Here is a 72,089-nt window from a genome sequence, read left to right on the forward strand (position 1 = left end):
TCATAGACATATTTAAGATATTTAATTATTTCCTTTTGAAAGATCTCTATTGTATCCACAAAGACTATTTAAAAGTCTTTGTCTTTGTCGTGTGCCTCAGTTATGTTGCAGTTCCCATGGTCTATTGTAGTAGGACTGCTGGGCTCTAGTAGAGGCATATTGTCATTGGTGTTTTTATTGTGTTTTTATTATGGCATCTAGTTGCCTGATTTGTCTAGTTATAGCACCTATAACTCTAGGTGATAATCTTATACTGCCTTTGTTTGGTAGGTGTTTTATTTTCTGTTTTGTGTGTGTGTGTGTGTGTGTGTGTGTGTTTGTGTGTGTGTGTGTGTTGTCCTCTCTGGCTCTTAGTATACTATGTTGGCTGTGCGTTTTCTGGAAGGGAATTCTTCTGGGATCTTGCTAGGTGTGATCACTGGATGTTTGGAGTGAAGTGGGTAATTAGGTATGGGGACTAACACTTAGGAATGTGGATGGACTAGAAAATGGGTGCTGAGAGGCCCATTGGAAGGAGGAAAGCAAGGTATTCCCCTAGAGTCTGCTTAGTTTTCGGCCAATAGTGGCAGAGAGTGAGGAGAAGCCACACCATCTGGCCTGCTAAAGTGCTGAGATAAGCCAGTGGCATTGCATTTGGAGGAGTGGAGAAAGAGTAAAGGTCTGAAACTGATCTACCTGCTTTGCTGACCTACTTGCTTCTCTGGCAGGCCTGGTTGGCTGGTATACAGGCAATACTGTTGCCTCTGGGACCTGGGATAATGGACGAGTAAAAGAAAGGAAGTTTGATGGGGAAGATCTCTGTGATCACTGTGACTCACTGGAGGTAGGTTTAGAGAAGAAGGGGATGTTAAACTAGGTTAATGTTAAACCCAGTGGTGTGCTACAGAGCTGGACATGAGAGTGGGAACTGTATTTGCAGTATCAGAAGGTAACATTTAGGCTACCAGCTTCCCTGCCAGGAGTGTCAGGTTCTGGGGGAATGCTTGATTGAGTTAGTGGCTGGGATAAAGAGATGAGTATCAGGAAGGAAGTTTAGAGAAGAGCTGGAAGGTGCCAGGAGGAAAGTGAGGCTGCAGTAGGTGGTCAGGTACAAAGCTGGAAATGAGACTGAGTAATTTGCAGGAGAGGAGGAAGAGGTAAAGATCTGCAGTCAGCCTACCTGCTTTCATGGCTGGAGAAGAGTTTGTTTACTTCAATAATGTAAATAACAAGAAAAAATCTTCTGCCACATCAGGGCACAAAAATTAGATGATATGGTATACATACACAATTCTTGAGAATCATTGCATATATTATATATTTTATTCAGGTATAAAAATACTGACTGTGAAAACTAATGTAGCAGAATCTAGAACATTTTAATAGAGACTTCATAAAGATTTCAGGTGTATTAGCTATCAAGGAAAACACTGACTCTGTAATTATTTGAAAAAAAAAAGTACAGAAGTAGGTTCTGATCCTTTTTTTTCTCTACGTCTTTATAGAATTTTTCTCTCAAAGTGAACTGTGGGTAAGGCTTTATAACATCTTGGGAAACTTGTGGAAGGCATTCTTCTTTTGTGGGTGTCAAAATCTGACTTGTACTTTGCCACACACTTGTATCCCAGTGTGAGAAGTCAATATTTCTTTTCTTTTATTTTTTTCTTCAGCATAGGAACTTTAATACTTTGTTATAGTTTAGGCAGGATTTCATCATCTTAATGTAACAGGTTAGTGTTTTTTTTATTTTATTTATTTTTTTTCTTATTAGTTACATTTTGTTAATTCTGTATCCCAGCTGTATCCCTCATTCCCTCCCCAATAACACCCTCCCTCCCTCATCTCCTCCCTGCCCCTTTTCAAGTCCACTGATAAGGGAGGACCTCCTCCCCTTATAGTTTAGGCAGGATTTCATCATCTTAATGTAACAGGTTAGTGTTTTTTTATTTTATTTATTTTTTTTCTTATTAGTTACATTTTGTTAATTCTGTATCCCAGCTGTATCCCTCATTCCCTCCCCAATAACACCCTCCCTCCCTCATCTCCTCCCTGCCCCTTTTCAAGTCCACTGATAAGGGAGGACCTCCTCCCCTTTCATATGACTCCATTTTGACAGGTATTTTCAGGACTGGCAGCAAAGTCCTCCTCTGTGGCCTAACAGTACTGCTCCTCCCTTGGGAGGTGGGGAGGTCAAAGAGCCAGTCATTGAGTTCCTGTTAGCAATAGTCCTTGTTCCCCTTACTATGGGAAACCAATTGATTACTGAGCTATCATGGGTCACATCCAAGCAGAGGTTCTAGGTTTTATCCTCTCATGGTCTGTGGTTGAGTGTCCATCTCAGAAAAGACCCTGTGCCCAGATATGTTTGGTCCTTGTGTAGCTCCTATTCTTTCCACATCAAACTCCCCTTCTTTCATATGATTCCCTGCACTCTGCTGAGGTTTTGGTTATGAGTCTTAGTATCTACTTTGGAACACTGCTAGGTAGAGTCTTTCAGATGCTTTCTGCTGTAGACTCCTGTCATACGTTCAATGCATATTCCATCTGCCTTTCTAAATGAGGATTGATCATCATACCCCGTGTCTGCTTTCTTGATTATCTTCTTTAAGTGTATAGATTTCATTATGTTTATCATATCTTTTAGGTCTATATAAGTGAGTATATTCCATGTTTGTCTTTCTCCTTCTGGGATACTTCGATCAGAATGATCTTTTCTAGATCCCACCATTTGCCTGCATGATTTCCTCTTTTTTGATTGCTGAGTAGTATTCCATTGTGTAAAAATACCACAATTTCTGTACCCATTCCTTCGTTGATGGACATCTGGGTTGTTTCCAGGTTCTGGCTATTACAAATAAAGCTGCTACAAACATGGTTGAGCAAATGTCCTTATTGTGTACTTGAGCAAATTTTGGGTATATGCCTAGCAGTGATAGATCTGGGTCTTGAGGAAGCACTATTCCTAATTGTCCGAGAAAACGCCAGATTGACTTCCAAAGTGGTTGTACCAGTTTACATTTCCACCAGCAACGGAGGAGGGTTCCCCTTTCTCCACAACCTCTCCAGCATGTGTTGTCACTTGAGTTTTTGATCTTGGCCATTCTGATGGGTGTAAGGTGAAATCTCAAGGTCGTTTTGATTTGCATTTCCCTGATGGCTAATGACGTTGAGCATTTCTTTAAGTGTTTCTCTGCCATTCTATATTCCTCTGTCGAGAATTCTCTGTTTAGCTCTGTTCCCCATTTTTTAATTGGATTACTTGGTTTGTTGCTTTTCACCTTCTTTAGTTCTTTATATATACTGGATATTAGCCCTCTGTCAGATAAAGGGTTGGTGAAGATTCTTTCCCAATCTGTAGGCAGTCACTTTGTTTTGATGTCCTTTGCTTTACAGAAGCTTTTCAGTTTCATGACGTCCCATTTATTGATTGTTGCTCTTAAAGCCTGTGCTGTTGGAGTTCTGTTCAGGAAGTTGTCTCCTGTGCCAATGAGTTCTAGGCTGTTCTCCACTTTTTCTTCTAACAGATTTAGCGTATCTGGTTTTATGCTGAGGTCTTTGATCCACTTAGACTTTAGTTTTGTGCAGGGTGATAAATGTGGATCTATTTTCATTTTTCTGCATGTAGACATCCAATTAAACCAGCACTATCTGTTGAAGATGCTATCTTTTTTCCATTGAATGGTTTTTGCTGCTTTGTCAAAAATCGAGTATTCATAGGTTTGTGGGTTTATTTCTGGGTCTTCTATTCGGTTCCATTGATTCTCCTTTCTCTTTCTATGCCAATACCATGCAGTTTTTATTACTATTGCTCTGTAGTACAGCTTGAGATCGGGGATGGAGATACCTCCAGATGATCTGTTGTTGTACAGGGTTGTTTTGGAGATTCTGGGTTTTTTGTTTCTCCATATGAAGCTGAGAATCTTTTTTTCAAGGTCTGAAAAGAATTGAGTTGGTATTTTGATGGGGATTGCATTGAATCTGTAGATTGCTTTTGGCAGGATGGCCATTTTCACAATGTTAATCCTACCAATCCATGGGCACAGGAGATCTTTCCATCTTCTGAGATCTTCTTCAATTTCTTTCTTGAGAGACTTGAAGTTTTTCTCAAACAGGTCTTTCATTTGTTTGGTTAATGTCACCCCAAGGTACTTTATGTTATTAGTGGCTATTGTGAAGGGTGTTGTTTCCCTAATTTCTTTGAGAAGTCAATATTTCTGTGCGGCGTAAAGTTAACTTCTAGAAACACATATAACAGTTGTGAAATAAGTAATAAGTGGGGAAATGGAACAAATCAAGACACCTAATCAAAGCAAAACACACAGGTAATTCCCCCTCTATTTTCTTACTTTCTGGATGAACAGAAGATATTTTGTATGAATGATAGTATTTGGGAACTTAGCATCAGGCATCCTTTGGTTTAATTTTGGTATTGTGGATAGCCTTGGTATCATTGGCTTGAAATGGGAGGGTTGTTCGGACTTTTACCCAGAAACTCTTTCTTCCTAAGTGTTTCATGAGTGCCAATTGGCAGTTCAGTTTTTACACTAAACACCTGTTAAATTATTGCTGTTAATGTATGTCATAATTTATTGATGACTTTATAGTATTAATATTGAAAATAGCAGGTATTAGATTTGATGAAGAAATTTTGTGAAGACAAGCTACAACAGTGACAATCTGAGGCTTCATATGTTTAGTTTTGATGTTTATTTCAGAAATTTTCACACTCATCTAATACCTTATTTATTCAATTGTGTTTAAATAAGCATCTATTGTTCAGGCAATCCATCATGAGCAGGGTTGTTTGTATAGTGATGGAATATCTTTCATTCAGGCACTCATTTGGGAGTTTGGTTTCATTTCCCTAAATGGAGCTGCTATAAAATGAAGAGAAGGAAACATGATTCCAAGGAATCATGCAGCTAAAGGATGTGTCACAGGAAGATGGAGTTGTAAATATCATTACAAACTTCCAAAGCTCATGGAAGGCTTTTAATAGAATCCCAGGTCATTTATGAACATCCACTAGCAGCTGACTCCTTTATTCATAGACCCTGCTCTCACAGCAGTGGCATCAAACCATAAGCTATGTGAAGACTCAGGAATAACTTGAGCTTTGGCCACCAACTCTGCTAGTCCTTCACAAAATATAACATTAATAAAAAATGAATAAAAATCTCGCTGATAATCATTGCTGATCCTCTCTGCTTCAGTCATGTGGAATTACCTTCTAACCCTCTTAGCTCTCCTTGGGAACAATGCAGCTCTGAACTAGAATAGTCTGCATGGGCTGGTTTTCTTGTTCTGTACTATGAGCTGAAGTTCTAATGTATAATTTTTCTGGATTATTACTTTGTCAAACATGAACATTCCAATTCAGTCGGGAATTTCCTTATAAAAGGAAAACTTCCTGAAAAAAACTCTTCAGGCATAGCACTTGTTTAGACAATGTCCTGTGTCTGGCCTTGTTACCTTCACTGACAAAGTAACCACATTGATATAGAGTAAGAGTGTGGCCTGTCAGCTACTGAGACTTGTTCATGTCATCCATGAATTGCTAATGGTTACAGAGCTTCTGCGAGGTATTTTAAGAATCCTCTAACTGGAGCCCATGCCTTTGTAACCTAAATACTATTATTAAGCTTCGAAGTGCCCCTGTGCCTTTTTAAGTGAAATTAAATCCACATTATTGCTCTTAGAGTTGAATAGGGCGATGCTTTGAAACTTCTCTTTGTATTTGAAAATACACATTTTGCTCTGTGGGACAACTTTAAAGAAACTTTGTGACTTAAAGTAATAAGTAACAGCAGTACTTTCTAATTGTTTTTACAGGTCATGTACTTCTGAAAATCTTTCCCTTCAGCATTGAGTGGGTGACTCTTAGCTAACATATTCAGCCAAATCAAATATATTATTAACACTCTCAAACATCGTGGTCACAGCAAGTCTTTCTTCTCCTATATGCTATTTAAACCTGTGGTACTTAAAAAAAGAAAAAGAAAAGCTATTCCTGAGCTTTCACACTAATAGTTCTGCTCCCCGTTTTATTGGATCTCCACTACACAAAGAATTCTTTAAAATAGCAACATCAATATACAATCCAAGAGTTTTACATTGTTTACTGTCATTTGTAGTTTTTGATTGTCTTTCTTTTTTTGTTAGTTTATTCATGGTTTTCAATGGTGAAACTAAAGCAATATTGGAGACAGACCAGTTCTGGTTAGAGGATATATATGGCTAGATGGATATATATATATATATATATATATATATATATATATATATATATCAAGGCAATACATAAAATACACAAGATGAAGGGATATACAAGTGAGTGATATGTTATGGAGATATTGGGTAGATGTGAGACTCACAAGCAGAAATTATTTGCTTTCCTGTTTAAGGAAGAGACTTTGAAGTTGAGGTCTGCATGTCCTAACATACCATGTAAACCAAGATAAAAGAGACACAGTATTCCAGGAACAGAAATTATCTGTAACAATTGCTCGAAAGGGTTAAAAAGATTAGGAAACTGGAATGAATGAATGACCTGTAACTGGTGAACAGAAAAGATAGAAAAGGAAATTTTCTGGGTTAGTGTGGAACAGATCATATAATTTTAATCTTACGATATACAGTTGGATTTGAGCTTAGTGTGACAGAAAATAAATGAAGACTTTGAAAAACTGACAGGGTTTTCTTTGCAAGCCCTGGATGAGAAGTGACTAGTAAGTAAGTACAACCCTCCTAATCTTTTCTACACTGGAGGAACTGCACTGTTAGTGTGAACAGGTGAGACAGAATGAACACTTGGGATGTATCATCAGTAGGACTCAATGGGCTGGTGTAATGTGACATAGCAGAGTTAATCAAGAATGAAACAAGTATTTGGGAGTAAGGCTATGTACAATGTCGAGTAACATGGCAATGAGCCTGCATGGGATCCACTCAACAACATCATACCACTTTTAGAAAAGATGCTTTGATAAAACCTTAAAATTGGTTTCTGCCATTGAAGTCGATCCTCATATGTCCATAGTGAACTACACCCGGGAAGATTGGTCAGAGAAACTAAATAACTGAGAAAACATTTTACTAATAAAAATCAAGTTAGACTTATAAAGGCAATTTACCCCAATAACTTTCTAAATCTTGCCTAAGAAGATATCAAAATGCACAATTCTTTTTGTTTTGAGATGAGATCTTACATACCACAGAACAGATTGGTTGTGACTGTCTATATAACTGATGCTGAGCTTCAGTTTCTGATCTTCCTGGATTAGCATTCTAGCTCCTGCAATTTTTAAACTTTCATTACAGACATTTAAAATATTAAAAAAAATAATACAAATCAGTTTTATATGGATAAAATATGTGACTGAATTAATTTACCACAACACAATAAATAAATATGACATATTTAAGGGAAACTGCAAAGAAAATTTGTTTTAAAATAAAAATAAATTTATCCAAGGTTAACATATCTGTGAATCTTCTAATCTCATATACGCTGAATTTGCACAGGAAGAAATTATCCTAAACCGTAATTCTGAAACAGTAGAACAATACTTAATTATATGGGTAGAAAACTGTACTTTAATGGGAAGTTCTGCTTCTCTGTGAAACAGCAGGATAAATTGAATTAAAAACGACAAAAAAATCTCACACACTATGTATATTCCAGTGAATATATATAGTCACTGGAAGCAAATGATGAAACTTTAATAGGGGGTAGATGGGCCAATTATGTTGAGTTTAATATAGTAGATGTGCTAATTAACTTAATTTGTTCACTCCCTGTTATGTATGTGACTTGGAATTTCACGTAGTAACTCGTCAATATTTACAAATATGCATCAGTCAAAACTAGGATTTAAATGTTTAAAAATAACAGCAAAAAACTTTAAAAGGGTATTTCTACTGGGATTTTGATATGCTCCCAGAAATTTCATCTTCACTCAAACAAAAGTTAGGAATGATGGAATGTATTTCTAGCTGCAAGTGTCTAATGCAGACCCCACTTCCCTTCCTAGAGAACCCTAGAGACCCTGGAAGCCAAAGCTGCCCATCTGCTACATCTTTGTAGTGGGCCTATGTTAAGTTGTCAAATTCATGCATGGTCCTTGGCTGATGCTTCAATCTCAGGAAGCCCCTATGGACCCTGGATAGTTGGCTTTCTTGTCTTCTTGTGGACACCTTTCACCTGAAGATCCTTTTCTCTTTCCCTCCACTTTTCCATAAGACCCCCTATGCATTTTCCAGTGTTTAACGGTGAGTCTCAGCATCTATTTTGAGACAGTACTAGATAGAGCCTCTCAGAGGACAACTCTGTCAGGCTCCTGTATGAAGCTTAGCAGAGTATAATTTAGTGTTAGGGGTTGGCACTCTGATAAGGAAGGTCTTTAGTTGGGCCAGACATTAGTTGGGTAGTCCCTCAATTTCTTTTTTATATTTATTTATGCACATATTGTAGGCAGGGTAAATTTTGGGTCGAAGGTTTTCTGGGTGGATTGGTGTTCTCCTCCCATGGCTAGGAGACTAGTCTAGTTAGTGGGTGTTCTCTTCAGTCTCTAAGGCCCCTGCTACTAGAATCTCTGCTTGTATTCCCCTTATATCCTTCCAGGAGCCTACTCTGACTTAGATCTCCAGCTTGTCACAGAGATACCCCAATCTCAGTTTCTCTACAGACCTTCTCTATTGCCCTCACTTTCCCCAGGTCTGATCTCCCCCACTTAACACTCAGTGCCCCCTTACCTACCTTGTTCCCTTTCTTCAGCCATTACTTCTGTCTATTCTGTCTCCCCTTCTGAGTGAGATTTATGCATTCTCCCTTGAATCATTCATGTTACTTCTTTGGGTCAATGTCTCGTAGTATGCTTATGCTGTATTATATGGGTGAAATTCACTTATAAGTGCATGCATACCATGCATGTCTCTCTGGGTCTGGTCTATTTCACCCAGGATGATCTCTAGTTCTATCCAAATGCCTGAAAATGTTATGATTTCTGTTGAGAATTCTCTGTTTAGTTTTCTTTCCATTTTTATTAGGGTTATTTTGTTTATTGGTGCTTGATTTCTTGAGTTCATTATCTATTTTGGATACTAGTCTTTGCGGGATGTAGAGTTGGTAAAGATCTTTCTCCAACCTGTAGACTGTCATTTCATTCTATTGACAGTGTCCTTTCCTTTACAGAAGCTTTTCAGTTTCAAGAGATCTCATTTATTAATTGTTGCTCTTAGAGCCTGAGCTGTTGGTGTTCAGTTCAGGAAGTTGTCTCCTATGTCAATGAGTTAGAGGCTCTTCCTCATTTTCTCTTCTAATAGATTTGGTGTATCTTATGTGATATTGAGTTCTTTGATGCATTTGGACTTCATTTTTGTGCAGGCTGATAAATATTGATCTATTTGCATTTTTTTCTATGTGTAGACATTTAGTTAGACCAACACCATTTGTTGAAAATGCTGTCTTTATTCCTTTGCATGATTTGAGAACCTTTGTCTAAAATAAAAAATTCAGAGGTCTGTAGGTTTATATCCGTGTCTTCTTTCAATTCCTTTGATCAGTCTATTTCTATACCAGTGCCATGGAATTTTTATTACTATTGCTCTGTAGAATAGCTTGAAGTCAGGGTTGGAGATACCTCCAGAAATTTTTATTGTACAGGATTGTGTAAGTTATTCTGGTTTTGTTGTTTTTTCATGTGAAGTTGAGAATTGTACTTTCAAGGTCTATAAAGAATTTTGTTCATATGTTGATGGGAATTACACTGAACCTGTAGATTGATTTTGGTAAGAAGATCATTACTTGTTGTATGGTTGAGTGTCTTTCAGGTATAGGCCTAGGAGTGGGATAGCTGGATCTTGAAGTGGCACTATTCCTAATTTTCTGAGAAAGTGTGAGATTGATTTAAAGTGTTTGTCCAAGTTCACATTCCCACCAGCAATGGAGAAGGGTTCCCTTTTCCTCACAACCTCTCCAGCATGTGTCCTCCCTTGAGTTTTTAATCTTAGCCATTCTAATGGGTGTAAGTGGAATCTCAGGGTCATTTTGATTTGAATTTTCCAGATGGCTAAGGATGTTGAGCATTTAAGTGTTTCTCTGCCATTCAATATTTCTCTGTTGAGAAATCTCTCTTTAGCTCTGTACCCCATTTTGTAATTGGATTACTTGGTTTGTTGGTTTTTAACTTCTTGAGTTCTTTATATATTCTGGATATTAGCCAATGTAATACTACTCAGCAATTAAAAACAAGGACATTATGAAATTTTCCAACAGTGGATGTAACTAGAAAAGATCATCCTGAGTGAAGTAACCCAGAAGCAGAAAGACACACATGGTATACTCACATCTAAGTGGATATTAACCACATAATATAGGATAAACATACTAAAATCTATAGTACTAAAGAAGCTAAACAATGAGGAGAACCCTAGGAAAGAGGCTGAAGCCTCATTCAGAAGGGCAAACAAGATAGACATCAGAAGTAGGAGAAGACAGAGAAGAGGAAAGGAGCCTTCCACAGGGGGCCTCTTAAAGTCTCTACACAGTAGAATATTTAAGGAGATGCTGAGATTCATAGCCAAACTTTGGGCACAGTGCATGGAATCTTATGGAAGAAGAGGGAGATAGAAAGACCTGGAGGGGAGAGGAGCTCCACAAGTATACCAACAGAGCCAAAAAAACCTGGGCCCAGGTGGGCCTACAGAGACCAATACTCCAACCAATTAATTGCCTTGCATGGAGAGGAACTAGACCCCCTGCTCAGAGGAAGACCATAGGTACTTTAGTTTTCAAGTGGGTTCCCTTGTAAGGGAATCAGAGGCTGTCTCTGACATGAACTCAGTGGCAGGATCTTTGATCACCTCTTCCTTGGGGATGAAACCTTGGCCACAGAGGAAGATAATGCATCCAGCTCTGATGAGCCTTGATCAGCTATGGTCATATAGAAGGGGAGAAGGACTTCCCCTATCAGTGGACTATGGGAGGGCCATTGGAGGAGAAGAGGGAGGATGGGTGGGGCTGGGAGGAGACAAGGGAGGGAATTGCAGCTGGAATACTAAGTGAATAAATTGTAATAAATAATAGATAAAACCAGAGCCCGGAAACAACCCAGATCCCTTTCAACTGAGGCATGGATACAGAAATTATGGTACATTTTCACAATGGAATCCTACTCAGCCATTAAAAACAAGGAAATCATGAAATTTGCAGGCAAATGGTTGGAACTAGAAAAGTTCATCTTGAGTGAGGTATCCTAGAAGCAGAAAGACACACATGGTATATACTCACTTATAAGTGGATATTAGGCCTATAATATAGTGTAAACATACTAAAATCTATAGTCCTAAAGAAGCTAAACAATAAGAAGGACCCTAGGGAATATGTTTATGTTCTTATACTGGCCCCTATACCTCTGGTTGACTCTGGTGTTAGCTGGTCTAGTGGTTCACTGGGTTCACTGTCTGTGTCCCAGGTGGACTAGGCAGATGGGGAGCAGGCAGGAAGATCTCTAAGCCAAAATCTGGTCTGGCACCACACAGGCCTCTTCGGGATGGGGTATAATGGGGCTCGTGTCCCACTCCCAGCTCACCACTGCTGAGCTCAGTGTCTGTGACTCATGTAGGCCAGACAGATGGAGAACAAGGAAAATATCTCCAAGCTGAATACTGCTCTGACATCCCACAGGCCTCTTTCATTTTTTTTTTAAATGTCTCGCAGACTTTGTTCAGTGCTGTGCATTTGTGCATTGTTATGAGGCTATCCATGTGAACACAGGCATCAGTGGCTACATCACTTCCCAAGATCATCTTTCCAAGGAGCCATCAACTGCCAAATGTTTCCTCAGGTCTCACAAGGCATTTCTATATGCATGCGAAAATTTTGAATTGTTTAATGTTGTCCGTGCACTTAAACACTGCTCCATAGCTACTGAATTTATAAGTACAACAACAATGTTGTTTTCCATAAGATTATATTTTATTGCAATTTTCCCATCATCAGGGTCTTATATTTTTTCTGCTTCCTTACCTGAGATGTTTCTTATACCTTGAGGAGAAGTTTTAATGTTCTATTTAGGGTTTTCACTTAGAGTCAGTTATTCTCAACACTTGGCTTGGTTTTGTGAGTGAATTGAATGCTATCCACTGAAAAAAGAAGCTTCTATGATCATGGTTAATTGTAGTATTAATATATGAGTATAAACATAAATATTTGGAAAGCAATAGCCATAATAGCCATAGAGCAAAATAATAGTGGTTTTACCTGTATGACTTATGAACTCCCAGCCATCAAATTTTGACCAGGTTTGCAGTTCAGACCCATATTTTCTATTGTGGAGCAGACAAGCCATCCAATAATGAGAGAGGTTCCCCCTAGCATAACTGATTTTGCTGTCTCTTTACAGACACTGACAGCGAGGATGAACTTCCATGTTTTTGGGAGGATGCTATCATCTTTAATAGGAGGATATTTAGTTTTTATATTTTCTTAATTATTTAAGAGTCAAAAATTAGTGGAAAATATTCCAAACATTGTTGCATAGGCTTTAAGTTTCAAATATAAATTTTGCATTGGCTGGTAGCAGTTTTATTTCTTTTTTTTTTTTTTATTTAACTCTGTATCCCAGCCGTGTCCCGATCCCTCATTCCCTCCCAGTCCCTCCCTCCCTCCCTCATTTCCACCGTGCCCCTTTCCAAGTCCACTGATAGGGGGGACCTCCTCCCCATTCATCTGATCCTGTTTTATCAGGTATCTTCAGGACTGGCTGCAAAGCCCTCCTCTGTGGCCTAACAGGACTGCTCCTCCCTTCGGGGGTGGGGAGACCAAAGAGCCAGTCATTGAGTTCCTGTTAGGTCAGGAGGCCGAGCGGTCTAAGGCGCAGCAGTTTTATTTCTTTATACATAAAAAAACAATGTATCATAAATGTGGATACCAAAGGGTGTCTGATTAGAATTAATGATGTAGATTAGTTCAATAGCGTGATGATGATTGTCTACTAGAAAAACAAACAAACAAAAAAAGGAACAAATATTTTCTACCCTGGAACATTTCATGGCTTTGTTATGTATTATATTTAAAAATATGATTGTTTAGTGATCTATTTCTCCAATGTCTCAGAATCATTATATATTAAAAAATGTCCTCAATAGAAAAACAATGGTTTTTTTTTTATTTTATGTTCATTTAACAAATATGGTTGATATTTTTAGAGTTTCTTTACTGTATAAAGTATTCATATGTTATGTAAAATTATGATAATATTAGGTTCATTTACTAGAGAAAGCTAAGAAAATCATAACTATTTATTGTCTTTGTTATAAGTATTCAGTTATATTCTTGTATTTAACAAAATTATGATATGCATTTATTATTAGCCTTCCCAACTTAAATTTATTTCATAAAGCTGTTTAATTTTTTTCTGTTCTTTGTTTGTTTATTAATTACTTATTGCAGTTCATTCACTTTGTATCCCAACTATGGCCCCCTCCCTCTTCTCCTCCTATGCCCCTGCCCTAGTCTGTTAATAGGGAAGGTCCTCCTCTCCTTCTATCTGACCCTGGCCTATCAGGTATCATCAGGACTGGCTGCATTGTCTTCCTCTGTGACCTGGCAAGACTGCACCCCCAGCAAGGGGGATGGTACTCAGAGTCTGTCACTGAGTTCATGCCAGAGAAAGCTCCTGCTCCCCTTACTATGGAACCAACCTGAAGACTGACTTTATGGGCTGTATCTGAACAGGAGTTTTAGGTCTTCTCCATGCATGGTCCTTGGTTGGGGTATCAGTCTCTGCAGGGCTCCCTGGGCCCAGTCTTTTGGCTCTGTTGGTCTCCTTGTGGAGCTCCTGTCATGAAATTTGCAGGCAAATGAACGGAGCTAGAAAAGATCATCTGGAGTGAGATAACCCAGAAGCAGAAAGACACACATGGTATACACTCACTTATAAGTGGATATTAGAGATATAATATAGGATAAACATGCTCAAATTTATACTCCTAAGGAAGCTAAACAAGAAGGAGGACCCTAGGGAAGACCTTGTTTTAATTTTTAATAAAAGAATACTTCCTTGGAAATCATGGATGCAAATGATCTAAAAGTCAAAGTATTGTGAATAGATAAACTAATGAGAATCACTCTGTTGTTTACTTTTAGACTGAGCATAACAATATGGAAATTTAGAAAGATATATTATTTAGATATTCACATAAGCTATCACTTTGTATTCCTTATGTAAATAATGTAAAATGAATGGCTACTATAGATATTAATATATTTGTATTAACTTGGCTATGAAAATGCAAAACTTCATTTCCAGCTATATTTATGAACATTGTATCTCAGGTTTTCCTCCAATACATGAAAGGGGATTATTATGCCCAGAGTCCAAAGAGATGGAGGGCAATTTTACCACAGAAAGAAAAACATAGTCCTGTATATGGGAAACAAGAGGTCAACAATGTGAAATCGGCATCAATTTTAAATTAGGCATTTCACCTTATGAAATTCATGAGCAAAGACAAATATGCCAGACACAATAACCCATAGTAAATGGAGTGAGGCTCAATGAGACTTTGGTTGCACTGACATGCAGCAGTTCTGGAACATTGTGAAAATGGAGGAGGTCAGCATGTGCAGGATCTTGATATGAGAGTATGTAAATATACTCTCGATTTAAAAAGAACAAAAATTCACAGCAAAAGTGATCTATGCTTCCAGAAAACCCCATAAAGAAGCTCATGGGTGTCTTTTCAGATGAGGAAAAAGACAAAGTTTATTTGTAGCTGAGTTCTTGCAATTATCTGAAAAAAAAAAAAATGTGTCTGAAAAGTACTATTCAGTTTCCTGGATTCTCTAAGCTAAGCTCTGAGAATTGATTACAGTTTAAGCAGCAGAGGATGGAATATGTTTTCCGTTTGTTTAGAGCTACAGAAATGTAGGAAAGGGCAAACTTGAAAGATGTGATGGACTTCCAGCTAGCAATGTGCATGAAAATCGGAACACAGATTTTATCCAACAAGTCTTACTGTGATTCTCAGGTATGACATTCTAAAACCAGTTTGATCTTGAGAGTCATGTGAAATGTTTGCTGACTGACGTTCACATACTTACTAAAAGAATATTCTTGTCTGGCAGGCCTACAAACCCTCCCTCCCCCCAGGGAGAGGTGATCAAAGAGCAGGCAAATGTTTTCATGTCAGAGACAGCCCCTGATCCCCTTATGCGGGAACCCACTTGGCAACAGAACAGCCTATGGGCTTCCTCTGAGCAGGGGATCTAGGTCTTCTCCAAGTATGGTCCTTGTTTGGAGTATTGGTATCTGCAAGTGCCCTTGAGTTCAGGATTTTTGGCTCTGTTGGTCTTTGTGGAATTCCAGTCCCCTCCAGGTCTTTCTATCTTCCTCTTCTTCCATAAGGTTCCCTGCACTCTGCCTAAAGTTTGGCTATGAGTCTCAGCATCTGCTTTGAAACCCTAAAAGATAGTCTTTTAGAGGTCCTCTGTGGTAGGCTCCTGTTCTGTTTCCTGTCTTCTACTTCAGTGTCTATCCTGTTTGCCCTTCTGAATGAGGTTTTAGCCTCTTCCCTATGGTCCTCCTTGTTGTTTAGTTTCTTTAGAAGATTTTAGTATGTTTATCCCATATTATATGCCTAATATCCACTTATAAGTGAGTATATACCACGATGCAGCCATCCCTGATGAAACTTGATAGGCTAGAGTCAGATGGAAGGGGAAAAGGTCCTCCTGTATCAGTGGACTATGAGAAGGGGAAGAGGTTAAGTGTGTGGGACTGGAAAGAGACGGGCAGAGGGCGGCTACAGCTGGGATACAAAGTGAATAAATTGTAATAATTAATTTAATACTTAAAATATACTTGGCAATCACATTGAGGGCTGTCACTGCTTGCCTCTTTTACATAACTAGAAAATGGTGTTGTAGGTATTTTCATTATCAAGACAGTCTAGATTTCTAGAAAGAGAGGAATACTCTCAGAAAGAACCAGTTTTCCTATGATAATTAGCTCAAGAGTCAGGCTAGAAATTCAAGTGCCCTACATGCAACATCAAGATGTTTATTACAAAACATGCATTTTTGTAAATTATAAATCAGACCATAACATATCATCAGATTACTCTGAAGCCATTGTCAATGGCTTCTGAACATAGTCCTGTATTGTCAGCACATTCCTGGTTCTTACAACTGAGTTTTACATAACACATCAAAGCCTCTTTGGAATATTTTCTTGTAATATAAACCAGTGAGTTGCTGACAAAGCCATGTGATAACAAATAAATGGAAACTTCTTGTTACAATTACATTTGCCATAAAACCACACACTGTCTTAATCAAAAGACATGTTTACTATATAAAATATGAATAAGGAATACCCAGTGATTCTATATAAACTGACAGTGATAACATGAATATTCTTCTGAAGTTCATCATCAAATTGAAGTGTCCTGGTTTTGTACAGCACTTGTTCAATGGAAACAAGAAGATATTAGAGACAGTGTGATGCAGAATGTAGCATCTCTGAAAAATTAAAACATAAATCTCAAGAGTTCTTTTTTCCGTACAAATAAGGAGTATGTAGAGTGGTTTGGGTGGACATACTATGGTCATTGAAAGTGTTTAGAAGCTATTATCCATTGGTTCCACATTCAAGTGCTTCAGTAACACTGGGAATTATGATTTTAGTCATGTAGTAACACTTTCTCACAGATCAGTCACTTGTTTTTTTTTGTTTTTTTTCTTTCACCTGAAAAACAGTCCTGAATAACATGATCATTAGGGCTAATGAATGATTATTTAATTGCTTCTTTATTTGCATCTAATCATATAAAGGTCTTTAGCACATCCAGTGATTTGAGATGGGCTTGTTTATAGGGTTAAAGTTCATCCTTTAAAGAATGCAATTATAATTATTAATTATTTTGAGAATTGTGGAGCTAGAAGAACAAACACATTCTCTAGTAAAAAGAAATTAGAATACTAATAGGTTTTGGAGAGTAATTGTTTAAAAAATCATATATTTTAAACATTTATTTGTTTTCCCCAAGTGTGCAGATAGCTCTTGTTATCAATCAAATGGAAACCAGAAAACATTTGACTAATAGTTTATGAACCATCCTTTTTCTTTTTCTTATATAAAACTTCAATTGATGTAGACAGGCAAAATTATAAATACATGATTATTTTGTATAAAAATTTATATATATTTTAATATAACACAACAATGCAGTGGTGGGCTTGATTCAGGCTGAAGCTCTATCTGAGATTCCTTTCTCTAATACAGACCTCTGTTTCATAGCCATAATTTTCAGAATGGCTGCTGCCAGGAATGCAGGTTTCATCAAATACGCTCATCTAACCTTTAAGACAGGAGATCATGTATTCTTGCTTTACTACAGGAGATGAAGGAAACACATTAAAAAGAACATTTTAAGCAAATATATCTTTGCATGTTACTAGCCTGAGCCTGAGGTGAACCATGTAACATTTCCAGCAGTTATTTAAAGCCATGGTGTGGTACAGGTACATCCTTCCCAGAACAGAATGCCTGGAAAGGTCTTCTAAAAACTGGAGCTGATACTAACAGGTAAAGACAAGTGTTGATACAGAGAACAAAAATATCCACAGCAAAAATAGATAAACTTTGTAAATTATTACTTTGATGTTAAAACTCCTGAGTGTATCTAAGTGTTTTCTCTAGAGTGATAAATACAGCCTTTCATAGGAGTTCTGAGGCTAAGTGTATTTTCTCATATATGAAGGAAGCACTTTTATTTGTCAACAATGAACAAGCTAAGAGGCTTCAACAGGGGACTTCCAGAAAGAGATTATTTTATTGACTAGGTAGAAACTTAGCAAAGAAATTCAATATTTTAAGGTTATGTTAGAAAGGTTAGTGGCCATATTTATCAGTCTCTGTAGAAAATGAGAAAGGGCACTTGCCTGTATTTAAGAGCTCAAAAAATTATCGATATCATAGGTAAATTTTTTGTGAACAAGATCATCAGCTCATAGGTTGTGCTCACAATAGACTCTAGAGTTGATCTGGAGGCTGAGGTACAACAAGGCCGTTTCCATACTGGTGTGACTCAGGTGGATTCTCTTTAAAGGGTAAACAAGAGAACTTTTAAATAAATATTTGATAAGCATTGATTTTTGTTGAAGGCTAATATTTAAAGATGAAAAACCTCAGCCATGGGTACAATGAAATAAGGCAACTGGTTTTCTAAGTCGAGCTAAGTCCCCAGCTCCTCACTTGAAATACTAAATCAGCAAAATATGAGCAATTATGTTTTATGGCTACAGCATATATGTTTTAAAGTAACAACTTAAAATCCTATGTTTAGTTACCTCTTAAACAAGAGACCTTAGGTATAGGAGTCTTTTTTAGTATGAGAATAATTCATTCAGTGAAATTAAGATCAATGGTTTTTCCAGTGTAATAAAATCAAGTATTTTTCAGTTCTCTGCAATTTAAATCATATTAGCATACATTAGTCATATTAGAAACCGAAATTCAATTCAGCTAGTCAGGGAGCTTGCGTCAGGCAATTATTGGATATAACATTACGGTTACTGCTCACAGTTATGTGTGTGTTCCATTGAGAAAGTAGCACTTACATTAGAAGGAAAATGTAAAGCAAGAATATTGCAAATGGCAATCAAAAAAACCATAACAGCGAAGACATTATTTTCTCTTTTCAGCTTTGTAATAGTTCTACATTTCCCCCTTGTATTCTGGCTAAGCGCTTTAATTTTCGCTTTGTGATAGGAAAGGCCCACAATGGCAGTGAGGAAATGATGCTTTTGTTTGTTTGTTTGTTTAGTTTGTTTTTAAGCATTAGAAATTAGGGTATGGAAATAAGATCCTGGAATTTCTATGACATGCTTACATAAAACCCCTGTTAGAAATATGCTTCTGGGTACAGAAATTCAGAAACGTGATTTTAAATTTGCTAAGAAATGAGTTGTTGAAGGGAAAAACTAACCTCTTGTTTCTATGTCAGACAACATCAAATCAATGCCTACTTTTGGATTTTTAGTTAATTACTGAAAGGTTACTTTTGAGGTGCGGTGGTCATAGTAAATCTTATGAAAAATATGGGTAGATTATGATGATTTTGACTGAGATCAAGAAAAACACAATTTGATGTAAAGGCTATGAGTTTGTTTTAATGATGAATTTCCAGATAACATGTTGTCTTGTAAACTAAGGTATAAGGTAAGGTGTGAAGGTATTCAAAAATATCTGCTGGCTATTATTTCTTTCAGTACCTTGACTATTTTACTGTATGATACAGTGCAGGAATCTGAGTCTCGATTGCACTCATTTATAAATAACAGCATCCTTCCACAATGAAGAGCCGTGAGACTCAGTCTGAGGAAACATAGGATATGCAGTACTTACTTCTTAACCTGATAATAAAATCCTAACTATAGCAGCTCTGATCAGACATGCTCACATGCAAATGCTTTATTCACTGAGTCATCTCCCCAGCTGCAAACATTGTTCTTAAATTGATTCATTTTCATATACTACTAAATATTTCATACATTACTCAACATTGTCAATAAACACCACAACTTCCTGATTTCCAAGGAAATAGTGTAAGTGATATAACACATTTGTTGGCTATAAAAAGAAAGAATTGTGCCCATTTTTGAAGCTGTATGAGAATGTGCAGTTATTGCATAATTTCATGGGAACTCCCAGACTGCGAACACTGCCCTTCAGGTGAATCTGCAGCCATGCTGCTCAAAAACACTGTCTCTCTCGCTACTTTAACAGGCTTCTAAGTGAGCTAATTACCTCGATGTTTAAAGAGAGGCTTTAATTGTAAAATAAGTTGCTCATTTTGTACATAAACCTGAATTTTATTAGAAAAAAACTACATATTTTATAACCCTTTAAGAGGTAAAATTGAGATTGCCCGCTCATAACCATATGTAAAAGAAATCTATTAGGTGAAGACCAAAACAATGATTGTGAAATCTGAGTCTTTAGTAGTATCAAATGGGGAAATCCAGTCAGGGATAGAAATTTGTTAACTGCTCTCGTGGATTATATAAGGGAAACCAGTAAACCATGAGCTTGGTTTCAGAAGAGCAAACTGGCTTTTCTTTGGCAAGTTCTTTTTTTGGAAGTTAAATGTGATCTATATGATTACATATCCAGTTACTTTAACAAAGTTGTTCCCAGATCCTTCAGGGTGGTGACCTATGACATATCACATGGTCCTACTAGGAATTTATATCATTAACATTCTACCTGTATCATATAATCTTGAAATAGGATGGATACGAATGCTCTACTCTAGAATTTCTTTCCTCGAATAAACAAATGACTCTCCCTGGGCTGCTATATTCAAATACATTTCATCGCCAAAATGTGAAAATTGAGAGCAAGAACAGAGTGTTTCTCTCAAGATCCATATTCTATATAATGTGAATGGTTCTGCTTCTGCCTGAGTACCCCAAAAGAAAGTTACTGAATGATATAGTGCTTTGAATATAATTAACCATCTTCTAAAAGCTAAGTACTCTAAGAGGCTAGAGTACCAACAGAAAATAAATATCTTAAGGAAATTAAGTGATATTCTTTTATATGGTCAGAAAGCTTTTACCACCCCCAAAGTTATATGATTAAAGCTATCCACAAGTTTATACCCATGTATTAGTGGGTGGTACATTTGAGAAGTGATAAGATCCTGAGGGTACAGCCAATGTGAATGGGCTTTGTGTTCTTAGTTAAATAGTCCCAGAGAACTGCATGCTATAATCTCCACAGACAGAAAACAAAGAAACAAACAAAAATCAAAATCCCCAAACCCAAATGCTTTTCTTGAGATAGTTAGTGAACCTTCTTATGATACAGGATTATCCAGCCTCTCCTATTTTCCAGACTACAAGAAAGGCACATATCTATACATAGTAAAGGTAATATACAGCAAACCTATAGCCAATATCAAACTCAATGGAGAGAAACTTAAATCAATACCACTGAAATCAGGGACAAGACAAGGCTGGCACTCTATCCATACCTCTTCAACATAGTACTTGAAGTCCTAGCCAGAGCAATAAGACAACTAAAGGAGATCAAGGGGATACAAATCAGAAAGGAAGAGGTCAAAGTGTCACTATCCACAAATAATATGATAGTATATATGAGCGACCACAAAAATTCAACCAGAGAACTCCTTCAGCTGATAAACACCTTCAGCAAAGTGGCAGGATACAAAATCAACACAAAAAAATCAGAAGCCCTCCTGTATACCAAAGACAAAAGGGCCGAGAAAGAAATAAAGAAATAACCCCCTTTACAATAGCCACTAACCACATAAAGTACCTTGGGGTGACACTAACCAAGTGAGTGAAAGACCTGTTTGAGAAAAACTTCAAGTCTCTAAAGAAAGAAATTGAAGAAGATATCAGAAGATGGAAAGATCTCCCATGCTCATGGATTGGTAGGATAAACATTGTGAAAATGGCCATCCTGCCAAAAGCAATCTACAGATTCAATGCAATTCCCATCAAAATACCAACTCAATTCTTTATGGACCTTGAAAAAAAGATTCTCAGCTTCATATGGAAATACTGAGAAATAAACTCATTTTGTTTATAAGCTACACGGACTATGGTACACCCAAATATACAGAGGCAGCATTCTGTATAACATGTAGAAGGATATTCAAAACAAGATTTATAAATGTAAAATCTTGCTCTGTTCACATAATTGATTGTTAAGCTTGACCCTTTTGATTCCTTTTAACTCAGTTTGGTTAATTATTTCAAAGGCTTAAGGTAATGGTTTACAGATAATGCAGATGTTTGTGAATCTCTTCTTCAATTTTTAAATTTTGGAATACACTTTATAATGATTAAATAGCTTTTCTATCATTGCTGACCAGAAGCATAGATCAGGGTTGGCGAGATTTCATAACTCTAAAGGCTCTTACAGCCGACCCAGATGACTTGAGCTTAATGACTGGGATCCACATTGTGAAAGGAGAGAATTACCCTTGACCTTGCCATGCTGCTGGGCAGAAGCCTTATGCATATGAACACACACACACACACACACACACACACACACACCCTCTCACATATACATACACACTCACACACTTTAATAAATAACCAAATTAAATTCAAAAGAAAGCCAGAAGCCTGGTTTTTCTTCTCTATCTGTATTCACACTTTTAGGCAATATGATAAATATTTACTTTACTTTTATTTTAATATGAAGTAGTGACATATATAAAATACCAACTATTACTCAGTCACTTGGAGTATTATTTAATTTAGTTTTCATATATATTTTTATATAGTTTGTAGTAGAAACTTGGAGTATGAATGAGAAGAGGATCGATCCACTCTCTGTGCTGTGAAAGCTGAAGAGCAGGTGGAAGGACATGTGCAGTCTACCTTTTTACACCACCACCTATCTGCTTCTGGATTATCATCTCAAGTCAGGAGATGTCCAAAGAATTCTAAACATTAAAGCTGTAATTCATTCTTCATCTTACAATGTCTCAATAGATTTCAGGTACAGTCAGGTGCGAGTGTTCCTAAATGTAAAGAAAGTTGCTTGTATATACCATGTGCGTCTTTCTGCTTCTGGGACAGCTCACTCAGGATGATCTTTTCCAGACCCCACCATTTACCTGCACATTTCATGATTTCCTTGTTTTTTATTGCTGAGTAATATAGTCACTCATATAGAGATATAATATAGGATAAACCTACTAAAATCTGTACACCTAAAGAAACTAATCAAGAGGGAGGACTCTTGCTAAAATGCTCAATTCCTATCCAGAAAGGCAAAGAGGCTCTACATCAGAAGAAGGAGAAAAGAGGGAACAAGTCAGGAGCCTGGCACAGAGGACCTCTGAAAGGCTCTGCCCTGCAGACTATCAATGTAGATACTGAGACTTATGGGCAACCTTTGGGCAGAGTGCAGGGAATCTTAGGAAAGAAGTGAGAAATAGTAAGATCTGGAAAGGACAGGAACTCCATAAGGAGAGCAACAGAATCAAAAAAGTCTGAGCACAGGGGTCTTTCCAGAGACTGATATTCCAACCAAGGACTATGCATGGAGATAACTTAAGACCCCTGGACAGATGTAGCCCATGGCAGTTCAATATCCAAGTGGGTTCCATTGTAATAGGAACAGGGACTGTCTCTGACATGAACTGATTGGCCTGCTCTTTAATTACCTCCCCCTAAGGAGGAAGGAGCATTACCAGGCCACAGAAGACAACAATGCAACCACTCCTGATGAGACCTAATTGACTAGGATCAGAAGGAAGAAAAAGTGGACTTGGGGAGGGGCATGCAGGCAGAGTGTGGAGGAAGGGAGGGATTGGGAAGGGAGAAGGGAGGGAACCATGGGGGGGATACAAAGTGAGCAAAGTGTAATTAATAAAGAAAAAGAAAAAAAAAAGAAAGTTGCTTGTATAGCTTCTTATCCTAATAATATTCTTTTCCCAGTTTGTTCTTTGCTTCAGCTAATTGGTATCATTTGGGAAAATGGCACATGGTTAGTATATGAATACCTGAAATAGCCAATGCTTGCTTTAATGAAGGGGGATGTGACATATTGTTAGTATATAAACAAATAAAATATGGGATCAGAAGAACGAAGGTTGGAATCAATGGGTAACATTAGTTCTGATTCATCTTGTAGACATGTCTACATGTGTGAACACCTTTATTTCATTAAAATAAAATGAATATCCATAAATACAGGTCCAGTTGTTGAAGATTTATATGATAGTAAGACCAAGACAGAAGAAAGAAACATTCTGTTTGGCATATTATGTATAGAAAAGAAAAAGTTTAGTTCCATGTACATGATTATATGACAGCACCTGAAAAAAATGTGCAACTTAGTTCAGTCCAGACACATTTAAATACATTTTAGTTCTCATTTGAAATACAAAGTACATTTCATAAGGCCCCTTGTTGTCATGTTCTGCCAAATTTTTATTATAAAATCAATGGCAGTTCAGTGTCCAAGTGGGTCACATAGTAATGGGAAGAGGGACTGCCTCTGACATAATCTGATTGGCCTGCTCTTTGATCACCTCCCCCTGAGTGGGGAGCAGCCTTACCAGGCCACAGAAGATGACAATGCAGCCACTTCTGATGAGAACTGATTGTCTAAGATCAGAAAGAAGGAGAGGAAGACCTCCCCTATCGGTGGACTTGGGGAGGGGCATGCATGCAGAAAGGGGAGGAAGGCTGGGATCGGGAGGGGAGGAGGGAGGGGCTTATGGGGGGATACAAAATGAATAAAGTGTAATTAATAATAATAATAATAAAGTAGATATTAAATGATATTTTCCTCTCAATTTAATAATTATCTAGCAATATTCACATTAGTGTTTTTTTTTTAATACTTTAAACTATGTTCTGTCTTGGTTGGAGCTTTCATAAAGTCAACAACTTATTTGAGGGTGAGAACAAGCAGGAGAGTTAGGAGGAAAAGGAAATAAATAGTAAGAGCTGGAGAGGACAGGGTCTCCACAAGGAGAGCAACAGAACAAGAAAATTTGAACACAGGGAACTTCTCAGAGACTCATACTCCAACCAAGGACTATTCATAGAGATAACCCAGAACCCCTGCACAGATGTAGCCAGGGCATTTCAGAGTCCAACTGGGTTACATAGTAATGTGAAGAGGGACTGCCTCTGACATAATCTGATTGGCCTGCTCTTTGATCACCTCCCCCTTGGGGGGAGCAGCCTTACCAGGCCATAGTAGAGGACAATGCAGCCACTTTTGATGTGAACTGATGAACTAAGATCAGAAAGGAGAGGAGAACCTCCCCCATCAGTGGACTTCGGGAGTGGCATGCATGCAGAGGGAGGAGGGAGGGTGGGATTGGGAGGGGAGGAGGGAGGGGCTTATGGGGGGATGCAGAATGAATAAAGTATAATTGATGAAAAATTAAAAAAAATGAATTAAGTGTGTTCCCCCAGTTCTGTGGTCATTGATGGTCATAATAGCCCAGTCTATGGGGAATTCTTAGAAACAGCAGAAAAAAAACAGGACAAAATGGTTCTAGAAGAAGAGTGGAACCCTGATAAATTTATCTATAAGATCTTTGTCCATCTGCCCTCCCCCTAGGGGTATTAACTACCTACTTCTCCAGTGCATGGTTCAAGAGCTCATCTATAGCCAGGACAAAAAGGAACAGAAGGATAGAGAAGAGGAAGAGAGAGCATAGGAAGAGAGGGGAGCGGAGAGTAGTGACAATGCACTTGGGCAGTACTGGATGTTCACTACTGGTATAGGAACTGAGTCAACAAGCCTTTTAAACCTGAGAGCAGGGGCAGGTAGACAAGGTGGAGTGTCATAGGGAGAACAGAGGGGAGTGGAGGGGAGCCAGCAGAAAATGATGTAGTGGACATATATGAATAAGGTATGATATATGTGCATGAAATGCAGTCATCAACCTCATTGCACTGTATGCTAATTAGAAATTTAATGTGAAATCTGATAAAGCAAATAGGAATAGAAAAACTTTCTGAAAAAAATTAAAGCAAGAACAACAACAACCATATCTGATTCAGGCCACTGAAGATGTCTCTTAAGGAAGTAATCCCATAGCAAATGAGGAAAAAAATCTTGCCTGTACTTGCCCTATGTCTGTAAAGGAAAACTTATAATAACACAGCCGCTGCCATCCATCACCACCCCTGGGGTCCCAGTGAGGGCAGGATCCGTGCACAGAAGCCTCAACAAAACCATTCATCCTTTGAAGCCATTAAGCTCAACTTTTATCAAATCAGTATTTGAACTTTTGCTATGCTTAAAAGTGTTACTCTTGGTGAGTGCTTTTCTATGTACAATTAGTCTTGCCTTGTTTCTTTTATATTCTACTGTCATTTAAGTGGCATGCTCTTGACAGTATAGATTTGGTGACTTCCTGATAGATACTAAATATACACATTGCAGAGGGGAAAAAAATCACCAAATAAAACACATACCAAATAAAAATATATGGATAACTTCTGAAAGAATTAAAACTACATCAGAGAATACTAGTTGAAATTCTTCTTTCAATAAAATAGACATATGTCCTGTAAATACTCTGCACATGAAATACATAGTGGGGCATTTTTCATTACATGGTGGAAAGAAGAGCTTGGGAAACTTCTACAGATTTTCTCTTATTATGTGCAAATCTGGGCTATTTCTCCAGAAATATATTGCATCAGAAGAAGATGATTTAGAACTTGATCAAAAATTTTAAACCCTATATAAAGAAGTCATGATCAAAAAAAAAATCATGTTTTTGGGGACACCACAGGAATTTGTTGTAAATGAGCAGAACACACAGATACCTTCACAGGGTCAAGAGTGTTGAGGAAATGATCAGTAACTAATTTCTATTAATCTGAAGAAAAGGGATAACTTTCAAATACTGACTGCCTTCAAAAATATACAGCAGAGGGATAAGAAACTCATAATTGTGCTTGGATAACAGTTACATGAATATATTAATTTGGTAATAATGTAATTTGATGCATTTTGTTGTAAACTGTCCCTTTAAATCTTTAAACTTTCATAAAATGCCTTGTAAAAATGCAAGTAATTAATGCTCCATACAATATTGATCACGATTTTTCCTCAAGTGCTATTATTTCTGTCACATTTGACATCAAGAAACCCAATAATTTTTCAAAATTCTTCTTGGGAAATATTCTAGAGTATAGTATGATTTAGAAAACAGCTTTCCTAAGAAAATAACAGAATATATAATCTAGCTTACAAAGGGATCTCACCAAAGACAAGGGAAAAAATTCCAAAATAAACCAACAAATAAACAGGTAAGGAACATAAGAGAAGGTCCCAAAGACAGCATAAGACATATCCATTCTGTTAGGATTTTTTAAAGGTAAATATGAAGAAGCTAAGAGAAAATGAAATGAAAATGACTAAGAGAGCTTTCATATATGGTTCTGACCATGAAGTTCAGTTTATAGTCTACTGAATAAGTACTAAATATGGCAGAATTCTACTTCTATTGAACACAGTTTGAATCTGTCATTGGGTAGTTTGGGAACACAATCAAGACCGCCACTAATGCATATATGTTTAGGGACCTTTATGTATAAGTTTTCCAGATTATTAAAAAAATAAAAAGCTATGTTATATTTGAGCCAGGACATTGGGAAGATGTCAAGGAAGATAAGAAATTTGAGATTCTGTTCTCAGAGCTGTTTGTACAAGACTGGCTGCCAGAGAGACAGAATAAGTGGGTTAGAGTAAGAGGAAGAAAAATGAAGTTATGAACAATTTCAGTAAGGGGGCAAAAAGAAAGTGCTCCTGAAACCAGACTTCAAAATTATATTCCACTGTTGGGTAGGGAGCTGAGTGAAGCTGGAGCATTGCTAGTGTCAGTTGTCTAGAAAAGAAAAAAAAAAAAAAAAGAAAAGATGAATGCCTAACTATCAGGGGATTTGGCTTTGGAGGAGAATAAGGATAGCGTTATAGAGGCCAGTTCAAGACTACAGCAATTTCAAGAGCTATTATTGTAAGGCAGAAGATTAATGGCACTATGGATGGATTGCTTTTTCATTTCAGTCTCTTATCAACATTAAACACATTTTTCTGCATTGTATAAGATAAGAGTTCCTAGTTTTGTTTTTGTATGTGGAGTTTTCCAAGAAACATTTGTTAAAGAATTCAGTTCTCTTTTGAATTACCTTGGCAGCAGTGTTAAAATTCAATTGGCTATGTAAGTGTGGGTCCATTTTTTAAGCTCTTTATTTTGTTCTATTGATCTGTTTGTCTACTCTTTCATCAATAGCACATTGTCTTAATTGTTGTCTAGGTAGTGAATCTTGAAATCGGGTAATGGAAGAACCTCGACAGGACTTCATTGTCACAATTGAATAGCTATTTAAGGATCTTCATCATCTTATCTGTTTGAGCAAACGTTTGTTTCTTTCTACAAAAAATGAGATTTTTGTATAGAACCTCATGTAATCTGCATCTAGCTATAATTAATTACTCAACAATGATTAGTTTCTCATTGATAGCTCACACTGTAACTATTTCCTTGTTTTTTGTTTGTTTGTATGTTTTTGTTTTTTCATTATCTCAAGAGTAACTCATTCTCCATAGAGTATTGTCCCTTTTCTTTTGTATTTTCTATTTTGGATGTTATAATAGATGCTAGTTGTGTTAATTTAATTTTAAAATTCACTTTTCCAATGTGACATGAAATAAAAAAGCCTTCTTAACATAAAATATTATTTCACATACTTATTTCTTAGTTTGGAAGTGAACATGTATGTTCATATATGCAAATTTCTTGTTTTGGATGAAAAGTATTTACTGTTTCTTTACAAAGTCTTTGTTTCCAAAAGTAATTACAATGGAGATTTCTGTGTGCCAAACCTTATTGTTACTATATGTTAATTTCATGTACATTTCTCCTTTCAGTGGCATATCTAGCACTGAAATAATTCTGAGGAAAGAAAAGAAACTTTGCCAGAAGCCACCATGATGTATATGTGTCCATGCCCTGCTGTATATGCTCATCTCCCTTTGATTTCTATAACTTGGAATTCAGATTTTCCTAGCCACCCTCAGTAGACACCTAAGTAAATACCCCATAACTAAACAATTTAATGATGCCATAATTCTTCTAGGCTTTACTTATCCTAGTTACACATTTTGAATATTTGCCTATAAGTTGTTTTAGATGTAAAAAAATAAATGACTCAGTCTCATTCATTTCTTTTGTTACAATAAAATAAAGTGAATCTATTGACTTTATTTTTCTGTTTATTACCATCTACCCAAATTTTGGATCATGATGTCTAGTCAGACTCTTGATTTGAAAAAAAAAATGAAAAAGGCCATAAGGTTATGTCTTCTGCACTTGCTTATGCTATAGGAATTAAAAATAAACAAGCACCACAATCAAAACAAAACAAACAAACAACATAAAGCAATATTAGTAAGCACCAGGTCAATGAATGTACTGGCCCCATATACCCTAAAATTTAGAAACCATGCTAACACACATCATGTAGTTTATATTTTATCATTCCTAAAGTTAATATACTAACATGGAAAATTATGATCATTTCAAATATTTTAAGCTGACTTTATTTCTCATTAGTTAATATTTGCTAATTCCATTTTATGTTTTATAACCATTGTTATCCTCTCTCTCTTTTTTGAGTGGTGGGTGCAGTGAGCTTTACTGGTAGTATTCAAGAAAGTAGGGTTCCATGGACTACTATTCTGGGGTCTGGAATGAAAACTGTGAGGAACATGATTAGTAAAGGGGGCTGAGTTGGGAGAGGGACTCTTCAGCAGTCAAGACTCCTCTCTCTTGCTCTGTGTCTTTGCTGGGGTGGGTGGTCCAGGGTTTGGAAGTCATGTAAGCCATGAGGTCCACCACCCAGTTGCTGCAGCCATATTCATTGTCACACCAGGAAATGAGCTTTACCATGTTGTCACTGAAGACAATACTAGCTCTAGCATCAAAGGTGGAAGAGTGGAGTGGGAGTCACTGTTAAAGTCGCAGGAGACAAGCTGGTCCTCAGTGTAGCCCAGGATGCCCTTTAGTGTGACCTCAGGTGCTTGACTCATCGCCTCTTGATGTCATCATAGTTGGCAGGTTCCTCCAGTCAGCATGTCAGATCCAGGACAGACATGTTGGGAGTAGGAAGATGAAAAGCCATGCCAGTGATATTACCTTTCAGCTCTGGTACGACCTTGCCTACAGCCTTGGCAGCACCAGTGGATGCAGGGATTATGTTCTGGGTGGCCCCACGGCCATGACACCACAGCTTTCCTGAGGGGCCATCCACAGTCTTCTGGGTAGCAGTGATAGCATGGGCTGTGATTATGAGTCCTTCCACAAGGACAAAGTTGTCATGGATAGCCTTGGCCGAGGGAGGAGAGATAAGCAGTTGGTGGTGCAGGAATCATTTCTGACAATCTTGAGTTGTTGTTTTTCATGGTTCACACCCATCATAAATATGGGGACATCTGCAGAAAGGGTAGAGATGATATCCCTTTTGGTCCCACCCTTCAAGTGGGCCCTGGCCTTCTCCATAGTGGTGAAGACACCAGTAGACTCCACAACATACTTGGCACCAGCATTGCCTCGTTTGATATTAACCGGATCTCGCTCCTGGAGGATGCTGATGGGCTTGCCGTTGGTGACAAGCTTTCCATTCTCAGCCTTGACTGTGCCATTGAATTTGCCATGGGTAGAGTTATACTGGAACATGTAGACCGTTTAGTTGAGGTTGATGAAGGGGCTATTGGTCACAAAAATCTCTACTTTGTCATAATTGCAGGCAGCCCTGGTAACAAGTCATCCAATACGGCCATTCTCTCCAACCTTCACCATCAAGTTTAAAGGACAAGGCTATATGAAAAGATGAGGCTTCTCTGAAACAGGGAGGATCAGCACCTTCCATTGTTTTCTCTATCTCTCCACCTTATCTATTTTCCATTTTTCTTCCCTAATTCATTCTGAGGTATCTGATCCACTCAACCTACGTAATCTCCAAAAATTTCTCATCAAACTTTGTTATTTTTTTGTTGGTTATGGGATAATAATCATTTAACTAACAGCCCACACTCTCAATTCCATTCAGCTGTGTACTCCAGGTATAGTGTAGATAGTAGAAGCCACAGTGGAAAGGCAGCCTGGCTTAGGAACCATTCAAGTTCAGTGGCTATCTGCTTGGCCACAATATTTCTTTTTTTCTTTTTAAAAAATATTTATTTATTATTTCTTACAATTTATTCACTTTGTATCCTGGTTTTAGCTCCCTCCCTCCTTTCTTCTCAGCCCCCTCCCTCTTTTATCCCTACTCCTGGCCCTCTCCTCATCCACTGATAGGGGAGGTCCTCCTCCCCTTCTTTCTGACCATAGTTTATCAGGTCTCATCAAGGCTGCATTGTCCTCCTATGTGGCCTGGCAAGGCTACATCCCCCAGGGAGAAGTGATCAAGGAGCCCCAGAAACTGAGTTCATGTCAGAAACAGTCCCTCTTCCCTTTGGCCATTTTCTATGTACAGACTGTGATAATTTGAAACTGAAGTCTAAGCATATACTACCTTAAAGCAACAGGCAATGAAGCTGGCAAATTTGAGCCTTTTAAGTGAATATATCTTTCAGAAATGTTATTTATGGTTTAATCTACTTTTTCTAAGGATATATGGACAAAGGTTTAAATTTGTAGTCTTCCTAATTTTACATATAGTAATTCTTGGTTTTAATTTATCATACAACTTTCAACTGATGGACAAATAAATAAGTCATATTGTTAATTACTCGGGTCATTAATTTTGTAGTACTGGAGAAGAGACCAAATCTTCGCTCATACTAAGAAAGCCTTCTACCACTAAGTATAAATCATTTTATGTTTATTTCGGGACAGGGTCATGGGCATTTGTACACTTAGTTTCCAGGTGGTGGTGCTCTTTAAGCAAACTAAGATGGTGTGGCCTTGCTGAAGGAAGTGCATCATTGGGGTTGCAACGTGTTGGAAGCTTAAATAAGGCCATCTGGAAGTGGAGCATAAGAGGTGTGATTGATAGCTTAAGTCTCTATCCTAATTCCCAATTTTCTCTCTGTGTCTCAATCTCCAGATATGGTTCAACATGTGATCACCCAGCTTTCTGCCCTACCTTCCATGCTCTACCTGCCACTGTCCATCATGTGACAGTGATGAATTCTTATCCCTCTGGAAGCATAAACCCAAACAAACACTTCCTTTTATAAGTCACCTAGATCAGCATGCTTTATCAAAATATTAAGTAATACAACATTACACTGAGTTGCTGAGATAAAATAGCCTTGAAATTACTCTGTAGCTCAGGCTAGCATGAAATTTGTCTTTCCTTTCCTTCAGCCTTCTGAGTTGTTGGGATTACAGGACTGTGTTGCTAGCCTGAACACATTGAGTTTGCATTTCAGGAAGGAAAACATTATTTTCCATCAAACTTTCAGTTATTAGACTGAAGTATAACAAGAAGTGGGAAAGAAGACATGAATGAAAGAATCTAAAAATGACATGGGGTGGGAGGGAGAATGAGGGGAGCTTTTATCTGATAATGATATTTTCAGCTCTACATAACTAAATAAAACAGAACAGAAGCCCATTGCTGTGGCTAATCCCACAGAACAACTGGTGGATACATCCTAAAACTTAGGATAGTACGTGCTAATCTCTCTCGTGTTCTCTAAGATTTTATTTTACTTATTTACAAGACAGCAATGACCACAAGAAATAATTGTTCAAAGTAGTTTATTCAATTATTTCCAAGAGGAAAGGAGCAAGCAAACAAAAGTTTAAACTATACGCCAAAAACTTTAGCAGTAGTTTTAGGTCCTATAGCTGGACTCACAGAAAGAATGTAATTTGAGGCCTCAATGTGGGAAGACATAGGAAGGCTGTCTCTGAGATTCAAGAGACAAGTGCTATTTGGTCTCCCTAAATGCTTTTGGCATTCAAGAGTGGAGGATGGTAAACTCAGGGGAGAGACTCTCTTTTCTACAATCAATGTCTGCCAAAAAGTAAAAGAGGCTCCTAACAACAGTTCGGTCTCTGAGCTATTAACATTCTGACTTTTTCTCTCTGTCTGAGGCTAACAAAGATGTAAGGCCAATTGTGAAATCTTGTCGTACTTACTATAATACAAAGCAAGAGTATTTCATTGTGCAGGTGATCAGAAAGCTCCATTCTTCTTATTCCATGTTTAAGTTTTGATTTTTATAAAAACATTTTATTTACAAATAAAATGGTCTTAAAATATGAGTGTGCATGCACACACACACACACACACACACACACACACACACACACAATCAGTGTCTATTGTATCTTTAAGTGTCTATTTCATGCCAGAGTTCAGGGAAGTCCCTGAGCTTGGCTTTGAGCAAGCCATTCATATTGCCTTAGGAAAACCTGAACACACTCTAACTTAGTTTTGAAACATACCCTCAGCTTGCTTCTAGATTTCTGTAAGACATTTGCATGGAAAATAAAAGAAAACAAACAACAAACAAAACAAAACAAGAACAAATAAACAACAAACAAAAAATTTCAGTCTTCAAAAGAGCTTTTTTTTTTTTCTGTTAGCACAGGAGAGAAAACGGTTCTTGGGTTTTTATGGTAGGGTAGGGGGAAAAAAGCTTCCTCAAATACCAGGAGGCAAACACAAAAGGTGTCTGTCTATTTCAACGTTAAGTTAGTTTTGTTTTGTCTTTTCCCTTCTGATTACTTCTTTCTTCTTTAAAATACCCAACAATATCTAAATATGTCAGCTGAAAGCACTCAATGATTCTGCATTCCTTTATCCTGCAGTCCTCTATTCCAGATTAAAATCTGTCCTCACCTCACTGATCAGTGGCTGTGTTTATCTTTGACAATTCTCTTCAGAACAAATTTCACTCTAACCTCTAGAGAAGTAACTTTCATTTCTACCACCTGTTTACTTTTGTGCTTAATTCCATAGGTCTGAATGCGTACATGAATTGATATTCTGTGATGTGGTTCTCTTAGATACCTATTAACCTAACTGGGAAGAGTGGAGAACTAAACCAATTTACACTCATTTTCTATCTCTATCTTTATTTTCCTATCTAGTTTTATATTATAATGTCTTCAACATATCCAGCAATTCTTAATGCTGCTCACCATATATATATATATATATATATATATATATATATATATACACTTTTTTCACAATTTGAATAATATAGGAAGAATACAATTTTGTGTAAAATCATATTTATATTACCATAGCAATGTATATGTCCTTTCATTTGAGTCATAATACATTTCATAGTTAAATTTCCAATCTAGGATATACTAATCTTTTTAGTTAGCTACTTCTTTGGATAGATAGTCTGTTGGGACAGTCTGTATTTAGTAGTAATAGCCTCCTCATTTCTTAGAGCATCCATGTTTTCCAGGAATGAGAATCAGGGTTTCATCTGTCTTGTAACACATTTTAACCTGTTCTACATTAGTTTTACATGTACTGATTGGTGTTTAAGTTGGCAATAAATGTGTTTTTCCTTTGTTGGTTGAGATTTTTGTAATTTGGACACTTGCCTTCTGTATTCTTTGGCTTGTTTCCATGTAAAGACCTACACCAGGTGTTTTTTAAGAAAATGCCCTTCATACCCAGATTTCTGTCATGTCCAAAGTAGGTTACACCTTGGTGAATTTTAATAATTATCACCTTGGTAGATTGCTTACATATTAAAATTCAACTGACATTTTCCTGGAATTATTAAGTCATTGTTTAGTTTCTCAAACTTCACGTTCTCTGGCTGCATCAGAGTATCTGTGTGCAGCTTTATTGGTAATAGCCAGAACCTGGAAACAACCCAGATGTCCCTCAGTGGAAGAATGGATACAGAGATTGTGGTGCATTTACACAACAGAATACTACTCAGCAATTAAAAACAAGGAAATTGATTTCTGGTTCCAGTGTCAGTACTAGGCTCTACCACCACTTCTGCCTTCACAGCCACAGCAGCAGCCACTGGAGCCCAGTTGACTAAAGGAGGTAGAAAAGGAGGCCACAAGGGCCAAGTGAGGCAGTACACAAGCCCAAAGGAGATGTATGCCTAGATGCATGCCAAGAAGCAGAAGGCCAACGAAGAAGACGAACAAGAAGAAGGTGGAGATGGGGCTTCAGGTGACCCAAAGAAGGATAAGAAGTCTCTTGACTCAGGTGAAGATAAAGAGGATGAGTAACTGCAAAAGCAAAAAGGTGTAGAAGGGCTCATTGACATTGAGAATCCCAACCGTGTGGCACAAACAACCAAGGTTACACCACTGGATCTGCATGGACCAAGGAGCTTTCAGGAGAGAACAAAAAGAAATCGAGAAACCAAAAGCAAAAGAGCGCTACATGAAGATGCGTTTGGCTGGGAAGACAGAGGAGGCCAAGGGTGATCAATCATCAGCCTTGATCGCCAGGCTGGCAATCATCCTGAAATAGCAGGAAGAGGCAGCAAAAAGGGAAGAAGAAAGGAAAGCAACGATGACCCAACCTAGTTAGGAAAACGAATGCAGTCCCTCTCCCTGAATAAGTAAGCTTGCAATGGAAGGACCTGGACCATGCTGCCAGGAATCTACCGTGTCCTACTCACCTGTGCCCTGGCAACTCTGAAGCAACCCCTATGGCCAGGAGACGCTTGGCCTGGGGCCTCCTCTTCATCTTGACACAGAATCTTTCAGGGGATGTGTGTGGGGGGGGGGGGTAAGGGAAGGGGCAGTGGCTCTCTTTGTGACAGAAAGATGCAGGACAGGATTTCATTTGTAACCATTTGAACATTTTTGCTTTTTTAGAATTTGGAACCCTGTTTGGGGGGAGCACCTAGGAAGTGGGGTAAGGAGATTCCATTTATCAGTAGATTGCACATTAGTGGGGAGGGTGTGTCAGCGGCAGCTACTGTGGGTGACAGCCAAGAGCGGTGTCAGGGCCTGTCCTGGAGCCTGAGTTGCTAAGAGGCCAGTTCCTATTATGAGGCCTCACCCCTGACCTTTCCTGCTCCCTCCACCCACCAGGTTAGGGCCAGTGCCCATTTTAACCCTACCCATTGATCATTTCAAGAAAAGATCTGGTTAACTCATCACCTAGACAAGACATGCTCCTCAAATTTAACTTGTATATTTGGCAGATTAAACAACATTACCAAAAAGAAAAAAACAAATAAACAAAACAAAACAAAAAAACAAGGAAATCATGAAATCTTCAGGCAAATGGTGGGAACTATAAACATTCATCCTGAATGAGGTATCCTAGAAACAGAAAGACACACAGGGTATAAACTCATTTTTAAGTGGATATGAGACATATAGGATAAATATACTAAAATCTGTACACCTAAAGAAGCTAAGCAAGAAGAAGGACCCTGGGTAAGATGATCAATCCTCATTCAGAAAGACAAAGAGGATAGACATAAGAAGAGGGAAAAAAACAGGGAACAGGACAGAAGTCTACCACAGAGGGCCTCTGAAAGATTCTACAGAGCAGTGTATAAAAGCAGACTCTGAGGCTCATAGCCAAACTTTGGGCAGAGTGCAGTGAAAATTATGAAAGAAGGGAGAGATAGAAAGACCAGGAGGGAACAGAAGAGCAACAGAACCAAGAAATCTAGGCCTATGGGTCTTTTCTGAGACTGATACTCCAATCAAGGACCATTCATGGAAATAACCTAGAATGCCTGCACAGATATAGCCCATGGTCAAGTAGATTACCTAATAAGGTTAACAGGGACTGTCTCTTATATGAACTCAGTGGCTGGCTCTTTGAAGTAGCCTTACCAGGCCACAGAGGAAGACAATGCAGCCAGTCCTGATAAGACCAGATAGGCTAGGGTCAGATGGAAGGGGAGGAGGACCTCACCTATCAGTGGACTTGAAGAGGGACATGGGAGGAGATAAGGGAGGGTGGAATTGGAAGGAATGAGGGAGGGGGCTACAGCTGGGATACAAAGTGAATAAACTGTAATTAATATAAAAAATAAATAAAAGCAAAACTAAAAATAAAATGAAATATAAATGGGCAGGCCAGAATATACAAAGAAATAAGTCATTAAATATCAACAAACCAAGTAATCCAATTAAAAAATGGGGTAGAGAGCTAAATAGAGGATTCCCAATAGAGAAATATTGAATGGCAAAGAAGCACTTAAAGAAATTCTTAATGTCCTGATTCATCTGGGAAATACAAATCAAAATTACACTGAGATTTCACCTTATACCCATCAAAATGGCTAATATAAAAAACTTAAGAGCTGCAAATGCTGGAGAGGAACTACACATTGCTGCTGCGAATGTTAACTTGTACAACCACTTTGGAAATCAGTCTGGTGCTTTCTCAGAATATAAGGAATAGTACTACCTCAAGGTCCAGCTGCACTCCTGTGCATATACCTGAAATATGCTCAAACATACAATGTGGACAGTTGCTTAACCATGTTCATGGCAGCTTTATTCATAATAGTCAGAATCTGGAAACAACCTAGATATCCCTCAACTGAGAAATGTATAAAGAAATTGTGGTACATTTGCATAATAGAGTACTACTCAACAATTAAAAACAAGGAAACCATGAAATTTGCTGGCAAATAGATGGAACTAGAAAAGATCATCCTGAGTGAGGTAACCCAGAAGCAGAAAACCACACATGGTATACACTCACGTATAAGTGGGTATTAGCCATACAATATAGGATAAGCATGCTATGATCTATAATCCTAAAGAAGCTAAACAACAAGGAGATCCCTAGGGAAGAGGCTTAATCCTATTTCAGAAGGGCAAACAAGATAGCTATCTGAAGTAGGAGAAGACAGGGAACAGGCAGGAGCCTTTTACAAAGGACCTCTGAAAGACTACCCAACAGGAATTGAAGCAGATGGTGATACCCATAGCCAAACTTTGGACAGAGTCCAGGGAATCTTATGGAAAAGTGAGATAGAAAGACCTGGAGGGGACAGGAGCTGCACAAGGAGACCAACAAAGCCAAAAATCTGGGCTCAGGGAGTCCTGCAGAGACTGCTGAATCAACCAAGGGCTCTACATGGAGAGGATCTTGCCCCCCTGCTCAGATGTAGCCCATGGCAACTCAGTCTCCATGTGGGTACCTTAGTAATGGGCTGTTTCCTATGTGGACTCAGTAGCCTGCTCTATGATCACTTCCTCCTGGTGAGGTGGCCTCACTATGCCACAGAGAAAGAGGATAGAGACAGTCCTGATGAGAACTAATAGCCTAGGGTCAGATAATAGGGGAGAAGGATTTCCCTTATCAGTGGGAGGGACATAAGTGGGGAAGAAGGAGGGAGGGTAGGATGGGGAAGAGATAAGGGAGGGGGCTATAGCAAGGATATAAAGTGAATAAACTATAATAAATAATAATAATAAATTAAAAAATCAATAAGATAAAAAATAAATTATAAATGGATGGAATGATGTATTATTAAGTTCCATGATATATACTACTGCAGATTTGATAGTTACTGAAACTCAAACTCTCCCCTTGGGACATATTTCATACATTCTGAAAAATGCCAAGGAGACTAGCTCTGTAGGCACTAATGTAATGCTATAGGATCCTTTTCTAGAAAAACTTACATAAGTGTCATAGACTCCTTTACAGAATCCCTACCATTGCTTCTCTCTGTTTCTCCTTTTAGCAAAGCTTTTATGTAATTATTATCTTTCAGTGTAAACACACACACACACACAAACACATACACAGACAAACATTTGATGGCTGAATTAGGAACCCTTATGTTTTTATTAATAAAAGAGACATGCCTAATTGTGTCAATCTTTCTGCATAGAAACAAGTACATCTTTCTCTGAGATGATGCAATGATTTCCAAACCCATTTCCTGACTTGGGAAATTCTTGCATTAGAAAACAATTATAAAAGATATTTTCATCAAAAAAGCAATATAAAAGTAAATTTTGTAATAAATTATAAATGATTTGTTTTCTTTATATTGAATTTTTAAAATTTTTATTTAACTTTTATTAATTACACTTTATTCATTTTGTATCCCCCATAAGCCCCTTCCTCCTCCCCTCCCGGCCCCACACTCCCCCCCCTTTCTGCATGCATGCCCCTCCCCAAGTCCACTGATTGCTTTGTTCCAATAACCTGAAATATTTTTCTTATATGTAACTTTTTCTACCAATTGTAAAAGAACAGAATAAATAATCAGGAATGGTAAAATTAGCCAAAGGCCTAGTTTTATCCAGTTAATGATAAAAATAACACAAGATTAAAACAGTTGAGCTAAGTTTGAAAAGAAACGATGGAACATTTACTAACAGTACGGAAATAAAATATGCTTGCAATTATGCAAGCCTTATGAATGCATAAGAAATAACTTTATTGTTTTGTTGTTTTTAATTTCTTGTTTCCATGGCAACTTTTGAATCCTGCTACATATGGTCCTTTAGAGATTTCAAAATATCTTTGTAGAAAATGCAAGCTCTCTTACTGTTTTAAAATCCCAGGGGGTAAAAATGTGCTATAGCAAACTATCACAGTTTAAAATTACATTTAGTTTAATGTTTATAAATATTTAGTATCCATTGAAAATAAATTTTTCTCTAGGAAAACATGAAGACATTTATATTTGACAGTTCCTTTTAATCTTAGCGTCGTTTATGACACTATTCTTAGTATAAAATATGATCAGGTATGCAATTGTAGAGACTTAATAAATAGCTGCATTTCTAGTTCTCCTTCACTCTGAAAAATGAACCAGTAAATGCTTCCTGTAAGGCTCTTGCTATCTCTATATAATTCCTAAATTTCATCATGTTTGTTTTTCAAATAAGAGGATGGTTGCTGTTACTGTTTTAAATCTATCTTCCCATCCACCTCCACCTATCCTATCAACATAAATCATTAAACCTCTTCATGCTGATTCCAATATGTACAAATGAGGAGAAAACATGCAACAGTGAACTTTTTAAAATCTCTGTGCATTCTTTTGTATTGCCTTAGCTGAATGTGAATGGTGTAAACCTTTTCAAAAGAACTAAAACAAAACAAAGATTCCAGTAGTTCCAATCTAAATAAACAAATATCTGTATTTATAGGTAGTAATGAAAACTACTATAGTCATAATTTAGTTATTTCTCATGATAACTTCTTAGCCATAACAGTCAAATACTGTGCACAAGCTATGAAAGAAGTAGGCACACATCAGCATTTACAATCTGTTCTTGTTTTATTTCTGTTGCTGTGATATTATATCTTGCAGAAAGCAATATATAAAAGAAAAACTTTGTGTGGCTTATAAATATAACTTATACCCTAACCTTCCAAGGAATTCAAGACAGGAAACTCAAGTAGCTACTCACACCACATCCACAGTCATGCGCAACACACTATAAATGAATTTTTGTTTGTGTGCTTGATCTGGCTTTTCTCTATTTTTAATTTTTTCAGTTTTTTTCTTTGTTGTTATTATTATTTATTACAATATATGCACTTTTTATCCTGGTTGCAGTATCCTCCCTCATCTCCTCCCAGTCCCACCATAACTCCCTTTTCCTCCCCTTGCCCCTAGTCCACTGATAGGGGAGGTCCTCCTCCCTTACTATCTGACACTAGCCTATCAGGTCTCATCAGGACTGTCTGGATTCATCTTTTCTGTGGCCTATTCAAGCCACCACACCAGAAGGAGGTGATAAAAGAACTGGCCAATGAGTCCATATAAAAAAATCAAGGGAGTTCCTGATCCCCTTACCAGGGTACCCACTTGGAGACTGAGTTACCTACCCATGGGCTACAGATGAGCAGGGGTTCTAGGTCCTCTACATGCATGGTCCTTTGTTGATTCATCAACCTCTTCAGGACCCCTTGAGCCCAGATTTTTGGGCTTTGTTGGTCTCCTTGTGGAGTTCCTATGCTTTATAGGTCTTTCTATCTCCCCCTTCTTCCATAAGATTCCCTCCACTCTGCCCAAAGTGTGGCCAAGATTAGCTACTCACATCACATCTACACTCAGGAGTAGAAAACTATAAATGAATTTTTGTTTATTTGCTTGATCTAGTTTTCTTTATTTTTTTTCCCCTTTTTAAAACAGCCATTGAAGCAGGACAGTCTCCCCAAGCATGGTTGGCTACCATAAAAAGCTAAAATGTTACGCTCAGGATGCGAGGCTAAGCACTGCACTCAGGGTCAACCGCTTTGGACCCAGAGAAGAGCATGTCTGATTGCATGCGGGTTGATGCCCCAGGTCCCGCCTCTGAGAAAAAGGTATCGGACGGGTCTGATGCTCTTTGGGTGGATGACACCTAAATGAACATCAGTACAAAGTCCCAATTTATTTCTAATATCAGAGATCAGACCTCTACTCTTGCCTGATGAGTCTAAAACAAAAAGGAGAAACTGTAGAGAGCTGCGGAATGCTATGCCTTAAAGATGGAGCTGGTTTCCGCCTTCCACCTTCCCGATGGTGAGTGCTCTCTGTCATGAACAATTCCACATTTGGCTAAGGCTGAGGATCTGGCTTGCTTCCATGTATGTGGACCTATCTGCATTGCCCACGTAGCACGCTGGGGTTGGCTAACCAGAGGCTATTTAAGCTGTGGGCTGGCTTTCCCCAGGGTCAGATGATTGTTCAAGGTTCCTGAATAAACTGCATTGAAAAATAAAAATAAAAAAAAAAGAGGGGAGGAGGGAGGGGCTTATGGGAGTATACAAAGTGAATAAAGTATAATTAATAAAAGTTAAAAAATAAAAAAGAAAAATAAAGAAAAATAAAATTTAAAAAAAGAAAAAAATAAAATTAAATAAAAACTAAAAAAAATAGTGACAATTTTTTTGGTTACTTGAGACCTAATTTTTGATAGCTTGTCATATATAGGAAGAAAGGCAGAATGTCTTCATGCAGTCCTCCATACACTGACCACCCCCTCCGTTATTGCTCTTGCAAAATTTGGTAAATGTCTTACTCATGATAAAACAAAGAGTTGTTATCCAAAGCATCATTTCCCCTTCCTCCTGATCCTCACATCTCAGGCTCTAATGGAGCCTAGATAGGAACTCACTCACCAGGCTTCAGTACTCTACGCCATTTTAAAAGTGTGTAACAGGAGCCTTCCATTACAAAATCATACAGAAGAGAGTCAAGGACGCAAAAATTGTTTCCCTGTCCCACGTAGTCTCTCCCTACTCCTCCTTTTGACTGCAATGCCTTGGTCATGAGGATCCATTTTAGTTTTTATATAGCGTATTTTGCCAGAGTATCATATGATTTACATAATATGTAGCTTTTTTTTTTTTTTGTAGTTTTAACCCTTTACTTGGACTCAGGCTTTAAGGTGTCTCATGTTTTCGTGTGACAAGTTTCTCTTCCCCAGACCATGTACTCATGAGCATTCCCTCCTGTGTTTTTCTGTTCACCCACTGGAAGACATGATGATAGCTTTTTTTTCAAAGTTTTGGTAATTATAAGAATATTCACTGTAGACACTCAGGAACAGGCTTCCCTGTGAAAATAAGTTGCTAACGTATTTGAGTAATTACTAAGGAGCTGGCTCGTGAATGGAGTGGTAAAGTTGTACTTAATTTTGTAAGAAGTACTCAAAGTGTTTCTCAGAGTGGATATACCATCTTGCAAGTCTTTTAGTAGTAAAAAAAAAAAAAGTCTTAATGCTGTAAAAGTTTTATGTTTTGGATTGGAGTTATTATATCAGTTGCACAGTGATATTATTTGAATTTGGAATTTCTTGATGATCTATGATTCTGAACATATCTTCACATGTATGTTTTCCTTGTGCCTGTTTGTTTTGGTGATGGGTTATCATGTACATAAATATATTTTTTAATTGTTAAAAAAAACTTTTCAGAACTCCTTACCTAGGGAATAGTGCCACCCACAGTGGGCTGGATTTTCTTATATCAATTAATAATTAAGAAAATTATGGACATGGCCAGAAATGACCACAGGTAAACCTGATCTGGATAATTCTCCACTAGGTGTTTCTAGGCTGTGTTAAGTTGCCAGTTAAAACTCATCATGTACACTATTACCCACAAAATGTATGGTAATAACCAATTTGCCAACTAAGAGTACATGAGATAATGATATGGTTTTTAGAGTCTCATAAATAAGAGCATACTCTAGTTCCCATCACTTAGTTAAAAATAAAATTATTACTGTGAAAGTATATATAAAAAAATACCAGATTATTTGCCGAAGTTTTTCAATTTCATGAGATCCCAATTATTTATTGAAGATCTTAGAACCTGAGCACTTCCTGTTCTGTCCAGGAAGTTGTTTCCTGTGCCAATGCTTACAAAGACTCTTCCTCACTTTTTCTTCTTACAGATTTAGGGTGTCATGTTTTATGTTGAGGTCTTTAATCCACTTGGACTTTATTTTTGTGCATGATGATAAGTTCACATCTCTGCATTCTTCTACATGTAGACCCAGAGGGGGACAGGAGCCACAGAAGGAGAGCAAGAAAGCCAAAATAAATAAATAAATAAATAAATAAATAAATAAATGATAAATAAATAAATAGATGTTTAAATAAATAAATGAATAGATGATAAATAAATAAATAAATAAATGTTTAAATAAAGAACTAAATAAGTAAATAAATAAATAAGTAAAGCAGGGCCCAGGGGTGATTGTAGAGACTGATGCATCAATCAAAGACCATAAATAGGAGGACCTAGACCTCCTAATCAGATGTAGCCCATAGACAACTCAGTCTCCATTGTTGGTACCTTAGTAAGGGAAGAAGAGAACTGATATGAACTCAGTTTCATGCTCCTTGGTCACTTCTCATTGGTGGGGCAACTTAGCCAGCTCACAGAGGAAGGAAATCCAAGCAGTCTTGATGGGACCTGATAAGGTAGGGTCAGACAGTAGGGGAGAAGGACTTCCCCTATCAGTGGACTAGGGAAGAAGAATAGGGGAAAAAGAGGGAAGAAAGTGGGACCAGGAGGAGATGAAGAGGGGGCTACAAATGGGACACAAAGCAAATAAATTGTAAATAATAATAATAGTAGTAGTAGTAATTTTATTTAATAATATTTTAAAATACCAGATTAGCAGAGTGAAGAGTTAAAAATCAGTGTTAATCTTCCTTAAGTTCATTTTTCTAGTTTTCTAGTTTTCTTTGAAAACAAACTTCACCCTCCTAGCTACTGAGGATAATCACCACACATTCACTTCCTTGTCAAAGCACAACACATATGTTTAATAGACACCTTTTTTTTTTTTCAATGCAGTTTATTCAGGAACCTTGAACAATCATCTGACCCTGGGGAAAGCCAGTCCACAGCTTAAATAGCCTCTGGGTAGCCAACCCCAGTGTGCCATGTGGGCAATGCAGATAGGTCCACATACATGGAAGCAAGCCAGATCCTCAGCCTTAGCCAAATGTGGAATTGTTCGTGACAGAGAGCACTCACCATCGGGAAGGTGGAAGGCGGAAACCAGCTCCATCTTTAAGGCACAGCATTCCGCAGCTCTCTACAGTTCCCCCTTTTTGTTTTAGACTCGTTAGGCAAGAGTAGAGGTCTGATCTCTGATATTAGAAATAAATTGGGACTTTTTACCGATGTTCATTTAGGTGTCATCCACCCAAAGAACACCTTTTTAAGATAATTAAGACTTTGAATCTTCTATTGACAAGCTCAGTGCACCAGGCTATTCATAACTTCCTCTCCTGAAGATGTTGTATTCAAATATTTGCTAATGATATAAGTAATACAGAAGTGCTTTACATATATTATTTGATTATTAAACGTAATATATAAATATAACAACTTTATGATTTCATAAATTCTAACAGAAGTTTTAAAGCATATAGAACAAATGTTTACCGTATATCTTTCAAGAATGCTCAATATTTTATAAAATAATTTGTATCTGTTATGCTCATAATGTTGAAAATATAATGCATTGTAATACATTTTTTATTAAATAACTAAAAATTCTTTATACTATCCTAATAAATAGTGAGGATAACCATTGTAATTCAGAGTAACTCAATTATGAATAGTTTATTATAATTTCATTTCCATTGGAAATAATATTGTTGTATAATAAGTAAAATATATGTGAATGTTTCAAAACACATAGTCTGAGAACTTTATATTTTCTGAAGAGAAAATTCAGTCTTGTGCAATTTTATAATTTTCCTGTGATAATATATTTTCACTTTTTTATTTTTATTTTTTTGAACTCATGGATTTTATTTTATTTTTTTAAATATTTTTTATTTTTATATAACTTTATACATTCACTTGTATCCCAGTTGTAGCCCTCTCCCTCTTTCCCTCCCAATCCTCCCCTCCCTCCCTCATCTCCTCCCTGCCCTCTTCTGAGTCCCCTGAGAGGGTGTGTCCTCCTCTCCTTCCATCTAGCCCTAGCTTATCAAATATCTTGAGGATGTTTGCAATGTCCTTATCTGTGGCCTAGCAAGGCTGCTCCTCCCTCAGGGGAGAGGGGAAGCTCATGAGTTCATGTCAGAAACAATTCCTGTCCCCCTTACTAGGGAACCCACTTGGATACTGAGTTTTCATGGGCTATGTCTGAGCAAGGGTTGTAGTTTATATCCATGCATGGTCCTTGATTGGATAATCAGTCTCATAGAAGACCCCTGTGCTCAGGTATATTTGGACCTTGTGGGGCTCCCTGTCTTCTCTAGGATATAATAATTCCCCCTTCTTTCATATGATTCCCTACACTCTTCCCAAGGTTTGGTTATGGGTCTCAGCATCTCCTTTGATACACTGCTAGGTAGAGTCTTTCAGGTGCCTTCTGTGGTAGGCTCCTGTCCTGTTACTTGTTTTCTCCTATTTCCAATGTCCATCCCCTTTGTCTTTCTAGATGAGGATTGATTATCTTACCCCTGGACTTCTTTCTTGTTTATCTTCTTTAGGTGTACTTTTTTATTTTTGCTTTTGATTCTTCATATATTTTTCAGAACAGTTTATTTTTTATTTATTATTTTTAACATATTTTGTTTTTATTGGTTTTTGCTATTGACAGGGTAAATAGAAGAGATGGAAAGGTACACTGTACAGATTCCATTTCTCTATTATTTCTGTAAATAATATAATTAAATACTTTTGATTTTATTTGATAAAAATATTTGAAACTTTTTATTCTTAAAAATTATATTTTCTGTAAATATATATACAGATTATTCATTCTCATAAATAAATGTCTATTATATATGTATGTATACAGTATATATATGGTATGTATGTGAACAAAAAGTCAGTATTTCATGTTTCTTTTTTTCTTTTTTTGAATTAAAATAAAATTACATTATTTTCTGCTTCCCTTTTCCTTCCTCCCAAAGATCTCAATTATTTATGCTCCACTGTTCTTTCTCTAGTTAATTTTTCTGGTATTATTTAATTTTATACATGCATATATATATATATTTATATAAATATGTATTTATATATATAAATACATCAATGAAATGCTGTTACTTTTACGTTCAAACTGATACAACTTTTGAACTAGGAAAATTTCTTGAAACAAATATTGCTATTGCACCACTATTCTTGTGTGAATATATTTTCTCTCAAGAATGTTGAATTTGTAAAACATTTAAATGCTTCACTACCATTTTAATTCATCTTTATTCAAATAATCCAATGTTTTGCTTCTTTTTTAAATTTTTTGTTAATTACACTTTATTCATTTTGTATCCCCCCATAAGCCCCTCCCTCCTCCCCTCCAGATCCCACCCTCCCTCCCCTTTCTGCGTGCATGCCCCTCCCAAGTCCACTGATAGGGAAGGTTCTCCTCTCCTTTCTGATCTTAGTCTATCAGTTCTCTTTTTTTTATTACTTTATATTTTTTTATTTTTTTTATCAGTTACATTTTATTAACTCTGTATCCCAGCCGTGTCCCGATCCCTCATTCCCTCCCAGTCCCTCCCTCCCTCCCTCATCTCCACCGTGCCCCTTTCCAAGTCCACTGATAGGGGGGACCTCCTCCCCATTCATCTGATCCTGTTTTATCAGGTATCTTCAGGACTGGCTGCAAAGCCCTCCTCTGTGGCCTAACAGGACTGATCCTCCCTTCGGGGGTGGGGAGACCAAAGAGCCAGTCATTGAGTTCCTGTTAGAAATAGTCCTTGTTCCCCTCACTTTGGGAAACCAATTGGTTACTGAGCTACCACAGGCTACATGTGAGTGGAGGTTCTAGGTTATATCCATACATATCCTTGGTTGAATGTCAGTCTCAGAAAAGACCCTGTGCCCAGATATATTTGGTCCTTGTGGAGCTCCTATCCTTTCCCCATCAGACTAACTCCCCTTCTTTTTTATGATTCCCTGTACTCTGCCAAAGGTTTGGTCATGAGTCTTTGTTTTGAAAACACTGCTAGTTAGAGTCTTTCAGATGCGCTCAGTAGACTCCTGTCATACGTTCAATGCACATCCCATCTGTCTTTCTAAAAGAGGATTGATCATCTCACCCCATGTCCGCTCAATTGATTATCGTTTTTAGGTGTATAGATTTCATTATGTTTATCATATCTTATAGGTCTATATAAGTGAGTATATCCCATGTTTGTCTTTCTCCTTCTGGGATATTTCACTCAGAATGATCTTTTCTAGATCCCACCATTTGCCTGCAAATTTCATGATTTCTTCCTTTTTGATTGCTGAGTAGTATTCCATTGTATAAAAATACCACAATTTCTGTACCCATTCCACCGTTGATGGGCATCTGGGTTGTTTCCAGGTTCTGGCTATTACAAATAGAGCTGCTATAAACATGGTTGAGCAAGTGTCCTTTTTGTGTACTTGAACAAACTTTGGGTATACACCTAGCAGTGGTATAGCTGGGTCTGGAGGAAGCACTATTCCTATTTGTCTTAGAAAGCACCAGATAGCTTTCCAGAGTGGTTGTACCAGTTTACATTCCCACCAGCAGTGGAGGAGGGTTCCCCTTTCTCCACAACCTCTCCAGCATGTGTTATCGCTTGAGTTTTTCATCTTGGCCATTCTGATGGGTGTAAGGTGATATCTCAGGGTCGTTTTGATTTGCCTTTCCCTGATGGCTAATGAGGATGAACATTTCTTTAAGTGTTTTTCTGCCATTCGATATTCCTCTGTCGAGAATTCTCTGTTTAGCTCTGTTCCCCATTTTTTAATTGGATTACTTGGATTGCTGCTTTTCAGCTTTTTTTTTTAGTTCTTTGTATATACTGGTTATTAGTCCTCTGTCAGATAAAGGGTTAGTGAAGATTCTTTCCCAATCTGTAGGCAGTCATTTTGTTTTGATGATGGTATCCTTTGCTTTACATAAACTTTTCAGTTTCATGAGGTCCCATTTATTGATTGTTGCTCTTAGAGCCTGTGCTGTTGGTGTTCTGTTCAGGAAGTTGTCTCCTGTGCCAATGAGTTCTAGGCTCTTCCCCACTTTTTTTTCCAATTGATTTAGGGTATCTGGTTTTATGTTGAGGTCCTTGATCCACTTTGACTTTAGTTTTGTGCGGGGTGATAAATATGGATCTATTTTCATTTTTCTGCATGTAGACATCCAGTTGGTCCAGCACCATTTGTTAAAGATGCTGTCTTTTTTCCATTGAATGGATTTGGCTTCTTTGTCAAATATCGAGTATTCATAGGTGTGTGGATTTATTTCTGGGTCTTCTATGCAGTTCCTTTGATCCTCCTTTCTGTTTCTATGGCAATACCATGCAGTTTTTATTACTGTTGCCCTGTAGTACAGCTTGAGATCAGGAATGGAGATACCTCCAGATGATCTGTTGTTGTACAGGATCGTTTTGGAGATTCTGGGTTTTTTGTTTCTCCATATGAAGCTGAGAATCTTTTTTTCAAGGTCTGTAAAGAATTAAGTTGGTATTTTGATGGGAATTGCATTGAATCTGTAGATTGCTTTTGGAAGTATGGCCATTTTCACAATGTTAATCCTACCAATCCATGAGCACAGGAGATCTTTCCATCTTCTGATATCTTCTTGATTTCTTTCTTCAGAGACTTGAAGTTTTTCTCAAACAGGTCTTTCACTTGCTTGGTTAGAGTCACACCAAAGTACTTTATGTTATTAGTGGCTATTGTGAAGGGTGTTGTTTCCCTAATTTCTTTCTCAGCCATTTTGTCTTTGGTATATAGGAGGGCTTCTGATTTTTTTTGAGTTGATTTTGTATCCTGCCACTTTGCTGAAGGTGTTTATCAGCTGAAGGAGTTCTCTGGTTGAATTTTTGGGGTCGCTCATGTATACTATCATATCATCTGCAAATAGTGACACTTTGACCTCTTCCTTTCCGATTTGTATCCCCTTGATCTCCTTTAGTTGTCTTCTTGCTCTGGCTAGGACTTCAAGTACTATGTTGAAGAGATATGGGGACAATGGACAGCCTTGTCTTGTCCCTGATTTCAGTGGGATTGATTTAAGTTTCCCTCCATTGAGTTTGAAATTGGCTATAGGCTTGCTATATATTGCCTTTACTATGTTTAGGTATGTACCTTGTATCCCTGATCTCTCCAAGACTTTAAACATGAATGGGTGTTGGACTTTGTCAAATGCTTTTTCGGCATCTAAGGAGATGATCATGTGGTTTTTCTCCTTCAGTTTGTTTATGTAGTGGATTACATTGATGGATTTCCGTATGTTGAACCACCCTTGCATGCCTGGGATGAAGCCTACTTGGTCATGGTGGATGATATCTTTGATGTGTTCTTGGATTCGGTTTGCAAGTATTTTATTGAGTATTTTTGCGTCAGTGTTCATAAGAGAGATAGGCCTGAAGTTCTCTTTTTTTGTTGGGTCTTTGTGTGGTTTAGGTATTAAGGTGACTGTGACTTCATAGAATGAGTTTGGTAGTATTCCTTCTGTTTCTATTTTGTGGAATAGCTTGAGGAGAATTGGAGTTAGCACTTCTTTGAAGGTCTTGTAGAATTCTGCGCTGAAGCCATCTGATCCAGGGCTTTTTTTGGAGGGTAGACTGTTAATGACTGCTTCGATTTCCTTGGGAGATATAGGGCTATTCAGTCTTTCTACCTGATCTTGACTTAGTTTTGGTAGATGGAATCTTTCAAGAAAATTATCCATTTCATTTAGATTCTCAAATTTTGTGGCATATAGGCTTTTGTAGTATGACCTAATAATTGTTTGGATTTCCTCAATGTCTGTGGTTATGTCCCCATTTTCATTTCTGATTTTGCTGATCTGGATAGTTTCTCTCTGCTTTTTAGTTAGTTTGGCTAAGGGTTTGTCTATCTTGTTGATTTTTCTCAAAGAACCAGCTTTTTGTTTCATTGATTCTTTGGATAGTTTTATTTGTTTCTAGTTGATTGATTTCAGCCCTTAGTTTGATTATTTCCAGCCGTCTGCTCCTCTTGGGTGTATCTGCTTCTTTTTTTTCTAGGGTTTTCAGTTGGGCCATTAAGTTGTTTGTATGTGATGTTACAAATTTCTTCTTGCAGGCACTTAGTGCTATAAATTTTCCTCTGAGCACTGCTTTCAATGTGTCCCATAAATTTGAGTATGTTGTGCCTTCCTTTTCATTGAATTCTAGGAAGTCTTTAATTTCTTTCTTTATTTCTTCCTTAACCCAGCTGTCATTGAGTAGTAAGTTGTTCAGTTTCCATGTGCGTGTCGGCTTTTTGTTGTTTCTGTTGTTGTTGATGTCTAGCTTTAGTCCATGGTGGTCAGATAGTATACAAGGGATTATTTCAATCCTTTTGTATCTGTTGAGGCTTGCTTTGTGACCCACTATATGGTCTATTTTGGAAAAGGTTCCATGCGGTGCTGAAAAGAAGGTGTACTCTTTTGAGTTTGGGTGAAATGATCTGTAGACGTCTATTAGGTCCATTTGATTTAGGGATTCTGTGAGTGCTTTTATTTCCCTATTTGGTGTTTGTCTAGTTGATCTGTCCCTTGGTGAGAGTGGAGTGTGGAAGTCTCCCACTATTAAGGTATTAGGATCAATGTATGATTTAAGCTTTAATAATGTTTCATTTACGAATGTTGGTGCTCTTGTATTTGGGGCATAGATATTCAAGATTGTGATGTCCTCTTGGTGGATTTTTCCTTTGATGAGAATATAGTGGTCCTCCTTATCTTTTTTGATTAACTGGGCTTGAAAGTCTATTTTATTAGATATTAGGATGGCTACTCCAGCTTGTTTTCTGGAACCATTTGCTTGAAAAACAGTTTTCCAGCCCTTTACTCTGATGTAGTGTTTGTCTTTGTTGCATAGGTGTGTTTCTTGGATGCAACAGAATGTTGGATCCTGTTTCCTTAACCATTCTGTTAGCCTGTGTCTTTTTATTGGTGAGTTGAGTCCATTGATATTGATAGATAATAGTGACCAATGCATGTTAGTTCCTTTTGTAATGGAGTCGATGATCTAACCCTGTTTCATTGCTTGTTTTCTTTTCATTTTTGTTGGGACATTATCTGTATGCCCTGTTTTCTTGGGTGAATTTGTTTTCATTGGATTGGAGTTTTCCTTCTAGTATCTTCTGTAGGGATGGTTTGCTGTGTAGATATTGTGTAAATTTAGTTTTGTCATGGAATATTTTGTTTTCTCCATCTATGTTGATTGAAAGCTTTGCAGGGTATAGTAGTCTGGGTTGACATTTGTGATCTCTTAGAGTCTCCATGATACTTGCCCAGGCCCTTCTGGCTTTCATAGTTTCTGATGAGAAGTCCGGTGTGATTCTGATAGGTCTACTTCATATGTTACTTGGCCTTTTTCCCTTGCTGCTTTTAATATCTTTTCTTTGTTCTGTAGATTTAGTGTTTTGACTAGGATGTGATGTGATGTGTTTCTTTTCTGGTCTATTCTATTTGGAGTTCTGTAGGCCTCTTGTATATTTATGGACATCTCTTTCTTTAAGTTGGGAAAATTTTCTTCTATGATTTTCTTGAAAATATTTTCTGGACCTTGGAGTCTGGAGTCTTCTTTTTCGTGAATTCCTATTATTCTTAGATTTTGTCTTTTCATAGCATCCTTGATTTCTTGGATATTTTGTGATTGGAACTTTTCTGATTTTACTTTTTCTTTGAGAGAAGTATCCATTTCTGCAAGTGTGTCTTCAGCTCCAGAGATTCTCTCTTCCATCTCTTGTATTCTGTTGGTGATGCTTACCTTTGTGGTTCCTGATCTTTTCTCCAAGTTCTCCAGCTCAAGGGTTTTCTCATTTTGTGTTTTCTTTATTGATTCTAATTCTGTTTTCATGCCTTGCACCATTTCTTTCATGTGTTTGAATTTGGATTCCTGTTTCTCTACGATGGCCTCTATTTCTTTTTAAATTTCCTTCTTATATGCCACTAATTTTTCCTCTACTTGTGTATCTATTTGTTTGGCTATGTTTGCCTGTGTTTCTTTAAGGATATTGTCTATTTCTTCTTTCTTTGCCTCCAATTGACTGGCCATCTCTTTGAAAGACTTGTTCATTTCCTCCTTATGAGCCTCAAATAATTGGGCAAGCATGGCTTTAAAATCATTTTCCTGTACTTCTGCTGAATTGGAGTATCCATCGATTTTGGGGTTTGCTGGTGAAGTCATGATGTCCTGATTTATGTTGGAAGTGTTCTTTCGCCTACCCCTGGCCATTGGCTTATCTGAAACCTTCCCTGTTTGTTTTTGGATTCTGCAGATCAGACTGGTGCTGTCTCTCTCTGGTATCTGGAGAGTTCTTCAGGAAGCTGAGCACTCTCAGCGTGTGCTGATGACTAGCTGTACCTGTGGGAGGAAAGTACGCAGGCGCAAACGGGGCAAATGCAAGCGTGTGTGTGCGCGCGCACGTGTGTGTGTCTGTGTGTGTAAGTGTGCGTGGATGAGTTTCTCGAGGGACACAGTGATGGCTAATGTTGAACCCTTGAGTGTGTGGGAGGGGTTCTGCACTGTATGTGTCGCAGGTGCTAATGATGATCGCAGCGCAATTTGTGGCATTAACTGTCTTAACTCCTCAATCAGGCCCACAGGGCAGGAACTTCAATGTCCCTAGTGCCCCTCTGTTTCTCAAAGTGGGTATGTGGGTGGGAGGGGGGTTCAATGCCTGGCTTCTGATTTAGAAGGACCCAGGATCTGGGGAACTGCAGATTCTCAAGGGTGCACTCACTTACAGGCAGGTCTCTTGGCAGAGATCTTGGTATCCGGGGCTCTCTGCTCTCTGGTTTGGCCCTGCTTCTTTGATGTGCTCCGCCAGTTCTGTGCTGCTGTCACTGCCAGGTTCTGAGGTCTTGCTGAAGCTGGAGATTTCAGGATGGTCACTTCAGCAGGGATGGGGTAACCAGGCTCTCTGTTCTCTGGTTTGGCCCTGGTTAGTCTTAAACTGGAGGGCTGTGGTGCCCCGCCAGTTCAGTGCTGCTCTGCCGCCATGTCCCGCTGTAACTGGAGCCTGGGTTGCTAGTCCCAATGCTTTCTGGGAAGTCCTGGGATCTCTTCGTTGTGCTCTCCAAGCTTGGGAGGCCCAGCGCCTGGTGTGTCCAGGTTGTATGACGTTTCTGCCTGGTTTTGGTGAGTATATAGCGTTTTCTCTGTCACTGTGGGATTGGGCGGGCCGTACCGTCAGTGATGGCGATCCTGCGGAGCTAGTATGGTGTCTAGCAGATTCGTGCCCTGGGAGGATGGTGCAGCGGCTGCATGAATCTGGGACTCCGGGACACGTACTGCTGGCTTTTGTCTGCCGCTAAAGTGGTTGGGGCTCCGTCTCAGCGGCTGTATACCCCAGGCAGTTAGGTCTGCGCTGAGAAAGATGAGTCCACTGTGCCGCTGCCGAGGAGGAAGGAGGTCTGGGCAGTCTATCAGTTCTTATCAAAAGTGGCTGTATTGTCCTCTACTGTGGCCTGGTAAGGCTGCTCCCCCCTCAGGGGGAGGTGATCAAAGAGCAGGCCAATCAGATTATGTCAGAGGCAGTCCCTCTTCCCATTACTATGGAACCCACTTGGACACTAAACTGCTATGGGCTGCATCTGTGCAGGGGTTCTAGGTTATCTCCATGAATAGTCCTTGGTTGGAGTATGAGTCTCTGGGAAGTTCCCTGTGTTCAAATTTTCCTGTTCTGTTGCTCTCCTTGTGGAGACCCTGTTCTTTCCAGCTCTTACTAATTCCCACTTCTTACATAAAATTCCATTCACTCTACCCGACAGTTGGCAATCAGGCTCAGCATCTACTTTGATACTCTGCTGGGCAGAGGCTTTCAGAGGCCCTCTGTGGTACATTCCTAGTTTGTTTCCTGTTTTCTTCTTCTGGCTTTCAGAGGCCCTCTGTAGCAGGTTCCTAGGTTGTTTCCTGTTTTCTTCTTCTGATGTCCATCCTCTTTGCCTTTCAGGATGGGGATTGAGCGTTTTAGTTAGGGTCCTCTCTCTTGCTTATTTTAGTGGGTTTGTCCTATGTTGTATGTCTATATAAGTGAGTATATACCATGTGTGTCTTTTTGCTTCTGGGACAACTCACACAGGATGATCCTTTCCAGGTCCCACCATTTACCTGCAAATTTCATGATTTCCTTATATTTCATAGCTGAGTAATATTCCATTGTATAGATGTACCACAGTTTCTGCCTCCATTCTTCAGTTGAGGGGCATCTGGGTTGTTTCCAGCTTCTGGCTATTACAAACAAAGCTGCTACAAACATGGTTGAGCAAATGTCCTTTTTGTGTACTTGAGACTCTTTTGGATATATGCCTAGGAGTGGTATGGCTGGATCTTGAGGAAGTGCTCTTCCTAGTTTTCTGAGACCTGGGAAGAAAAATTCTCAACTTCATATGGAATAACAAGAAATCCAGAATTGCTAAAACAATCCTCTACAATAAAAGATCTTCCGGAGGTATCTCCATCCATGATCTGAAGCTGTACTATAGAGCAACAGTTTTAAAAACTGCATGGTACTTGCATAGGAACAGAATGGTGTATCAATGGAACCGAACAGAAGACGCAGAAATAAACCCACACACTTATGGACACCTGATCTTTGACAAAGAAACTAAAAACATACAATGGAAAAAATACAGCATCTTCAACAAATGGTGCTGGTCTAACTGGATGTCTACATGTAGAAAAATGAAAATACTTATCACCCTGCACAAAACTGAAGTCCAAGTGGATCAAAGACCTCAACATAAAACCAGACACATTAAATCGGTTAGAAAAAAAAAAAGTGGGGAATACCCTAGAACTCATTGGTACAGGAGAAAACTTCCTGAACAGAACACCAACAGCACAGGCTGTAAGAGCAACAATCAATAAACAGGACCTCATGAAACTGAAAAGCTTCTGTAAAGCAAAGGACACGATCATCAAAACAAAGCGACTGCCTACAGATTAGGAAAGAATCTTCACCAACCCTTTATCTGACAGAGGACTCATATCCAGTATATATAAAGCACTAAAGAAGATGAAAAGCAGCAAACCAAGTAATCCACTTAAAAAATGGGGAACAGAGCTAAATAGAGAATTCTCAGCAGAGGAATATCGAATGGCAGAAAAGCACTTAAAGAAATGCTCAACCTCATTAGCCATTAGGGAAATGCAAATCAAAACAACCCTGAGATTTCACCTTACACCCATGAAAATGGCCGAGATCAAAAACTCAAGTGACAACACATGCTGGAGAGGTTGTGGAGAAAGGGGAACCCTTCTCCACTGCTGGTGGGAATGTAAACTTGTACAACCACTCTGGAAATCAATCTGGCACTTTCTCAGAAAACTAGGAATGTTTTGCTTCTAATCCATGCTTTTCTTTGTTACATGCTCTTTCATTCTTTTCCCTTGTTCCATCAGCTGTTTCATCTTTTATTTGATTTTTAATAAATAAGTTTTATATGCCAATAGCTGATATTTAACCTTGAATACAAAGATAAGCAAAAAAAAAATGTGGCTGTTATCTGTTGGAGCCTTAGTGTTTCAACATCAGTACTCATTTTTTCCATGTCATGGCTTGAGCTATGATAATACTGTTGGTTTCCCAAATGAGATGTAGCTTTATGGAAAACAAACTTTTGAGTTATGGTCATGATTCCTTGAATCTACATATTCCTCTGGAGTTAATAACATGGTGAATGAATATACTTCTGTAGATTTAGAATCCTAACCGTTAAATAGTAGCTCACATATCAACCTGAGATAACAAAAGATGTGGAACATTCTACCAATAAAAACTAAACACATAAATTCACCTGCTGTGCAGTGAATGAAAGTATGAATCTTGGTAACATACTCTCTTAACTGATAATATGGTTTCTGACCCCATTTAAATTACTTAAGCTCAGTGTAACATTTTCAATTATGAAACCAACATCAAGGCATGGCTAACTTTAAGAAACTGAATGATAGCTCAGTGACTAAATATATGCTAGGTGTAAAGTAACTTAGAGAATATTTAGAATATAGTAAGCTTTAAGTGGTATTTCATTCCAGATAGACACTCTGTAGATGTAAATATTTTTGTATGTTCCTTTAACAGCCCTGGTCTCATTGCCTGCTGTAAGATTCTGCAAAAGAAGTTACCTGAAACCCTCCTTTACATTAACAAAAAAAAAAAATATTTCTCATTGCTCTTTTTTTTATTTGCTTAAATAGTATTATTAGTGTCATCACTTTTATTGTTGCAAAGAAAATGTCAATGCAATTATCATTCTTGCCAAGAGAAGCATTTTTATATTAAAAGTTTATAGAATTTGTAACTATTTTTAAATAAAACCTTAAAGGGTAGTGGCTGATTTTATTTCTGAATTATAATCGAGAGGAAATTGATGCTGTCCAAGCCTTATACATAAATTTTCCTTTAGCATCTGAAAGCCTATTCTAGTCTATATTTTTAAATTAATTTGATTACATTTGTTATCAATGGTAGTACTTTCTTTAAAATAAGCATTATATTTATTTATTTAAGTATTTTTATATCTTTAGAAAACTCACAAAAACAGTAGAACCTAATATAACTCTGACAGATTTCCTGAGGTTGACACCTCATTTCACAGACACAGAGCACAAACAGAGCGCCACAAAATTGTCTCTCACTATTCATTAGGCTCCCTACTTGGTTGGGTTTTTATTATTTCTATTGGACATCTGTTTTTAGTTCCAGAATTGCATCTAGGATATCATATTCCCTTTGTTATGTGAACTTTTGTAGGGACATCAACAATGTCTACTCATCCCAGACAGGGTACCAAAGACAGAATTAAGCCCAAAGTTTGGATATGAGTCTCAGCATTTGCTTTGATACCTTGCTGGGTGGAGCATTTAAGTGTTTCTCTGCCATTCGATATTCCTCTTACAAGAATTCTCTCTTTAGTTCTGTATCTCATTTTTAATTGGATTATTTGACTTTTTTTAAGTTATTGAGTTCTCTGTATATTCTTGATATTCGTCTTGTGTCAGATATAAGGTTGGTTATGATCCTTTCCCAGTCTGTAGGCTGTCATTTTGTTCTGATGACAATGTACTTTACTTTCCAGAAGTTTTTCATTTTCATGAAGTCCCATTTATTGATTGTTGAACTTAGGCCTGTGCTGTTGGTTTTCTGTTCAGGAAGTTGTCTTCTGTGCCAATGACTTCAAGGCTCTTCCCTACTTTTTCTTCTAATACATTTAGTGTGTCTGGTTTTATGTTGTTGTTTTTTTTTAATCCACTTGGACTTTAGTTTTGTACAGGGTGATGAATATGAATGTATTTGCATTTTTCTACATGTACACATCCAGTTCGAAAAGCACCATTTGCAGAAGATGCTGTCTTTTTTTTTCCCCCATTGAATGGAAAAATTGAATTGGCTTCTTTGTCAAAAATCAAGTATTCATAGGTGTGTGGGTATATTTCTGGGTCTTCTCTTCAATTCCATTGTTCCAGCATTCCATTTCTATGCCAGTACCATGCAATTTTTATTACTATTGCTCTGCAGAGGAGATCCAAGATGGTAGCCATCAGCGAGCACCATTTTTGGAAGGCAGAGGATCTGAATCTTCAAAATTGGTGAGTGGAGAGGCAATCAAAACCAGAATTTAGAGGTTTTGGCTTTCTGAAAGAGAGGGGACTCCACAGAAGCAGAGAATACTTATAGAGTCAGATCAGGCGCAGACTTTTCTGGGAAAGGAGAGGGGCACTTCCCTTGTCTGGGCCTCCCTCCACCTCAGGGAAGCCTACACACAGCACCAGTGAGCTGAGCACAAAACTCACTGCCTGGGGACCTAGACAGCAGAGGCGGGGCTTCTAGTTTCTCACCTGTGAAGGGCAGCAATACCCACTCACTGAATACCATCCCTTGGAGAACACAAAAGAAGAGTCCCTATCCTGCTGAGCACCCTCTCACTGAGCTCCTGCCCTGCAGAGCAACTGTCTCTCCTGGGAGCTCCTGCCCCCCCTCCCAGAGATCCTGCCCAGCCGAGCACCACCTCCCCCACCTGAGATCCAGCCACTTGGAGCACCTGAGATCCAAGCACTTGGAGTGCCCACCCCTCCAGAGACCCCACTCAGTGGAGCACCCGCCCCTCCAGAAATCCTGCCCAGCCATTGAAACCCCTGATCTGTGGATCTAGCAGTGGAGTTTAGGCAAATAAATCCTGGAACTCAGTTAGAGAAGAATACCAGTAGCCTGTAGGCCACAGATGTTCTCAGGGAATCCATGCCTCCAATTATGAACAGAGCTTGCAATATTATAAGCACCTGCCACCCCTTCGGTGTCTGCAAGGCACCCCTTACTCACACTGAAGGTCTCTACATTGTCTAGCACCCTGTCCCTCAGGGCACACACCTCCATGCACATGCACGTTCACACGCTACTTTGCATTTGTTCTTCAGTGCCTGCGGACTTTCCCCCCACAGGTACAGATGAAACATCAATGCACACGCTGAAACCACTGGACCACTCTCATTTTCCTGAAGAATTCTCCAGACACCAGAGAAAGACCATTCTGATTAGCAGAATCCAGGAACAAACAGTGGGCGCTTCGGATAACCAAATGGCCAGGGGTTGGCGAAAGAACACATCCACATAAATCAAGACATCATGGCTTCACAGGCAACTCTCAAAATTAATGGATACACAAATTCATCGGAAATACAAGAAAATTACTTTACAGCTATGCTTATCCAGTTATTTGAGGCACATAAGGAGGAAACAATCTCTCAGAGAATAGCCATTCAAACCCAGACAATTAAAGAGGAAACAAAAAAATCTCTCAAAGAATTGTCCACCCAAGTGGAGGTAAAGAAATAGGAAATAAAGTTCTCAAAGAAACAAAGTCAAATATAGCCAAAAAAAATAGAGGTACAAGTAGAGATATAATTAGTGGCATATAGAGAGTAAAAGAACAAAAAAATGGTGACCATCATAGAGAAAGGAATCCACATTCAAACAAGTGAAGGAAATGGTACAAGGCATGAAAACAACTGGATGTCTACCTGTAGAAAAATGAAAATAGATCCATACTTATCACCCTGCACAAAACTGAAGTCCAAGTGGATCAAAGACCTCAACATAAAACCAGACACATTAAATCGGTTAGAAAAAAAGTGGGGAATACCCTTGAACTCATTGGCACAAGAGACAACTTCCTGAACAGAACACCAACAGCACAGGTTCTAAGAAAAACAATCAATAAATGGGACATCATGAAGCTGAAAAGCTTCTGTAAAGCAAAGGACACCATCATCAAAACAAAACAACTGCCTACAGATTGGGAAAGAATCTTTACCAACCCTCTATCTGATAAAGGGCTAATATCAAGTATATATAAAGAACTAAAGAAGCTGAAAAGCAGCAAACCAAGGAATCCAATTAAAAAACAGGGAACAGAGCTAAACAGAGAATTCTCTGTAGAGGAATATCGAATGGCAGAGAAACACTTAAAGAAATGCTCAGCGTCATTAGCCATTAGAAAAATGCAAATCAAAACAACCCTGAGATTTCACCTTACACCCATCAGAATGGCCAAAATGGAAAACTCAAGTGACAACACATGCTGGAGAGGTTGTGGAGAAAGGGAACCCTCCCACTGCTGGTGGGAATGTAAACTTGTACAAACACTCTGGAAAGCAATCTGGCATTTTCTCAGACAACTAGGAATAGCGCTTCCTCAAGATCCAGCCATACCACTCCTGGGCATATATCCAAAAGAGGTTCAAGTACACAAAAAGGACATTTGCTCGACCATGTTTGTAGCAGCTTTATTTGTAATAGCCAGAAGCTGGAAACAACCCAGATGTCCCTCAACTGAAGAATGGAGGCAGAAATTGTGGTACATCTACACAATTGAGTATACTCTGCAATGAAAAATAAGGAAATCATGAAATTTGTAGGTAAATGGTGGGACCTACAAAGGATCATTTTGAGTAAGCTGTCCCAGAAGCAGAAAGACATGTAAGGTATATACTCACTCATATAGACATAACATAGTATACACCTGCTAAAAACTGTACATCTAAAGAAACTAAGCACGAGAGGACCCTGACTAAAATGCTCAATTCCCATCCTGAAAGGCAAAGAGGCTGGACATCAGAAGATGAAGAAAATAGGAAACAAACTAGGAACCTGCCACAGAGGGCCTCTGAAAGCCTCTACCCTGCAGGCAATCAAAGCAGACACTGAGACTGTTGGGCAGAGTGCATGGAATTTATGTAAGAAGTAGGAAATATTAAGAGCTGGAGAGCACGGGAACCACACAAGGAGAACAACAGAAAAAGAAAACTTGAACACAGGGAACTTCCCAGAGACTCATACTCCAACCAAAGACTATTCATGGAGATAACCTAGAACCCCTGCACAGATGTAGCCCATAGCAGTTTAGTGTCTGAGTGGGTTACATAGTAATGTGAAGAGGGACTGCCTCGGACATAATCTGATTGGCCTGCTCTTTGATCACCTCCCTCTGAGGGGGGAGCAGCCTTACCAGGCCACAGAAGATGACAATGCAGCCACTCCTGAGGTGATCTGATAGACTAAGATCAGAAGGAAGGAGAAGAGGACCTCCTCTATCAGTGGACTTGGGGAGGGGCATGCAGGAGGAAGGGGGAGGGAGGGTGGGATCGAGAAGAGGGAGGGACTTATGGGGGAATACAAAATGAATAAAGTGTAATTAATAGTAAAAAAAAATGAGAAACTTTTTAAAAAAGAAAACAGTATTAGATTCAATAAAGAAAACACAAACTGAGAAATCCCTGGAGCTGGAGAACTTAGAGAAAAGAGAAGGAACCACAAAGGAAGGCATCACTATCAGAATACAAGAGATGGAAGAGAGAAACTTGGGTGCTGAAGATACACTCACAGAAATTGATAGTTCTTGCAAATAAAAAGTAAAATAGGAAAAATCCCAAACACAAAACCTCCACGAAATCAAGGACTCCATGAAAAGGCAAAATTGAAAAATAATAGGAGGAAAATTCCAATCCAATGAAAAAAACTACACCCAAGAAAACCTAGGATACAGATAATTTCTCAACAAAATGAAAGAAAACAGGCAATGAATCACTGTAACACCATCAACTCCACAAAATAGGAAATAATATTATCTATCAATATCAATGAACTCAACTCTCCAATAAAAAGACACAGACTAAAAGAATGTTTGCAGAACAGAATCCAACATTCTGCTGCATCCAAGAAACACGCCTCAGCAACAAAGGTAAACACTATGTCAGAGTAAAGGGCTGAAAAACTTTTTTTTCAAGCAAATGGATCCAGAAAACAAGCAAGAGTAGCTATCCTAATATCTAATAAAATAGACTTACAACCAAAATTAGTCAAAAAAGATGAGGAGGGACACTACATACTCAAGACATCATAATTCAGAACATCTATGCCCCAAATACAAGAGCACCTACATTTGTAAATGAGACATTATTAAACCATGAATCATACATCAATCCCAAAACATTAATAGTGGGAGACTTGAACATCCCATTCTGACAAAGGGACATATCATCTAGACAGAAGCTAATGAGCGAAATAAGGGCAATTACAGAGGCCCTAAATCAAATGAACCTAATGGATGTCTACAGAACTTTCACCCAAACACAAAAGAGTATACATTATTTTCAGCACCTCATGGAACCTTCTCCAAAATAGAGCATATAGTTGGTCACAAAGCAAGCCTCAACAGATACAAGAAGATTCAAATAATCCCCTGGATTCTATCTGAGCACCATGGACTAATGCTGGACCTCAACAGCAATGGAAATAGGAAAAATCCTACATGCACATGGAAACTTAACAACTTGATACTCAGTGAAGATGGGTTAAGGATAAAATAAAGAAATAAATTAAAGAGTTCTTAGAAATCCATGAAAATGAAGGTACAACATACGCAAGTTTATGGGACACAATGAAAGCTATGCTCAGAGAAAAATTCATAGCACCAAGTGCCCTCAAGAAAAAAAGTGTAATATCTCAGACAAGCAACTTAATGACTCATTTGAAAGCCCTAGGGGGAAAAAAAAGAAAAAAAAAAAAAAAAGAAGCAGAGATACACAAGAGGAGCAGACAGCTGGAAATAATCAATTTCAAGGCTGAAATCAACCAATTGAAACAAATAAAACTATTCAAAGAATCAATGAAACCAAGAGCTGGGTCTTTGAGAAAATCAACAAAATAGAAAAATGCTTAGCCAAACTAACTAAAAGCAGAGAAAAACTACCCAAATCAGCAAAATCCAAAATGAAAAGTGGGACATAACTATAGACACCAAGGAAATCCAAACAATCTTTAGGTCATATTACAAAAGCCTACATGACACAAAGTTTGGAAATCTAAAAGAAATGGACAATTTTCTTGCTATCAAGATTCCATCTAAAAAAATTAAGTCAAGATCACCTAGAAAGATTGAACAGCCCTATATCTCCCAAGGAATTTGAAGCAGTCATCAACAGCTTCCCGTCCAAATAAAAGCCCTGGGCCAGATGGTTTCAGGGCAGAATTACCAGACCTTTAAAGAAGTACTAACTCCAATCCTCTTCAAATTATTCCACAAAATAGAAACAGAAGAAACATTACCAAACTCATTCTATGAAGCAACAATAACCTTGATACCTAAACCACACAAAGACCCCCCCCAAAAAAAAGAGAACTTCAAACCGATCACTCCCATGAACATTGATGCAAAAATACTCAATAAAATAATTGCGACCCGAATCCAAGAACACATAAAAGACAGTAATCCACCATGACCAAGTAGTCTTCATCCCAGGCATGCAAGGGTGGTTAAATATATGGAAATACATCAATGTACACAAACTGAAGGAGAAAAAAACACATGGTCATCTCCTTAGGTGCCAAAAAAAAAAAAAAGAAAACATTTGACAAAATTCAACACCCATTCATGTTTAAAGTCCTGGAGAGATCAGGGATACAAGGCACATACCTAAACATAGTAAAGGCAATATACAGTAAGCCTATAGCCAACATCAAACTCAATGGAGAGAAATTTAATTCAATCCCACTGAAATCAGAGACGATAAAGCTGCCTACTCTTCCCTTATCTCCTCAACATAGTACTTGAAGTACTAGTTAGAGCAATAAAACAAGTAAGGGAGATCAAGAGGATACAAATCAGAAAGAAAGATATTCACAGATGGTATACTTGACTGAACCCAAAAATTCAATGAGAGAACTCCATCAGCTGATAAACATCTTCAGAACAGTGGCAGGATATTAACAAAATTAACTCAAAAAATCAGAAGCCCTCTTGTATACCCAAGACAAATGGGCTGAAAAAGAAATCAAGGAAACAACACCCTTCACAATAGCCACTAATAACATAATACATAATGTACCTTGGGATGACTCTAACCAAGCAGGTGAAAGACCTGTTTCAGAAAAAAAAAAAAAAAAAAACAACAACAAAAAAAAAAAACCAAAACTTCAAATCTCTGAAGAAAGGGGGCAGCAAGATGGCAGCGCCAGGAGGACTCTCATTCTGAGCAGCAGCACAGCAGGATCAGCACAGTGACCAGCAATCAGAACTCTCGGCCATAAAACACAGTCATTGTGTTTCCCAGGTGAGAGGATACCTCACGGTGGGGGATTCAATCAGCTTTTAACTCACCCGGCTAAACCGCGGAAGAGATCCCAGTTCCACCAGGTGGCTGCCGGCCACCACCCCCAGCCCCAGCCCAGAGCCACAAGCCAGTGTCTCTGGTCATGGTCCCAGACTGAACCATGTGCACCACACTATCAGAGACTGGAATTTTCAGTCGAGAGATAACCCCAGGGTACAGGAAACGATTGGGACCAGCCTTAGGTCACCCAGACATCCCCTGGAAAAGACTCGGGCGGGTTCCATGGGCACCCCAGGAGCCAGCCCAGAGCCAGAGCCAGGGACCCAGGTTCCCGCACAGAGCCCTGCCTGCTTGCGCGCCTGATTCGCCGCCGGAGATAGAAACGGCGGGTCTGATCTCAGAGCACTCAGCTCACCCCCAACCTGAAAAGGTCCCCGGAAAATTACCCAGCTTAGGGAGGCACTCAGGCTCCCAAAAGCCTCAAAGGCAGACACAGGCAGTTTCTGCGCACCAGACAGCTGGCAGAGACTGAGCCACCATCAATCAGCTGTGCTCCAGGCACAGGCAGCTTCTGCGGCCAGCCAGCTGGCAGACACTGAGCAGTGTGCACCAGGGCAAAAAAAGACACTGGGAGTCCGTGTCTCCAGAGAATCCATGGGGAAGGAAGGAAAGTGTACTGACCTAAATCACCTAATCCTTCCCTAGAAAAAGTCTAGCAGTCTAGTGGGGCCAAGGCGCCAGCACTCAGCTGTGCTCCAGACACAGGCACAAACAGTTGAGGCGCACCAGATGTCCAACTGGGTCACAGCAGCTGATCATTAAATTTACAACAAGAAACCCAGAAACAGGGCAGCTGCCCTCAGGATTTCCCTGGGTGAGAGGAGAACCCTCTCGACTAACAAAGACCACAGTTACCACTCAAGTCTATATCCCTGAGGTGAGCAACTCCTGAAAAAATACCAGCCATCCAGGGACTATACCCAAAAAGCTGAGAAGACATCCTTCAGGAAAAACCAGCTTTCTACAAAGGGGATTCTCTCCACCACAGGATCCCCAGGAACCACCAGAAAATAACCCCAAACACCTAAGATAACACAATGGGTAGAGGCCAGCGTAAAAGCTCAAGCAACAAAAGACAGAGCAATATGGCATCTCCAGAACCCAGTTACCCAGGGGCAAGTAGCCCTGGACACCCCACCATAACTGAAATCCAAGAAGATGACCTAACAAGTATGCTCATGAAGATGATAACAGAGGAAACAAATAAGATTCGTAAAGACATAGAGGAAGATAAACTCAAACAGAATATTGCCATCCGTAAAGAAATAGAGGAAGCTGCAGCCAAACAGTTTATGGCCTTTAGAAAGGAAATGCTTAAAACACTGAATGAAATGATAGAAACACAGTTGAAGGAACTAAAAGAAAAACAGGAAAGTACAATCAGACAGGTGAAGGAAGTAAACAAAACAACTCAAGACCTGAAGATAGAACTGGAAAAATTAAAGAAAACACAAATGGAAGAAATAATGGAAAGGAAGAATCTAGGGAAGAAAACAGTAACTACAGAGGTAAGCATAACCAACAGACTACAAGAGATGGAAGAAAGAATCTCAGGTGTAGAAGATACAATGGAAGAAATCGATGTATCTGTCAAAGAAAATGTAAAATCTGAAAAATTCCTGACACAGACCGTCCAAGAAATGCTAGACAATATGAAAAGACAAAACCTAAGAATAATAGGTATAGAGGAAAAAGAAGACTCCCTTCTCCAAGGCCCAGAAAATATTTTCAATAAAATCATTGAAGAAAATTTCCCCAAGCTAAAGGAGAGGCCAATTAGAATACATGAGGCCTACAGAACACCCAACAAATTTGACCAGAAAAGAAAATCCTCCCGCCACATAATAATCAAAACAGTAAGTATACAGAACAAAGAAAAAATACTAAAAGCTGCAAGGGAAAAAGGCCAAGTAACATATAATGGCAAACCCATTAGAATCACACCTGACTTTTCAACAGAGACTATGAAAGCCAGAAGGGCCTGGACTGATATCATGCAGACCCTAAGAGAACACAGACGTCAGCCCAGGCTACTATACCCCGCAAAACTCTCAGTCCTCATAGACGGAGAAAACAAGATATTCAATGAGAAAAACAAATTTCAACAATACCTACAAACAAATCCAGCATTACGGAAGATACTGGAAGGGAAAATACAACCCAAGAAAGCTAGCTACATTCAAGAAAACACAGGAAATAAATAACCTCACTTCAGTAAAACAAAAAGCAACCAAGCACACAACCTGATGACCACAGCCAACATCAAAATCAAGAGATCTAACAGCCACTGGTCATTAATCTCTCTCAACATCAATGGACTCAACTCTCCAATAAAAAGACACAGATTAACAGAATGGATACGTAAACAAAACCCAGCAATCTGTTGCATACAAGAAACACACCTAAGACACAAAGATAGACATTACCTGAGGGTAAAGGGTTGGAAGACGACTTTCCAAGCAAACAGACCCAAGAAGCAAGCAGGAGTAGCCATTCTAATGTCTGATAAAATAGACTTTCAACCAAAATTAATCAACAGAGATGGGGAAGGACACTTCATACTCATCAAGGGAAAATTCCACCAGGAAGACATCACAATCCTGAACATCTATGCCCCAAATACAAGGGTACCCACATTTGTGAAAGAAACATTGATAAAATTTAAAGCACATATAGATCCCCACACATTAATAGTGGGAGAATTCAACACCCCACTCTCGACAAAGGACAGGTCAACAAAACAGAAATTAAACAAAGAAACAATGTCTCTGACAGAGGTCATGAATCAAATGGACCTAACAGACATTTACAGAACTTTACACCCAAAAACAAAAGAATTTACCTTCTTCTCAGCACCTCATGGGACCTTCTCCAAAATAGACAATATAGTGGGTCACAAAGCAAGCCTCAACAGATACAAGAAGATTGAAATAATCCCATGTATCTTGTCTGATCACCATGGAATAAAGCTGGACCTCAACAATAACAGAAATAGCAAAAAGCCTACACACCCATGGAAACTGAACAACTTGCTACTAAATGACAGCTGGGTCAGGGAAGAAATAAAGAAAGAAATTAAAGTCTTTCTAGAAATCAATGAAAATGAAGACACAACATACCCAAACTTGTGGGACACAATGAAAACAGTGCTAAGAGGAAAGTTCATAGCACTAAGTGCCTTCAAGAAGAAATTCGAGACAGCTCATTCAAGCACCTTAATGGCTCACTTAAAAACCCTAGAAAAAGAAGAAGCAGACACACCGAGAAGGAGTAGATGGCTGGAAATAATCAAACTCAGGGCTGAAATCAATCAATTGGAAACAAATAAAACAATTCAAAGAATCAATGAAACCAAGAGCTGGTTCTTTGAGAAAATCAACAAGATCGACAAACCCTTAGCCAGGCTAACTAAAAGGCAGAGAGACACCACCCAAATCAACAAAATCAGAAATGAAAAGGGGGATATAACTACAGACACTGAGGAAATCCAAACAATCATTAGGACTTACTTCAAAAGTCTATATGCCACAAAATTTGAAAATCTAAATGAAATGGACAATTTTCTTGATCGATTTGACTTACCAAAGCTGAATCAGGACCAGGTAAATCAACTAAATAGTCCTATATCCCCCAAAGAAATAGAAGCGGTCATCAAAAGTCTCCCATCCAAAAAAAGCCCAGGACCAGATGGCTTCAGCGCAGAATTCTACCAGACCTTCAAAGAAGAGCTAACACCAATTCTCTTCAAACTATTCCACAAAATAGAAACAGAAGGAATATTACCAAATTCATTCTATGAAGCCACAGTCACCTTGGTACCTAAACCTCACAAAGACTCAACAAAGAAAGAGAATTTCCGGCCAATCTCCCTTATGAACATTGATGCAAAAATACTTAATAAAATACTTGCAAACCAAATCCAAGAACACATCAAAGATATTATCCACTATGACCAAGTAGGCTTCATCCCAGGTATGCAGGGGTGGTTCAATATATGGAAATCCATCAATGTGATCCACCATATTAACAAACTGAAAGAAAAAAACTACATGATAATCTCCCTAGATGCTGAAAAAGCCTTTGACAAAATCCAACATCCATTCATGTTTAAAGTATTGGAGAGATCAGGGATACAAGGCACATATCTAAACATAGTAAAGGCGATATACAGCAAGCCTATAGCCAACATCAAACTGAACGGAGAAAAACTTACAGCAATCCCACTGAAAACAGTGGCTGCCCACTCTCTCCATATCTCTTCAACATAGTGCTGGAAGTCCTTGCTAGAGCAATAAGACAGTTGAAGGAGATCAAGGGTTTACAAATTGGAAAGGAAGAATTCAAATTATCACTATTTGCAGATGATATGCTAGTATACGTGAGTGACCCCAAAAACTCTACCAGGGAACTCCTACAGCTGATAAACACCTTCAGCAAAGTGGCCGGATACAAAATTAACTCAAAAAATCAGTAGCCCTCCTGTATACAAAAGACAAAAGAGCTGAGAAAGAAATTAGGGAAACAACACCCTTCACAATAGCCACAAATGACATAAGGTACCTCGGAGTAACCCTAACCAAGGAAGTCAAAGACTTGTATGAAAAAAATTTCAAATCTCTGAAGAAAGAATTAGAAGAAGATATGAGAAGATGGAAAGATCTCCCATGCTCATGGCTTGGCAAGATTAACATAGTAAAAATGGCCATCTTACCAAAAGCAATCTACAGATTCAATGCAATGCCCATCAAATTACCGACAGAATTCTTTACAGACCTGGAACGAAAAATTCTCAACTTCATATGGAATAACAAGAAACCCAGAATTGCTAAAACAATCCTCTACAATAAAAGATCTTCCGGAGGTATCTCCATCCCTGATCTTAAGTTGTACTATAGAGCAACAGTTTTAAAAATTGCATGGTACTGGCATAGAAACAGAATGGTGGATCAATGGAACCGAACAGAGGACCCAGAAATAAACCCACACACTTATGGACACCTGATCTTTGACAAAGACGCCAAAACCATACAATGGAAAAAAGATAGCATCTTCAACAAATGGTGCTGGTCTAACTGGATGTCTACATGTAGAAAAATGAAAATAGATCCATACTTGTCACCCTGCACAAAACTGAAGTCCAAGTGGATCAAAGACCTCAACATAAAACCAGACACATTAAATCGGCTTGAAAAAAAAGTGGGAAATACCCTAGAACTCATTGGTACAGGGGAAAACTTCCTGAACAGAACACCAACAGCACAGGCTCTAAGAGCAACAGTCAACCTCATGAAACTCAAAGGACACCGTCATCAAAACAAAGTGACCAACTACAGAGTGGGAAAGAATCTTTACCAACCCTTTATCTGACAGAGGACTCAGATCCAGTATATATAAAGAACTAAAGAAGCTGAAAAGCAGCAAACCAAGTAATCCACTTAAAAAATGGGGAACAGAGCTAAACAGAGAATTTTCTGTGGAGGAATACCGAATGGCAGAGAAGCTCTTAAAGAACTGCTCAACCTCACTAGCCATTAGGGAAATGCAAATCAAAACAACCCTGAGGTTTCACCTTACACCTATCAGAATGGCCAAGATCAAAAACTCAAGTGACAACACATGCTGGAGAGGTTGTGGAGAAAGGGGAACCCTTCTCCACTGCTGGTGGGAATGTAAACTTGCACAACCACTCTGGAAATCAATCTGGCGCTTTCTCAGACAACTAGGAATAGCGATTCCTCAAGATCCAGCCATACCACTACTGGGCATATATATATCCAAAAGAGGCTCAAGTACACAAAAAGGACATTTGCTCAACCATGTTTGTAACATCTTTATTTGTAATAGCCAGAAGCTGGAAACAACCCAGATGCCCCTCAACTGAAGAATGGATGCAGAAATTGTGGTACATCTACACAATGGAATATTACTCAGCAATGAAAAATAAGGAAATCATGAAATTTGCAGGTAAATGGTGGGATCTGGAAAGGATCATCCTGAGTGAGTTGTCCCAGAAGCAAAAAGACACACATGGTATATACTCACTCATATAGACATACAACATAGGACAAACCCACTAAAATCTGTGCATCTAAAGAAACTAAGCAAGAGAGAGGACCCTAACTAAAATGTCCAATCCCCATCCGGAAAGGCAAAGAGGATGGACATCAGAAGAAGAAGAAAACAGGAAACAACCTAGGAACCTACCACAGAGGGCCTCTGAAACCCTCTGCCCTTCAGACTATCAAAGCAGATGCTGAGCCTGATGGGCAACTGTTGGGCAGGTGAACGAAATTTTAGGTAAGAACTGGGAAATAGTAAGAGCTGGAGAGGACAGGGTCTCCACAAGAAGAGCAACAGAACAAGAAAATTTGAACAAAGGGAACTTCCCAGAGACTCATACTCCAACCAAGGACTATTCATAGAGATAACCCAGAACCCCTGCACAGATGTAGCCCAGGGCAGTTCAGAGTCCAATTGGGTTACATAGTAATGTGAAGAGGGACTGCCTCTGACATAATCTGATTGGCCTGCTCTTTGATCACCTCCCCCTGGGGGGAAGCAGCCTTACCAGGCCATAGTAGAGGACAATGCAGCCACTTTTGATGTGAACTGATAGACTAAGATCAGAAAGGAGAGGAGAACCTCCCCTATCAGTGGACTTGGGGAGTGGCATGCAAGCAGAGGGAGGAGGGAGGGTGGGAGTGGGAGGGGAGAAGGGAGGGGCTTATGAGGGGATGCAGAATGAATAAAGTGTAATTGATGAAAAATTTAAAAAAAAAGGGAAAAAATAATTTAAGAACCTTAAATGACTTTCAAAAGTGGAGGAAAACATGGAGTTAGTCAATTGGCATGGAGCACGTCTCGCCCCTGGGGGCAATGGTCTCCTGAACCTACTCAGACCTCGGACACTACCACTGCTAGTTCTAGAACTGACACAGGATGTTTCAACGAGGGGGTTAAGGCTTCTCATAATATTTCCTATAAGCCCACACCTGTTTGTCTATATCCCCCATTTTTATTCATTATTAGCCAGATAGAGCCAAGTAATTGTGGAAAATGATACTTGCTTTTTTGCCCAATGCTGGAATGCTAGTAAATTTAGGTATGCCCTGGTTACTCGCATGCCTCACTGGGTGCCTGAGCCCGTGGATGCCCCTCACGCTATGACTCTCTTCAGACAGAAAAGGGATCTTGGAACTACAGCCACCATTGTTACTACCATCTCATTGGCGGCTGTTGGAGCTACCACCGGGGCATTAGCCATGAGTCATACTGGGCAGACTGCTCAGACCCTGAATAATCATTTAGCCAATGTAGCTCATGCCTTAGTTGTACATAAAGGAATTAATGCTCAACTAAAAGGAAGCTTGATGGTGTTCAATCAGAGGATTGACCTCGTGCAGGAGCAAATTGATTCCCTATGGCAAATCGCTCAACTTGGCTGTCAATGAAAATATGCTGGACTAGCATATAACATGAGAATTTTTCCTGTGCTGCAAATCTGTCTAAACAATTGTCGAGCTATATTTTAGGTAATTGGACTGGAGAATTCGATACTATGATGGAGCAGCTAAGAGTGGCCATTGTCACTGTAAATTCTACCAGAGTGGACGCAGGACTAGCCACAGGATTATCATCATGGATTGCTGCAGCCATGAATCATCTGAAGGAATGGGTGGGGAAGGGAGCGTTAGCAGGCCTTCTGGTGTTGGTCTCCTTGGTTTGCCTGTGGTATATATGCAAGATTAGAGTCTCACAACAGTGTGATGCAGCCATGATCATTCAGGCCTTTACAGCCATTGAAGCAGGACATTCGCCCCAAGCATGGTTGGATACCATAAAAAGCTAAAATGTTACGCTCAGGATGCAAGGCTAAGCACTGCACTCAGGGTCAGCCACTTTGGACCCAGAGAAGAGCTTGTCTGATTGCATGCGGGTTGATACCCCAGGTCCCGCCTCTGAGAAAAAGGTATCAGACGGGTCTGATGCTCTTTGGGTGGATGACACCTAAATGAACATCGGTACAAAGTCCCAATTTATTTCTAATATCAGAGATCAGACCTCTATTCTTGCCTGATGCGTCTAAAACAAAAAGGGGGAACTGTCAAGAGATGCGTAATGCGGAGCCTTAAAGATGGAGCTGGTTCCCGCCTTCCACCTTCCCGATGGTGAGTGCTCTCTGTCACAAACAACTCCATATTTGGCTAAGGCTGAGGATCTGGCTTGCTTCCATGTATTTGGACCTATCTGCATTGCCCACGTGGCACGCCTGGGTTAGCTACCCAGAGGCTATTTAAGCTGTGGACTGGCTTTCCCCAGGGTCAGATGATTGTTCAAGGTTCCTGAATAAACTGCATTGAAAAAAAAAATCTCTGAAGAAAGAAATCAAAGAAGACATCAGTAGATGGAAATTCTCCCGTGCTCATTGATCAGTAGGCTTAACATAGTGAAAATGGCTATACTACCAAAAGCAATCCACAAATACAATTCAATTCCCATCAAAATACCAATACAATTCTTTACAGACCTGGAAAGAAAAATTCTAAACT

At 38.6% G+C, this 72,089-nt stretch overlaps 2 pseudogenes; one reads left to right on the forward strand and one right to left on the reverse strand.

The window, feature by feature from the left end:
• Positions 1 to 29,286: 29,286 nt before the first annotated feature.
• On the reverse strand, positions 29,287 to 30,372 carry LOC110540512 (glyceraldehyde-3-phosphate dehydrogenase-like; annotated as a pseudogene).
• A 3,124-nt stretch (positions 30,373 to 33,496) lies between these two features.
• On the forward strand, positions 33,497 to 35,088 carry LOC110540511 (28 kDa heat- and acid-stable phosphoprotein-like; annotated as a pseudogene).
• Positions 35,089 to 72,089: the final 37,001 nt, after the last annotated feature.

This window comes from Meriones unguiculatus, chromosome 4 (genome assembly GCF_030254825.1).
Source record: "Meriones unguiculatus strain TT.TT164.6M chromosome 4, Bangor_MerUng_6.1, whole genome shotgun sequence".
Classification (NCBI taxonomy): Eukaryota; Metazoa; Chordata; class Mammalia; order Rodentia; family Muridae; genus Meriones; species Meriones unguiculatus.